The 72,089-nt window shown below is 43.9% G+C and overlaps 1 long non-coding RNA gene across 1 annotated transcript; it reads right to left on the bottom strand.

The window, feature by feature from the left end:
• Nucleotides 1-18,830: 18,830 nt before the first annotated feature.
• Nucleotides 18,831-25,732, bottom strand: LOC138569063 (uncharacterized). Its single transcript, XR_011303095.1, has 3 exons — nt 25,669-25,732; nt 21,581-21,631; nt 18,831-18,864 (listed from the first exon to the last, which is right to left on the bottom strand). It is a non-coding gene; the product is annotated as an uncharacterized lncRNA (long non-coding RNA).
• Between the last annotated feature and the right edge of the window lie 46,357 nt (nt 25,733-72,089).

The following is a 72,089-nucleotide window of genomic DNA, read 5'->3' as shown; positions in this document are numbered from 1 at the left end:
CGATACTACTCTGATGAAAGTGACATTTCTCGGCCTTGGCATATAAGTGATTCTGGTGTAACCGCCCAAGGACCTCCTTCACATGACGTAGATGTTCCTCCTTCTCTTTGGAGAATATCAATATATCATCGAGATATACCCATACGGTTACTCCAATCAAATCCGAGAATATGTCGTCCATAAGGCGTTGAAAAACGGCCGGAGCGTTGCACAAACCAAACGGCATTACACGATACTCAAAATGCCCTGCTGGGGTTTTAAAGGCCGTCTTCCATTCATCGCCGGGTTTGATACGTACTAAATGGTATGCCCCTCGGAGATCTAGTTTGGAAAATATTCGGGCATTCCGTAAAGATTCCATAATGTTGCGTATCAAAGGCAACGGATATCGATCCTTTCGTGTGATGTCATTTAACTGTCTATAATCCACACAGGGCCGTAAAGTGCCCTCCTTCTTTTTCACAAAGAACAAAGGGAATCCCGCAGGTGACTTAGAAGGTGTTATATAACCCTTCTGAAGGCAGTCATCCAAGTATTCTTGCAGAACCTCCTTTTCATGGGGTGATAAGGAATACAATTTGCCATGGGGAATTACTGCATTGGGCAGTAGTTCTATGGCACAATCAAAGACTCTGTGAGGTGGCAAAGGAATGGTACCGGGTTCAGAAAAGACCTCATGATACTCATTGTAGTCGGAAGGTACCGAAGACAAGGTACACACTTGGAGCAGTCCTGATCCTTCCGTCTGAGTGGCAATGGTGGAAGAGCTGGTACTAGGTCCGAAGGTACAACACTCCCGACCACATCGATTGGAAGCGAAGGTCAAGGTACGGGAAGCCCAGTCAATAATGGGGTTATGATGTAATAGCCACGGTAACCCCAGAATTATCGGGTATGAGGGTGACTTAATCACATCAAGAGAAATCAATTCACGGTGTTCCACAATCTGTAGCTGTAGAATTCCGGTATGTTGCGAACCGGACCGGAGGCCAAAGGGGTTCCATCAATTACCTCCACCAGAGTAACACAACCCTTATCAAGCAGGGGAATCCCATTCTTCTTGGAAAATTCAAAGTCCACATAATTACCTGAGGCTCCGCAATCCATAAGACCCAATACGGTCACTGATTTATTCTGCCAAGTAACCCTGATCTGAAGAGCCATAAGGGCCACCGGAGTCATGGGTGGATGGGTCGTCACAGGAATAGGAAGGACTGAAGAGATCGAAGGGCCTGTCGCTGCCTTCCTCCATCGCGACAGGCCTATTAGTTTTCCGACTTCTTGATTGGTCGTAATGAACAAGTACTGAGAAAATGTCCGGCAGTCCCACAATACAAACAAAGGCGGAGATCTCTCCTGCGTTTCTTCTCGGCCTCCGATAATGGTCCTCTTAGTGCCCCTAGCTGCATTGGTTCTAGGCCCATCTCCGGACTGGCAGGTATGCCTCCAGCCTGAGGAAGAGATCTGGGAAGGAACCTCTCTAGCCGACGTCTCTCACCTCTTCGTTCAGCCAGGCGATGGTCAATTCGTAGGACCTGCTCCTGGATTAACTGCAGAGTCTCAGGTTCGGGTATGTGAAGTAACTCGTCCTTGTATTCTTCTCTTAGCCTACGTCTGAACAGAGTCCTTTGCGTTACTTCGGGCCATTGAGAGTCCGTAGCCAATTGACGGAACCGGCTTATATAAGTGATCATATCGCTGGATCCCTGTCTTAAATCCATCAACTGGTTCTGTGCCGTAGCCGCCAAATTGGGAGACTGAAAAACCTCCAAAAATGCTTTCTCGAATGCCACAAAATCATTAAGAATGGGGCTGTTAGCAGACACCAAGGGAGAAGCCCAAGCCAAGGCACTTCCCGTTAGATTTCCCAAGATGTAGCCAATCTTAGCCCTTTCTTGTGTGAAATGTGATGCCCGGAACAAAAAATGTATCCTGCAATGGTTGCAGAATTCTGCCACACGCCTAGGATCACCATCGAACTTCATGGGTGCAGTAGTAGCCATTGGTGTCTCCACTTGTGGATTAGCAGGGGTGCCTTGCATGACCATCTGGCGGAGATTGAGATTCTCCTGACGTAATGCCGCCATTTCAGCTCTTAAGGCTCTGACCTCGTCATGGATATCCTGGGATTCCTCCATCTCTGTCTCAGAACTGAGGGTAAGGCGTCTCAATCTGTTAAGTTGTGTGTCCCTAGGACGAGGCGTACATGTATCTCCAGGAGTCTTGCGTGCCGAGGTAGCCAGGTCGTGGTAGATGTAGACTGGTAGCCGATGAAGTAAGTGACGCAAAGAACCGACCCCGGACCCGTCCTGTAATACAGGATTGAACTGGGGCCAGCCCCTGACGCCACGGATGACACTTCCCAATATTAACGTGGCGCCAGAACAGTGCAAGCACTGATCGGGAAGGTCGTAGATGTTACTGGCAAATACTGGCAAAGGATCCAAAACAGCTTTCCAGGATGGTGTAGGTTCGAGGTAGCCAGTACAGGTAAGCAGAATGTACAAGGTACCAAAATGTGATTAGCAGCAAGTCCAAGGTACCAAGGTAGGAGGAAGTACAGGGATCCAAGGAAGCCGGAGAAGCGGGCCAGGACCACAGGAACCCCAGCACAGGCGGGCAACTCAGGCAATAGAAGGAGCAGGAGGGAACCAGGAGGAAGGGACCAGATAACACAGGAGAACAGGAGTGGGGAGGGAAGAAGGCAGCCTGATCAGAAGAGGAAAAGGAAGGACCCAACCCAGGACCAGGATCAAGACCCAGAACCCCAGAATCAGGAAGCGAAGCGGAAGGGAACCAACCGCGTTGAGACGCGATGAAGAACTGAATCGGATCGCTTAAGTAGCGGTCCTGTGTGAAACCGAGGCTTGGACCGCGCTGCAATGCGCATGCGCGAATGGATGCCGCTGCGCGAACGAGTCTTGGAACGCAAACTCGCTCGAACAGTTACGCGAACGGCACCCGTGCCCTACACGGGTCAGGACAGAGTAACTCCGCCGGGGAAATGTGCCCAGAGCGGTGCGACGTCTCCACAGCCTGAGACGTGGGTACAACTGCCAGGAACCAGCACGCCCCCTAGAGCCTCGTCGCCCCGCACAAGTAGGTGTTCTAACAATCTCTACCGGCCGTTTGTTCCTGCACTTTAGCTTGGCCAGTATTTGAAATTTGGGATTTTAGACATGGTTTTCTATAAGCAGGGAGCTTAAGTCGCCATATCCCCTCCCCCATTGACCCCTCCTCCACAGCCCCAAGCTGTAGAGACAGCGATAATACTGCCACCCACTTGCCGTGCTCCTAGCAGTTTCATGTAAAGGCAATGTGTCACATTCTGCCCTGTCTTGCAAGATTCCAGGGTTGCGGAGGCCTCTGGAAAAAAATATGCCTTTTTTTTTCAAGTATGTTATGTACCGGTTACAGATTACATGCTTGTTTGGCATCCCAAACTACCCGCGACTCCTCAACTTTACCTCGCTTCAATAATTATATGCAATGACTGGGCAAGGTTACGCTTGCTTGTCATTCACAGTGCTCTGAAGGTGTAAGCCTCTGTCACTATATACATAGGAGCATTATCTAACAGGTACTCTTCAGCAGGGCGTTGCCCCTAGCCCAGCAAGTCTTCTTGGGCACCGTCCAAATGGAGCCCACAGCCCATAGTGACCTAGCTCTGCGCATGTTGCTGCAATCCTCATGTTTTCTAAAATCAGGAAATATAGTGAATTGCCGTATCCTGGCAAATAACATGCATGGCGGGTAAAATGGGTGACCCTAATGGCCTTCACAGAAGGGAGTGTCTGGCTGCATCCTGCTCTGTCACATAGTAGAATTCTTGATCGGCAGGAGTCTGCCTTTAATACTTCTGAGATTGACAAAATGAGTGCCACTGTTTTGGGAAAAGGCACCCATTTTCTGAACATCGGGAGCCCACCGTTTGCGCGTTTCTGCTGTATTAAAGGAACTTGTTGTTATCACTGTCACCTTTTATTTTTATTAGTGGGTCACCACTTTTCTAAGCTGTGGGGCACAATTATTCTGTAGCATTGGAATTCGGTGATATCAAGACACGTCCTGTTTCGCCCTGTGAAGTTCTATGCATGACACACAGGCACGCACGCACAAACACGCCTACATGGTGGTTTTCAAATTGGCCTTCTAAAACTACTTGCCCACTGTGTTGCAATTATGTATTCATTTGGAGACCTGGAAGGCCAGGACATCTTGTAGCGGGGACTTGCTACTCTGAGATGTCACAATGTGGAGTCGTCCCCTCTTTCGAGATTGCCTAACTTAGGCCTATGCACGGCCTTTCCTTAAATCCATATCTTTGTTTATTATAGCAGTCTAACTTCAAAAAGATGACATTAAAACATTTGAACAAAAAACATCTAATTTCTTTCCTGGGCAGACATTTTTTAAACATGCACCGTGGAAGGATTGGGGGAAGGTGGGTTAATTGTTGTGGGAGAAATTATTTTTTTCTTTGCTGGACGGGGGCTAGGGGAGGGGCTGGGCAGTAGTGACAAATTGATGAATGAAGCTGTGTTTGTACTTTGGGCCCCCCCGCACCCACAGTATAAAGATATTACAGAGGCCATTTATAAAGCACCACGAGTAAGCAGCCCTAACAATGACATTCACCACACTGCCGGGGGCCTTGAGGAGTGAGGTTGCTTAAAAGGAGACAGAGAAAGGCATGCGCTCTGCTTTCTCCTACTGCCTTGGTCACCGGAGGGGGCTTTGTTGTCTGGTTCTGTCTCTGTAGGGATTAAGTATCCAGTCCATTTTACATGTGCATAGCTCTCAGCGGCATGAGGTTCCATGCAACGGGGACACCAAAGGCCTGTCCTTTAACATTCTAATAATGGACCCTGTATGCGAAGCACTCACTCTCGTCGATGCATTCAACCAGATTAAAGTTGATGTCTTCTTGCTCGGTCATAGATTGATTCTGCAGGGACTAGCTGGTTGTTTACAGGCCCTCCCACCAGGATTGTCCGACCAAAACTGACGGTCAGAGGGTTAACGTGATTTGCAGAGGAACATAGCATGGGCCTCAGCAAAGCCAGGATTAGCGTTGCATTCCCCTCTCCTGGTTAAATGTTCAGTCCTAAATGTACAGCACTGGATCACAAGATGGTGGCGTTTCAGTACAGTAACCCAGGCAATCGCAGAGACCGTGCAATGTAGGTGGCTGCCCTGAAGTTAACCCTTCCCTCACCCGGGTCGTGCCATCTGCACATATTGCATAGCAATTGTTCGGAAATGCCTACAATAGCCCTATGTGTAAGCCCTATTAGTACAGTGCGTGTGCGTCTCAGATTCTGCGTCAGTCATGTGAATTTCAGGGGGACAGTCCGCGCGAAGATGAATTGATTGAGCGCATTAGAGGCTCTATGGCAAGGTTTGGGATGAAGGTCCATGTCTTGTGGGAAGAACAGGTAGATGACAGAGAAGACACATGAAATGAGCCTTATAATTACTCTACCTCTGATCCACGGCAAATTAGCAGAACTGATCCATAGGGTCAGGGCCATCTTAAGCACTTTTGGGGCCCTGGGCACGGACATCTTTGGGGCCCCCCTCCACCAAACCAAAGGAATTAAGTGATCAAGAATATCTGACCACCCCCCCCAGCAATCACAAGCCATAGGTTGATATGCTGCCTCACAGCATTACAAATAAGGATGTTTACTCCCTTTAAGTCCCCTTACCCTGTCCATTCTTGCTCTAATCAGAATGATAAACAAGTACCATTTTAAGGCCAACATAATCAGTCTACAAAGAGGTTACTGCTGTTTTAGCATCGATTCAGGAGACTTTTTATCAATATAATCCAGGAAGGTATGCAACCTGTTGTATTAATGCAGGACTGTATGTAAAAGGTACATGTAACCCAGAATAGACAGAACTCACATTTGCTGCCTCCCAGAACGCAAACCTGCTCAAGCATGGATAGAGGAGACCAATTGGTAGGAAGGAGAAAGCTACACATACCATAGCATGGATAGGGGATGCAGATTAGAAGCTACCAGGAACTTGTCGCTATGCAGACAGACTGCGATTATATAATGGTTTAAAAATAGTTTTGCCATGAGAGATCAAAAGAATAAAGTGCCTGTGGTGTGCAATATATCAATGCTCACTATTATAGTGGAAGCAACACTGTAGCCAGTGAATCCATGGGTGAGGCTGTTTTGAAGATCATACCCTAAGAAGGAAATCTCTCTGAAGGGCTAACAATTTTGAAAGGTTCGGGGGCTGGCAATTTCAAGAGGCTAGGCAATATAAAATTATATTAGATGCACAGCATTAAACTCACTGGTTAAGGGGTGAATCTGGGATGTGTGCCAACTCTGCAATTTCTGCATTTGAACACTTTCATTACCAGTTCTTACCATTAACTAAAATAATCTAATTTTGATAAAACTGACTTGGAAAGTACACCAATCACATTACCAAACATGACAATTTTTAAAAACAAAATATCATAGAAGGGTGTAACAGAATAATTCTAGCTTCATTCTCGCCATCATCAAGAAAAGTATTTAAGTACCAGCATACCAATCGGTGTGATTTAATATGGGTTGGTCTTTTGTATTTTAAAGCTTTACATAGTTTCAAAACACGTGCTTGTTAAATTGTCATTTATAAACGTGCAGAAAAACCTTTGACTTTTACAAAAATGCAAAGTGGTCTTTTGAGTTAAAATGAGCAGACTTTAAAATATGATTGCCCGAGTCCTGCACATCTGGTCTGCTCCCTTCTGTCTACCACCCGTTCCACTCAAATGGCCTACATAAGAAGAAAGATCGAGAAATGGACTAAACGATGCCACCAACATGCAAGGAGGCAAAACTTCACAGAAGACAGAACAGTAATGTACGAGATATTAGATGATTTGACCAAGATCACTGTATTATCTGCTTGCAAAGCCAGGATACAAGCAGGAATGCTTTGGTTCCAAATTCAGATACTTATTCATCTCTTGGACTAACAGTTTATGCTCATCATTGGAGGTGATTGCCTAGGTTTTACAGCACCCCATCTGAACAAACCAATTTTAGACCTTCATCATAAGGATGGCATGTTTGTTTTACCTATCTGGTGCTGGTACATTGCTGATAATAGCACCTGTTTTGCTGCAAGACCAAGTACATATGCAGGCAGGTTTATAAACTTCAGACATAGGAAAGGCTCAGCCAGCCTTACAGGAATGTGCTATTCTAATCTTGCATAGGAACACATATCTCTGCAATGAGTGCTTAACACACTGAGATAACTTCTGATCCATTGTGGCACTTAATTTACCAATGTGCATTTCAAATGTGGCTATTGCACATGATCAATATAATTCCCACAGGAAGGAAAGAATGCTACACGAGTTGTGCCGCAAGGAACGAATACACAAACTATATATAACACAGTGAACACAGAAAGCATTACATCATGAATTGATCGAGGCAGAATGTATTTGCAAAACAGACAGGCAATAGGTTTAGAGCCTCAGCACCATGCCATAAAATATCATGATGTATGCTTTTTAAGTCTGGTGAACAAAGGAATCTTACTGATTTAGATCAGGCAGCCTTGTGGGGCCCCCTCCACGGTAGGGGCCCTGGGCAAGTGCCCCTTTTGCCCTCCCATAAAAACATCTCTGCACAGGATGCCACATGGTTTCAGTGGTTTTGCTCCTACACTATAAGAAAAAAGGCAAGGATTGGAGGGCACAGCGCATGTATGAAGTTATTATTAAATGAGGCACTACTATCTGGGATCATATTCTCCTTCTTTCTCATTCTCTTGCACACCCGCCCCTGTTAACGCATCCTTGTTTAAAACTTTACATCCCCCTCCTTGCACCCTGCTAACTATAACTGCAAGATGCAAATAACCCCAGTAAATGCCAAAACTATTGGCATTGCCAATGCTTGTTTGATTATTTGTTTTGAAAAATATGGCCCACGAGTAATTAAATTCTCTCGAGCAACTGGCGCTTTCACGTTGCACCCACAATGCTTTCTAACCAGGGATGGATTGTTGCACAGGACTGACAGCAGAGATTACTGTGTGATGCCAGAATGGGCTCCACGTGATTGTATGCATTAATGTTGTTTGCGACATCTTCTCTTGAATCCACTTTATCCATGCAGCCATAGCTTTGATGCTCAACTCATAGGTGAATTTGGTATGAAGCCTTTGACGTTCTTCAGTTTCAGTTTGCATAAGTACAGGATTACTGCATCCATCCGTAACCCTTTCAGTACCCTGACCCTGCCTGTTACGAAACCTAGTAAGAAGAGGTATTGATTGGTACAGGATCTCCAAGCTGTAAATGCAGCTGTTCTGCCTACCTTTCCATTTCCCCCAATCCCACAACCATTGTGTCTTGCATTCCTGCAGAAGCAGCCGATTTAACAGTAGATCAGTGTTCAGCATTTTTCTCAGTACCTTTACATCCCGACAGCCGATATTTGTTAGCATTTACTCATACATCTTTACAATATACTTTCACAAAGCTTCACTGTGATTTGTTGGTGGCTGAACATTCTTTTCCTAGATTTCAAAGCGAGATCTGTATTCTCTTGTGTTCAGGGAAGGGTCTGTTTTGGTGCAGTACATAGATGATTTATTACTGGAACCACCATCGTTAGAAGCCTGTCAGCGGGCTTCCCTTGATCTGTTAATGGCACTTGCTCTGAAGGGTCATAAGGTTATAAAGGAAAGTGCCAATTTTGTCAAACCCGAGTTAACTACTTGAGGCATGACATCACTGTGGGAGACATACACCTGTCTCTGTCCAATTTGATGTCATCGGCAAAGTTCCTAAACTTGTGACCTTAAAACAGATGAGAGGATTTCTGGGAATAGCCAGATACTTCCGGCAGTGCAATATGTGTTATGTCTCCACTGTAAAATCTCTGCAGGCTCTTACTTTTGATTTATCCACTGACCCTCTTCCCTGGTCCCCTGAACTAGATGAGACTTTTAACAAGACCAAAGAAAAGATATCATCTGGGTCTGCCCGATTACCAGAAACCATTTTTATTTTATTGTCATCAATGTGATTGTATACTTTTAGGGGTGCTGACTCAATTGAACATTGTCAACCACTGCTCTTTTGCTTACTCCAGCTCAGGCTTGGACCCTGTTGCAGCAGACCCGCCACCCTATCGTTTATCTGTGGACACAACTACCCTGTTTGTAGAAAAGGCAGATACTGTGGCAGTTCCTCTGACTGTTACCGCTTCACTCCTGAAAGGGAAAACTTAGCACATTTCAAACACCCACTTGACTAATATGAAAAGCTGGTAGTTTCTGCTCCTAATGTGCCTACATCTTGCTGTTCTATTCTGATCCGTGCTTCAATGCTCCCGACTCCCTCTGATGGGGAACCTCACAATTGTCTAATTGTTACAGAATACCTATTATTCCAAAGACACGATTTAACAGATGCATCCCTACACAACAGTGAGTTGATTTTCTTTCTTGATGGGCCCCCAAGGACAACTTAGAGTAGGCTATGCAGTGTGCATACAGTATGAAGTGTTAGAAGCTTATCACTTGCCCAAAGCCTGTTTCACTCAATTGCAGAGCTGTCCACTCTCACAGGTGCATGTACTATAGCAAAATACACCATCTATACTGCTTCCCTCCATGCCATGGTATTACCCACAATTTTGGTGTACTGTAGAAACAGAAGGTTTTCCTAACCTTGTCCAGTACCCTTGTAATGGACACATTAAAGGCACTTTAATGCCCTACTGTATCCGTCTTCCCTTCCAATAGATAACTGCCATGCACATGAATTATTTATCTCTGATGTTGCTCATGAAAACACACTGTCTGATGAAACAGCCAGGACAGCATCACTCTGAGGTCCTTTGGTTCCTATTGATGTCCTTTTTTGTGTTTCGGTAAACCAGTCCTCGATCAGCACCCTCTCTAGTCTATACATTTTTCCGGATTTAGCTCCAGAGCAAGAGAACGTGAGTGGTACTCTGTGGCGCAGTCCCGATAGCGGCCCAGTAGTGACTATTTAACCATGACTCATTTGCACTTAATTTCCTCACTGTAACTCACAATTATTGGAGTACCTACCCCATTTGTCTTGCATATAACATTGGTCAGGCCGTTAATACGTTGCCTTCCACACACCAGCCGCAGAAAAGCCGTTCCAGAAAATCCAGATCGACTTTATCTAGCTCCCCATATTATTATCATATGAATATGAATTGGTTGTGGTAGAGGTGTTTTCGGGTTGGCTAGAGGCCTATCCCTGTAGAAAGCAGGTGCTTTCACAGTGGCAAACAGGCTACTGACTGAATGCATTTACTGCTTTGGTCTCCCTGTTACACTAGACAGTGACAGGAGAGCCCACTTTACTTGCCAGACTATTATAATATCTGCAAAGCTCTAGATATTACCCAGCACCTACACTGTGGCTATCACCATCAGCAAAGTTATTCTGAGGAAAGCAGAAATGGCGATATAAAAATGAGATTTTCCAAGATTTTCTGGAGACTTGTCTCAAGCCACCCGGGCCCCTACCCCTTGTTCTGCTTCATATTCATAATAACAACAGCCGTATGCATGGGTTGTCAATGCATGACATACTTACCGTGTGACCAAGACATATGAACACAAACCCTCCACAGGATTAGTGGGAAATTAATCTTCATGATAATGATGAGAGGATTTTGAAGCATTGTAAGTACCTTGTGAAGGCTACTTCCTGGTGAAGGAGACCTTGCCCCAAGTTCCTGATGGACCCCGACACTCGCTCAAGCGCTGGGGCCTGCATCTACACCTGTATACACCAGAGGAAGTCGTCATTCAAACCCAGGTGGCATGGCCCACATTCGATCCTCCTCACTACTAAGACATCAGTAATGTATCAGGGACATTTATTGTGAACATTCAGCATGCAATAATATTTTGCTACCGCCCAAAGGCCTGGCACCGTGGACGTCACCTCCAGAAAACTCAGGACCAACCAACCTGCTCGCGTGTCTACACTTCCTCACTCAGTCATTGCAAAATGAACATCATCTGCAGCTCCTGCAGCATAGACCACTTCACCCCATTGACTAAAGCAAACACCATCCAGCTCCCAGCACTTGTGAAAGGGGCCCTTAGGGGTCCCTCGCGATATGGAAACAAGGCAATAACCATACACGAAAGGATGCGCCAGACACAAGGTTCAAATTCCCAATGCTAGGGTTTATTACAAGCAAAATAGTCCCAATTGGCCAACTGTGGTCTCACGCCCCGCGACGTGTATTCTCTAGACCTCGAGGGACGCAAGAGAGCGAATTACGTACATCAATTACATATATACAAAATGCATATCATACAATCAGCTATGTCATATTTAACACCCCCCTTTTATTGAGTTTTTTTGAACTTGGGATGATGATGGACATTTCCGACGAGTATGACAATTATGACACTTTCGAGGTCTATTCTAGTAACAATGTGCAATTTAGAAAGTGCAGAGCCATCAATAGTTGTTGAACAGAACACGGTGCTTCTGTTCTTGGAAGCAAGCTGCACACGGGGGAAGAGTCACATTCCAAGCTTTGCTATCTATGAGGTGCTATTCGTGTCCTGGCAGCCAACACGCTCTAAAGGGTTTTGTGAAGGTGAGCCGTAAGAAGAGCATAATTCAAGCCTTTAGCTGCTTTATTCTAACATATTCTACCACAGTACGAGACTTGCTGGCAGCTGTGAAATGATTAAATGCCCTGCAGCTCTCCCTCAAGGCTACAGAGAGGGAGCGTGGGCATTCCTTTCTGGGCGGCTCATGAGGAGTTTCAACGAACTCCCCAGTCCCGCGGCCTTGCTCTTTCATATTCAGACAACAATGTTAACAGTTGAGCAGAGTAAGCAGAATTCGCAAGAATTGCAAGCTGCAAAGCAGTTTAGACAGAAAGCAATGAGCAATGGTTAACAAGCAAACTGGCGATTCTTGCTACATTTAAAATGGCCGCTTGTTGGTCAAGCATAGCAGTCTGTATTTCTATAATTCTGTGCATAAGACGGTTGGCCTTCGGCCATCAAGATACGTCTATCATCCAAATGAAGGGTATTCATTTTTCCAGATTGGCACTTGCTCTGGCTTTAACTGGATCTGATTCACCTACCTCATCCCCAGTGAGTTCACACACTGCTGAAGAAAGTTAACTCCAGCTGATTGAGGCATTGGGAGCGGTATTTCGGATGGTATTTACTTTAGCCAATGGGGTGAAGTGGTACTGCTGCAGGTGCTGCAGAGAATGTTATGAGTTTATAATATGTTACATTTGGCAGCAATCCTAATAATAGGGTCAGAGGATAAAGTCTAAGTCCTCTGTCTGGGTAATCTTCATCAATAACATGTGAATCTGTTCAATAAATCACATGAGACAAGATCTGAGAAGCATTTGACAGTTTATTGGGAAAGTGATACAAGAGACAGGAGGATCATAAGGTTTGCAGTGAACAGCATAGAGTTTGTGAGCACAAATGTCAACAACAATAGCTTGCCCAGAAAGGCAGGCTGGAAGATGACCCATGTAACATCCTTCTATTGGTGGTAGGGCCATGGCTGGAATGTCGCTGGAAGAGAGAATAACAGCAAATATTGAGTAGCTTGTTGTGGATAAATGAAGAGCATTCAAAAGCATAGAACACACCAGTCATTGTTTGTTGAAAGAACATCCTAAGAGCTCTTTTCTCATAAGGGAAGTGCACTTCAGTATCCAGGGTCATGATGAGTACCAATGTATTCTCTTGGGCAGTTTGCAAACTGATGCCAAATTCCTTTTTCAGCATTCCTCAAAAGGATACTTAGGTATGTGCCAATCATTGCACATATTGCAGGCACATACACATGTTTCTCAGCAAGGTAGCATGCTGGATTTAGTACAAAAGATGTATCACTGCACAGGTGCAATGTCTCCGTCAAAGTTTGCATCAGTAGGGTAGTGTGCAAGGCAGGATAGATGTGTAATAGGCCATAAGGATATACTGCTGTGGAAGACCCAGAGTCAGGCAGTCCCCTGTGCCAACCAACCTGAGAGGTGAAGTCAGCGAATTCCTAGATCCCGGCTCTAAAGCGGCTTAGCCAATCCATCTTAGTATCAAGCCCTAGCAGTAACTAATCTTGACCTATTGTCACTATACCAGTGAAGAGCTGTGCCTTTTTGACATTTATCTACTTTAAGAAGTTACGGTGGAAACAGGCCGGGCCCCCTGTTCCACCAGTCAAAGTGAGGCAGATTCCCTTAACTTTTGACAGTTTTGGTTGCGTTACAGTCTGTAGGTGAGTGGTGCAGCACTGACGTGCCTATGCCCATTGCTGTCAAACCTGACTGTAAAGCGGGCACATATAACCCACCCTCTAGTTTTAAAGAAGGTAGGTTGGACTTATGCTTGCCTACATAGGATCCTAATGGCTTCATGGTGGGCCCATGAGGAATGTGTCAGTATTTAATGAGTGAAATATGTTTAAATTAATATCTGTGGCTGGATGTGTACTGTATGTCGATGTCCTAAAATTAAACGATTACCTTTATGAAGAAGCCTACCGGGAATAAAGAAGGACACAGATTTTTCCCTTAGTGCAGTCATTTTTACACCACTTCCACTTTATACAAATCCACGGATCTCAGTAATTTGCATTCTCACTGAAAAAATGTGTGCCGGTTAATATTTGTGTGGTGTTGTTTTTCATATTAGCTATCAAGGTGACTGAACCTACATTATAAAGAGTAATATCCATTGTTTTCAATCAAGAGCATATTCACGTTCAAGTCTGGTCGATGGGCCGGCAAGTGACATCTTTGTAATTATGTATTATATGTTTTTTTTTAAATATTTGTATTTTACATATATATGAAAACTGCATACCTATTATACACCTGGAGTAATAGAGTAGGACGATTTCTCCTCAAGATCATACAGACCCATTATTGCAAGTCATGTTTACATATTTGAGGGGAAATCCACAAAGTGCATGAGCCACTACATACAACCTGCCAGCAATACGCGATAATCAGTACATCTTTTATACTTATAATATGAACACAATAATGTTTACATGTCTTATTATATGTTGTAGTTGAGGTGAAAAACAAACAATAAAACCACCAAGACAATATTATAACGGTGTCCTTAAAAATACAAATTGTGTGGCACTCTTGTCTCTAACAGTAATTGGGCTCCAAAGAAATGTGGGGGTCCTAGAGACAAATTCCAAGTTAATTGTGCTTGAGTTCAATGTCAACAAGATAGAAATGCTAGTGATTGGGTGGTATAAGATCAACTTAATATGTTTTTTGGGCATATATACCTTGATGAAGTCAAATAATGTGTCTTCCTGGATCAGAGAGTGTCGAGACTGACCACCTGGAAAAAGATATTGCTGTGCCCACCAGGTACACAGGTGGTCTATGTTGGCCATTGACGCACCAAGCCATACAGATCTGGGAGGACGATCAATGAAGCAAATGTAACAAGAAAACATTTATTACTGGAAAGGTGACATTGTTCTGCTGAGTCAACATCCTATCTGAAAGCAAACACAGTGCCAAATGTCATCATTGCAGTGGGCACATACACACACTCCCGCTAGAAAGAGAAAGAGAAAGAGAGAGAAATAGAGAGAGAGGGAGAGTGATACAGCGTGGCCCTGTCTTTACATTCAAACAGGATGTGCCCTAAGCAGAACAATGAGGGGCTTTCAGCAATCTGTTCTTGTTACTCTGTAACAGATTCTGCACTGTGGCAATATTAATTATAAAATGGGAGTCCACAGCAGTCAACTTCAGTGCGCATTTGGGGATAATGTACATATTTACAAATACTCCTTTGCCATTCACCAAGATACTGCTGATGATTACCTTAATGGTTTTAAAGAAACCATATGCACAGTATCACTCATTGAAAGAAAGAAGTAAAACATGTTTGCCAACATTTGCAAGGATTCTGATATTATTGTCAAGTATATACCATGCAAGGACTATTCTGTTATGAGAAAGGCAGGGAAGCCAATTGGGTGTTTGATCAAACTACCAGGCTGCAAATCCAGATAATATTAATGTTTGACGTTTTCGTTTGAACAACATTAAGGTGGAACACTTTACAATGTATATGTAAATGTATGAGTAGGGAGGAGACTATTTTTCAAGCATGTGTAGAGGGCACACTGGATACTGGACGTGTATCTCTACTATATTAGAAAATGAATACCCCTGGCACGTGTCCATGGAAGGCTCAGATGATCTTGATGTCAGTGAGAAAGAACGGTCATCCAGTAAACAACATGTTAAATGGTATACCATCAAGGCATCCGCTACATAATTGTGAGAATTTAAAAGGCCATACAATGAGAATTCAATTGCAGTAGGTTTCACAATATGAGCAAACATGCCATGTATTTAAAGGGGCCAGGACTTGTGGTGGATGAGTGGGAAGAAAAGATAGTTCAATGTTTTGTTAATAGTTCTTCTTATTCTAATGATGGTCTTGGTTTAATGTGCTGTCAACATTGTGTTTAGGTAGATGTTTGTATTTGTCGCACAAATAAAACAAACAATGTTGAGCGCCATTTAGACCTTGAGACTGTGTTTTCTAACTTCCATCGCAGAGACGGCTCAATTGTTTTGAATGTTGGTATAAAAAAAAAGCATTGTGCTAAAATATGAGTTAGAAAAATGAGTTGCTATTTCCTTGATGTTCAGAATATTGATGCATGGTCTGCGCGTGTGTAGAATTGAAATAGAAAAACATGTACGTTACCTTAGCTCATTTTCCAAGGCCACCTAGAAGTCCACCTACAAGAAGGCCTCCAGTCAGATCGCTAACTGCATCGGTTATACCCTTGAAAGGAAGACCACATAATTATGATTACGCACTCCAGAGGTTATACCCTTGAAAAGAAGACAACCTGATTATGATTATCTCACTCCAGAGCCACACATGCAAGCCAAGCTGTTAGCAATGCACTCACATGCTATTTGCAGGTATGTAGGGGACACTGCTACAGGTGGGTGCTCTTTAAGCACTAGCTAAATCCAAGGCCCCTACAGGGAAGAATGTGAACTGTGTATGACTACATCTACCTGTAACTGTGAAATGTAGAAGAGCATGCCCAGTGCTTGTGATAATGTAGTGTAAACATAGGCACCCCGCGCCACCCACTGGGAGGCACTAAAACTGGGGCAAAGCAATGGTAACTCTCCCTACAAGAGGGCAAAGTGCCCACTGTTGTTATGGAATATTTATAGTCATAGATTGTCATCATATCTGAGGCCAGTATTCAACGGAGCGAATGATGTGCTCTCTTGAGATCCACAGACAGCTGTAATTCCCAGGGCGGGCACGTTAGATCTTAGCCTTGTACAACGTAGGGTCTGATAAAGGGGAGACCAGTCATTAGTGTTTTATATAAAATTGTCATAGATATAGTTTCACACCAAGGTTAGGAGCCTCGGAACTGTCATTTTTAGTGGATGTGGTTCATGTTTTCATTGTCTGTAATATTGAACTATTGGTATGATACTCCTACATTTATTGATTTCCCCAAAAACAGAGTGATAGAAAATAACCCTCAATATAACGCTCCTGGCCGCCAATCGTGCAAGGATGTGGATGGTAAGTGAATCTCCTTTGAACGCTCACTTTCCATGAAAAAAAAGGTTGTGGACAGCTATTAAATGAGTCAGTCATCTCAAAATGTCAAAATGAATGTGTACATGATGGCTCATTGCGATGGAGGGTCTTGTATTTTGGCAAACGGTACGGCATGTGTCAGCTTTGATTATAAATGTTGCCAAGTACTAGTTAGACACTGCAACATGGAAAGTGGTTCTTTTTATGCAGGTAATTACAGGTGCAAATACTTAAAGGCACTGTGTGTGGTGGGGGGGGGGGGTCGGGGGCTCCAAAACTGACTCCCAGACTTGTGTAAAGGCACAGGAGGTTATTTAGGCTACAAAGATGACAGTATTGTGCTAGTCGCAGAATAAAGTCACAAAACAGTGCATAAAGTTGCAAAGATCACATGACAATACAGCATAGCACAACAAAGCAAAATATTGAATTTCAAGGCACATACGTAGCGTTTGCCTCTCCCTCTCGTTCTCCCAAGTAGATGCAATAGAGACATGGTACACAGTGGGGCAACACTGGCAAATGGAGTAACTGGTTGCCCCCTGGAAACTCCTGTCATTTCCTCAGCGCCATGCTATGGGCTCTGGGAGGCACTGATGTGTAGGGAGAGAGAAAGGACTCCAACAGATGTGAAAAACACAAACACATACCTTTCCTTTCTTAATGTACAGGGGGCAGCAGAGAGCAATCTGATTCCTCACACTACCTTCCACGGGCGCTGCTCAGAGGGTCATTCTCGGTCCTTGACAGCTGGTTCAAAGAACACCATTTGTCAGACATTCGGGGCTGGAGAAAGGAGCCGTATCTGCTCCACTGATTTTAGCACTGACAGGTGAAAATTGGCAGACCCCAGGAGTCGAGCTAGTAGGATGTCAGTGAATGAGTAGAAAGCTGGCAAGGGACAGAGCATGTGATGAGGGACCATAGTCTGACATGCATTAGCTTTATCCAGTCTGTTTCCTGTATGTTTCAATTCCAGCATTTCATGTATTGAAGTATTGAACCATTGGTTACTTGCATTGAACGTTTGACATTTGCACTCTCGAGATATGAGTTACACGTGAGTGGTCTTGTTACCACCTTCTGAGCACACAGTACCAAAGAAGAGGTCTTTGGTCCTTGGAGTATGGAATTGATGGCTTTGTGTCACAGGCATGTCACTGTAGTGCTCCTTTAAATACAGTGCGAGTATTGTTTAATCTTAAGGCAGTGCCCACCTTTTTCTTGTGCTTTATGTTGTTAGGGGTAGAGAGTTTGCAACCTATTCATAATGAAAATTGAAAAAAGTCCCCTTGCATTTCATGATCTTAAAGGACTTGTCTTGCAGAGCTGTGCTCCAAGGTCATGAAAATCCACAGTGGCATTTTATACCCAATCAATGCCCATTTAGTTGAGCGCACATCGATCTGAACAAAAGCCATTCTTTGTGTTTCAATGGTGCAAGAAAGACTGTCTGATCTTGTAGAACGTTCCTTCCCTACCAGATAAGATCCCCCAGACACAGCAGTGGCTGCAGCAGAACCTGAGATCTCTTCTTCTGCCACACATTGCTCAGATTCTAAAGTAATCATACCTCTGCCTGTTCACCTGAACACTCACACATAATGTGTTACGTTTGCTGGGATTTCATGTCCTTGATGTATCTAGCACACAGATGCCCCTGGGCTAGGAGCGCTCTACAAATGGTAAATACATAAATACATGTTCTAATCTTTACATTGCTCTGGTTTATTTTCAGGAATACTCGACCTTATGTGAATATGAGCAAGAACGGTTTCATTGACTTACCCCTAACTTTAGCTCGGCTGTCACGTTCTCCTAAAGGAAAAATAATAAGATTGTGTTTGCCATGAAAATCTTCAGATGACTAGAAATGTGTAGCAAACATCCCACAGCAAAGAAAGCAGTCGCTATGCTCTCTATAAAGTGACACACGTTAGGAATGCATGAGCTTTAATTCAAATGAAATTAAGTCCCATAAAAGTTTTAGTTATGTTAATTAGCTGAACCTCTTAATTCTGCACTGCTTAATTCTGCATTGAATGCACATAATAAATGCATACATAATATAATACATAATAAATACATGCCAATATTAAATTACAATATTAATATTATTATGTACTCATTAGTTGCTAAGCGTGAATGCAGCAAAAGGAAATGTGTAACTGGACCTACCACCAGGTCTCCAAGCTTTAGCAGAAGATCTCCCTGAAGGGAAAAACAAGCATTAAGCGTTTTGCAGTAAAAGAGGGTTATCATGATTACAATAGCCACACACCAAGTGATATGGTCGCTGAGTGTCAACGTTATGGGAAATTAACCTCCCAGGTTTAACAAAAGGCTGCCAAAGGGATTGCTCAGAAACCCCATGCCACATCCAGTTCTGAGTGCAGAGTGCCTATCTGAAGCAGAGCTCCATCAACACTGTGCTACCTTTCACAACCACTTTCCTCAACACACTCAGAGCCAGTCATTGGCATGGGGGAGGTGGCCATCTGACTGGGTAGCCAGCCAGATATGTAGCAGCTGGAGCTTCCCATACTGCATTCTCTCCTTTCTGTCCCCAGTGCCCCTGACACCAGCCGAAGGCAACTAGACTGCTTCCTGGTAGCTGTCTGAATGACAGCTGAGTGGAGAGTGGGCAGAGTCTACCCTACCCAGATGTCCACCCTTAGCCCCTCAATCTCCTATTGCTTATACTCATGTGTGCGGTGCTGGACTAGGAGTCAGGGAACGACGACTGATGCAGGAATGGAAACAGCCTGCTTTCCCTTCACGTCCCAGCATCATGTGACAGCTCACTCGACTGGGGAGACCTGGAGTGAGCTCACAGATGAGGGGCACTGCCAGCTGGAGGATAGGCGCTTGTTGTCCTAGTGATGTAAAGTATTTTAATGTTTTAGGCATTAGCACTGGTAAGAGCCCAGCCAACAGTAAGTCTTAGTGCTTCCCATTCACTTCCATATTGTTTAAGCCTCTCCCTCTTTCCATAGTCAGCCCTCTTAAAAAGGTCTTATATTATGTGTCTTGAGACATGCCCCAAATTAAAATCCTATCCTGATGTTTTATGGTCCTTACTGTATTCATCCAATTTAAGGCCGTATCCTCTGAAACCACACCCTGAGGATGGAACCTTTGTGCAGGCAGCAGGAATAGGTAATTCATGATGATTACACTGGCAACCCCCTAGCCTCACCCTGCCCGCATGAGCAGATCATGGTCCAGTACTGCACGCTTGAGAAATCATCCCAGGGAAACCACTACTGCTCAAAATAATAGACCAACTGCGGGCTCCCGCTCACATGATATATTTTCTGGATAATTGACCAACAAAACACTAACCTCTCATTCAGTCATGTGCCCAGTCCTTCTGCAGGATGTTTGTTTACTGAAGTTAATATGCTTAGGGGCCTTAACCAGTCATGTCCTTTAATGCCATTGATTACAGTTGATATAGAACAATCCCATGTGCGATAGGTACAGATAACGCAGTCTGGCAAAATGTTAGACAATTGAGTTTGAAGCTGGACTGTCCTTCTTCAGCTCTTGTAAAATCACCCAGAATAGTTGTTCCTGCTGATATGCTGATCCCTAGGACTGTTAGTGATCCCACTAATGGGACTGTTCACTACTGTGATGTCCACTACATTCCAGATGTGATTCAGTCTTCTCATTCCTATGCGATTGTACTGAGGATATGGCATGTCTTCCTTATTTTTTCCACCGTTCTCCCTCCACACGATTTTCACTGTCATTTCAACCTTACTTACCCTCTCCAAACCCAAAACACACGCAGCACTGATGATGAACGGTGAGAGAAGTAAACTCAAAAAGGAGAAGTAGTCACTGCATGATCTACTCCCAAGGCCATATGAGGAGAAAGACATACTTACGATAAAAAAATCAGTCTGATGATGAAGGACTCTATGATGGATATCCGCCAACACAAGAATATTTCCCTTGTTAACATCTAAGTCAGGGAGCTGTGCATTACCTCAGCTTCTTTATAGAACACACTGGGCACAGTTCACACTAGGGGCCTGATCACGACTTTGGCGGTAACGCCGGTGGTATTACCGCTGGCGGTATTAGCCCTACCGCCAAACTCCCCGGTGCTAATAGCGCCGGATCACGAGTTTGGCAGTAATGTTAATCCCCATTCCCTATTGAGCCCATTCGGGAATACCCATTTCCCCATTGGGTTCAATGGGGAATTTTCGCTCTCTTACCGGCGGTAATAGCGCAAATTTTCAGCGGATTTCCCCCCAGCTCAGAGCTGGGGTGAAATCCGCTGAAGTCCTGATTTGGCGGACCCTTAAATCTAGTGGTAATAACGCTACCGCTGGATTTAAGCGTTACCGCCAAAGTCGTGATCAGGCCCTAGATCTGTTGCGAGCAAGATGAGGCACTCCAGATGTTGAAGCCTACACCTCCCATGATCTTTCAGCCTTGACTATGCTGTCTAGGGCTGTTGGAAGTTGTAGTGAAGTTCAAGCAAAGCAAGAGGTATTACAGAGGGTTGTTGGCACGTACAAGCAGATGCATCCAAGCGACTTAACTGGGCAGCACACACATACTGCAAATTTTCCATGGACATAACGGACAAAACGGGACTTGTCCCACTTTGACGGCTACTTCCCACAATCTACAGAGCAGTGTTGGACAATCCATTCCAACCATAGATAGTGCAATTCAATAGGTTAATGGTCTTGTTTTAAACAAGTTTTCAACAGTATTTCATGCAGATAAAATGGGGTTTCATTCTTTGGGCTTCCAAAAAATCAGGTGTCCAGGAAATATTAACGACTTTAATCAACAGAAAGTTCGGGATCCTGGGTGTTGCTTGAGTATGAGGCGTGTCACAGGCTAATGCCATCTTACATTAGGGAACAAACACAGAATAAAGCATAGAGGGTTGTCTTACCAGCACTTTACACACCACATCGAAGAGCGGCTCCTCAACACCGAGCTGCACCTAAAATAGTTTGAAAAAGAAGATAATTATTTGTTAATAATGAATACAAATGTTGATGACATCATACTTTATTAAGCATCATCACAAATGAGAAACCGTATTAATAAGGATATGTGACACAGATGCCAAGATAGCCACTGAATTCTGTGTTTTTACGATATCATCGCCAAATAGTTCGTAAAACGCATATCACATCCTTTGTTGTGATTATGGAAGATTTTGCATTTAAGTTGTGGCAATTTTAATGTTCTCCAGTGACATGTGGATCTCGGATTATCTCAAATAAATAGTCCCTTCAGTCCACAGTCACTCTAATGTCATTCTAACAATGTAACCCCTGGGCGATTTTTGAGGATAGCCCCGTTTGACAGCTCATGTCAAAGGAAACACTTCACTCTCTAGTGGTAACTCATACATTTTCCTAGAAAACAAAACAGTCATAGTGGCAATAATTTGGAAGCAGAACACAATGTCATTCCAGCAACGCTTCACTATCCCGAACGTCTGCGCTCTGCCCATGACACCAGGCATAGCCTCCGGGCCCTACACAAGAGAGTGAAAGGAAACACATAGTGAAATATCACTTCCTGGCTGCCTCATTCACTGCCATACTGCCAATGTCCATGACACAGCAGCAGCGCAGAATTCATTCAATCTGTCTAACCCCTGCTTTGGCTTATGCGAGTACATCCAAACCCCTCGATGGGGAGCATCAGGGTGCTATCTAGAGGGGGAGAGAGTAATGGTCACCTATGAATATGCTTCATTACTAATGTCTACCAAAATGAGATGCAGTCCAGCAGGGTATGCACTATTATGTATCACTATTATCTATGTGAAGTAGTGCATTCATATTTATATTCGTATTTTATTTATTTGCGTAGCGTGCAGGGCCCACAGGCATTTGGGCGGCTATCTTAGGTTACAGAGACAACCTTTTCAGCAGAGAACAGGTAGATCTACAAAGTTTACAGACAGAGAGCAGGTTGATCTGCAGTATAACATGTACAAGCATGATAAAATATACAGGAAGTTACAAGAGAATGAGTCGTCTAAAAACAATGGGGATTACAATAATTATGTACAGGTAGAATGCATAGAGGCAATCACAGTGCAGGTCAGGAGGGGGCAGTATACGAGATGCAGTGATAGGTGTCTCAGATGTCTTGGGCGGCTGTAATCCACAATTTCGTTTTACCCTTGAAAGATTGGAAGGAGGGCTCAGCTCTAATAGAGTTAGGTAAGGTATTCCATAATTTAGTGGCTCAGACCGGGAAGCTCACCCCGCCAGCTTTCTGAAGCTTAAATCTAGGAAGGGATAATCTGTGTGCTTGGGCAGCTCTCAAAGGTTGGGTAGAGGTGTGAGGTGTGAGTCGGTTGGCCAGATAAATAGGGGCCTGGATTCTTTGCGTGACAAGGAGCCAATGTAGATTACGTCTGTGGTCAGAGATGTGCTGATTTCTGGGTATGTTTAAGGCAGCTCTAGTTGCATTGTTCTGTGTGACTGGCAGTCTATTTAGGTTAGATTGGCTAGTCCCTAGATATAGGGTGCTGCAGTAGTCGATCTTAGACATGACAAGTGTTCTAGCCAGGGTGGTGCAATTGGCAGTGGTCAAGAATGGTCAACAGGCTGTAATAAGTTTTCATGTATACGCAGAAGCTGAGTAAACAGAGTTGGTTTGTCTGGACCGTAATAGTGTGGAATCGAGGTAGATTCCTAAGGTTTTGGTATCCTTGAAGACCTTAATGTCGTTGCCATCAATAGTGAACGTCATTGAGGCAGAATTCGTGTTGAGCCATCCATGCCTGAATAACCGTGTAGACGTTGTTCAAGGATTTAGTGTCCACCGCGTAATCACCCGTGATGGGGATGAGTATCTGGGTGTCATCGGTGTAGTTCGTGTACGAGACACCCAGATTGTCAAGAACATCAAACAGAGGTTTGGTGAATACATTATAGAGTGTCAGTGACACACATAATCCTTGGGGTACACCACAGTCAGTGGGAGAAGGTACTACAGATGCTGACAGGGAAAATACCAGCATAGATCTGTTATCTAGGAAGGATCTGCTCCAGGCGGTGACAGAGTCTGAAAAGTGGGCAGCAGATATAAGGTGCTAGCAGAGGATTTGGTGGTTCATCAGATCAAAGGCTGCTGATAAATCTACTGAGTTTCTAGGTCAATGAGGGCGGTTTCCGTCCTGTGTCTTGGCCGGAAACCAGATTGCCTAAGGCCGAGGAGTTTGTTAGCTTCAAGGTAGTCCTGGATCTGCAAATAAGCAGCTCGGTCCAATATTTTGATCATATAGGGGACTGTGGTGATGGGCCTGTAATTAGTTGATATGCTAAGATCAAGTGAAGGTTTTTTGAGCAAGGGGATGACCCAAGCGTCCTTTAGGTTGTCTGGGACTATACCTGTTTTGAAAGACAAATTTATAAAGGCAGTAATGAATGGGGCTAGATCATGTGACGCCTCTTTAATGATAGGGGCTGGGCAAGTGTCGCCTTGACAGTTGGACAGTTTAAGTTTATTAATGATGCTTTCAACTTCAGCAATAGTGAGTGGAGAGAAGCTGAAAGGTTTATGGTTAAGAGTGACCCGGGTATTTACACTCGTGGGGGTATTCAGTTGCTGGTCAGTCTGCAAACTATTTTGGTTAGCTTTGCTTTATATCAATAACTATATATATAGCGCTATAAGCATATGTAGGTAGTTATTAATGTTATAGCTATGGTGAAACATCATTGACTTTAGGAAAATGATATTGTTTATAGCTTGTGAACATAATCACCAATCTGCATGAACCTTTCCAGAACTAGAAGCAAACACCTGGAAACTGTAATGCAAATCCGTCCAATGGTTCAAAAGCTAGGAAACACATAAACCAAATGGCAACCAGCATCAGCTTTCCCATAATGCACATTCCATCATTTGCTCTCAAGTGGACAATCCGATCCTGCAAACAGATGTTCACAAAAATGTTTGGTGGGAAAGCAGTGGAATAGGGGCATTTTCTTGGTTTGGGGGTGGGGGGGTCCAGCTGTTTTTTTTTTTTAATTAAGAATGCAGCCTGGTGCCTTAGGGCCTGTGAATGCGTCTGTATCTCCCATGATGATTTGCAGGTGCAGCGTCTTAACAAATGTAACATCTGTATTGTGGAAATAAAAAAGAGAATATTTGGTGAGGGAGAATGTGGGCTGTCAATATCAGAAACAACTGGGAAGGTTTGAGGTTTTAAGTCCCGTGCTCGCCGGGAATGCTCTTGAGAATGTATTTGCCAATTCAATAAAGGGTTTTAAAATATGTGAAGGTTAGAGAAATTAATCCAAAATTGCATCTGTGCTCATTAAATGGTTTGTTAGACATAAAATGTATTTAAGAGAAGTCAGTCTGTAAGAACATCCTAAAAAAATAAAGAGTGAGGATTGCTTTCCAAATTAGAAAAAAAGGTGTTTAGGAGGCTGCTAGACGCGTGTGCCAATATTTTTGAACGATTTAAAGGCAATCGCATTTTGTTAAAAGCTGCAGCTTCTAGTGTGTGTGGAACACAAGTGCACAATCTGACTTGCAGGCGCACTTGTTTGTGACTGGCTGATAAATGTACAGTGCTGGGCTACAAATGTTATGAGGAACTCAAGAATCTGAATGACGGAGAGGCCACTTTATATTACATTACATTCCTATAGAAAGGGTCGGAAATCACGCACCTTCAAGCAGGCCCCCTCCCATCCTCAATTAGGAACATCCCAAATCCTCCTGATAAAGAGGCGTTTGCTGAAGCCTCCCGGCTCATGTCCACCGGCCACCCTGAGTCATTCCTTCAGCCTTCCAGCATTCAGAGTCCTCTATATGGCTGTATAGCTACTCTTGTGCTTTATAAGCACCAATAGCGTTGTGTTCTGCAGGGATGATCTGTGTGTGTAAAGCCCTTTAATTGTTCTCTGTGTTGCATGGGTGTATGACATCACTCCATTTGTATGAACCGAAGAAGAAATAAATTGACAAACAGATATAAAGACAATCGGTTGGGTTTACCAGCAGGTTTCTGATAGGGTCACGCAATTGTTTCAGAACCTCGCCAATTTTCATAGTAATTTCCTCCTAAAAGAAAGTTCAGAAAATGTTAATGTAGTAAAGGTGAGATATACTTGAGCAGTGAGCTTTTTAACACATGCCTGTCTAGCAGAGGACCCTGGTTGAATAGATGGTCCAACGAGAGTTCAGATTCGAACACTTGACCCCCAACCAACTGTACACATTAATCTCACTATATTTTTTCCAACCTAAATATTGTAAGCATATATTTAGTGCGAAACACTGCTTTCTTTTGTCCTTACTACAAACAAAATGCAGTTTCTATTTAGATAGCAGGGTTATGATTCGCGGACATACGCAGGCTGGTTCCCCAATGAGTCCCTGCTTATGGCGTGCCCCCCTATTTAAGTAGCTGCTGCCTCATTATAGAAACTTTCCACTACCCAAGTGCAATTTTGCATGGCATTCACACTAAAGCAAAAATTGTACTAGTGTAAAAAATGCACTCGTCCCATGCAATTTTGCACCAGGGAACAATGCCCTAGTGCTAATAAACATTGCCCTGGGACGGACACACATTGACATAATACATTTTTTTAAGGTAGGCACATTTTTTCTTTGTTGCTAATGCCATGCAGAATTTTGCTTGTTCTGCTGCAGAGTTCTGCCATGGGGCCCATGTTGTTTCACGAAGCAGAAAAGTGTCAGACGAGAGGTGTTTAGTCTGGAGAATTTCCAGCCTTCACAAACCAATTTCTATATCATTTATGGCAATCTGAGTTGCCTTGAACTCAATTCCAAACCCTAAAAAGAAGACCTTGGTAATCACCCCGTTGACCTGCAACTAGCAGGTTTTCATTGAATTATTGCATTGTGCCTTCCTTGTGTGAAATGTACAAAGAAAAGGCAGACAGCACTTAAATGCCATTGTAAGTGTTATATTGGATGCTTGCAGCAAGAATACTGAACACCAGATACACCTGAAACATGGGAAAACGTGTAGCAAATTAGATCATTTGAAAACACCCCAGCATGCATTTGAATTTACTGTACCTCACTTTGGCGATGCCCACCCAATTAATAGATGGAAAATTATGTAAAGCACTGGCCGAAAAATGACATCTGCTCTCTCCACCCCTTACTTTGGCATATGTCCACAAATCCAGGAGAACCAGCATGAACAGATGGGCTTCACATGACATTCCGAGAGTCGCATGGTCTCACTTGAGGGCCGGGCACTGTGCCAGCACTGCATTGTCACTATATATTGACTACCATCGAAGGAGGTTCACCCTGAGAATCTCTGGCAGTGATAACTTGCCGATAGTGCTACTTGTAGGACCAAGAGTGTGGTGAAATATTTAGTGAATTAGACAGGACAGATCACCAGGAGGGGGCGCCTGCTCTACCCACACACAGAAGCACAAGTGTCATCAGCACTGAGATGAATCTGCTTTTAGAAAGTTTTTCACCATTAAAACACAGCAGCTTTAGGAAGACGGGCGCATCATCAGGATGGCCATCAGGTGCTATATTGCAAGTTCCCGAGAGACTTCACCACAGACAGGCAGTGAATTAAAAACAGAGCTTTGAGCAGGCATCCTACTAGAATGCTAATCAAGAATATGAACATGCAGAAAGATTCAAATACGGTTTTACCACTGTGGGATTTCCACCTAACAGAAGATGATCCAGGAAGCATCCAGTGTCTTTCTGAAATGCAAAATAAAAACTCTTAATATCCACTTTTCCTGCACAGCGAGTTATTGACAACTGTTTCTATTTACGGTATGCTCTGATCATTTCTATTGGACAAACACAGAAGATACATGTCTGGCATTGAATATATATTTTTGAGAAAACACATTTTCCCTTCCAGCGATTTGATCAATCTATAGACAATCACATGAGCATTACCCTACACAGGATCTATGGGGTCCGAAAGACCTGTGCCCACCACCAGCTTCATGTTGTTGTCTTGCCCTAATAAAAGCTATCACGCCAAACAGAATGGACCAAAAAGGGTATTGACAATCTTTATCACTGATGAAAAAATGAATTTAAAACGTCCATTTGCAGACAGATTTAAAAACACAGTTTAAGTGTCCACATTTGAAACAGGAAAATTGCAACTGTTTTACATTCTTATGGAACTGGCTGGCTCAGAAATTGTTTTAATGCATAGAATATGATTGTAATATACAAAGAAGCCTGTGGTGGAGTCAAGGGTGTGGGTGCCAGTGTTTGAAGGACTTTCCCGGTTGCAGCTGCGTTAGCAGTTTTTGGCCTCGCCCGCCTCCCGCACACCAGAGCATTCAATTCCTGCTGGCCACCACGCAGGGGTGAAGCTGCGGGAGTCAAGGGTGTGGGTGCCAGCGTTTGAAGGACTTTCTCTGTTGCAGCTGCAGTAGCTGTTTTTGGCCCCAACCACCTGCCCCACACAGGAGAATCGAAATCCTGCTCGCCTCTGCGCCCTACAGGGAGTCAAGGGCATGGGTTTTGGCACCCGCTTGGGTGTTAGAGCTCTGCTACCCCTGTTGACTGTAATCAGACATTGCTTCTACTATAGCCTTTTGAGTATTGGTATATTTGTCTTTCTGGGCCGATGAAGACGATGAAGTGGTGATCAGACGTAAAGGTGAGACACAGTTTCCTTGCTGCACATTATGGGAAAAAGACAAGATGAAGTGGGCACAAATGTGGATGGGAGCCAAAATAAGATCACCCGAATGCTTACGCCCATCAAGGAGGTGAATTCCCTGATCATGGAAATGAAGGACTTGCTGATTGACATTAATGGTTTGGGCAGCACGAGTCCCAAAAAACACAGGGGACCCCCTTGGAAGTCCCCGCTCCAGTCTTCAACCTGAAATCTAATTGTGCCACTCAGTCGGCTGATGCCGACCTAATTTCCTTTTGTGACTTGGAAACTCTATGAGACATAGGAAACAAAGGCCTTCCAATCATCCCCCGGAAAGGGAACGGACCACCGTGCCAATCTTTGAAACTGCTACCACCCCAGTCAAGAGGCAGGGAGAACCTTCACCATCCCAGTGAACCTTAATGGTTAGGCACTAGTGGGCAACGGCCCTATTATCATTGAAACCCATGAGGTGGGAATGCCTCTGCCAGCTCTGTTCGAGTAAGTTGCCAACATGGGTGAACGGGAGCTTGCCCCTCACTCAATTGGCACCAGTGAAATTTACATTGGTGGTACTACTGATGCACCTCTTGTGGGTACCAGGGGTGCTGAAGGTGCATCTAGTTGTGCTGGAGGAGTCGTGGAGCCAACTGTCAAGGGTGTCAAGTGTGGTCCGGCTGTGGTAGACCCGCTCCCTCCATTGCCCACTCTAATCGGTTTGAATGTTTTCAGAAGATACTCCAGCAGTGCCTGCTATTACTCATGACAATACGGCTATGGGTGTCCCTCCCTGGACCGGTGTTTTACATAAAAAGAAGAGAACGGCAGTGGGAAATCCCATCCCAATCAAGAAACATTTGCACCTGGCCCCACTTCCATTGGTGAAACCACTTCAGGACAAGTGCTGCAGTGACGGATGGATCTTTGAAGTTAGAATTATCCCTGAACATTGAAAAACTGTTCATTGATCTGAAATAGCTGGTCCTTCAGAAGGTGGAAAACCTGGTTGAGTGAGGTGGCAGATCTGTTTAAAGAGATAAAAGACATGTATTGTCTCAGGAGGACATTTCTATGGACGCAGGTGTTCATCTGTCCGCTGGGGACCCTGCCATATCATCGCACATTGGCACATCAGAAAAGAAGGTTATCTGCCGTCTTCCCCTCCGTCGGTTAATTCCGACCAATGGAGGGGTCCCTTCCATTGCTGGTGGGGCCCGACCTCCTGCACGATTACCCCTCTTGAGTCCGTATTGTAACCATGGTTCTGTTTTTACAGGTATTTTGGGTCCAAGATTATCTGGCCCCAACTCAATGATATTGGCGGGGTCAAGAGGGTTTGAATCTGAAAGTAACCATCAACGGGGAGTGGAATCTGAAAATGATCAGGGTGTTGTGTCTACATGGTGGATGTAACTAGACTAAAGAATGGAGCTTTCGAATCCACAGAATCGCTGAAAAATAAATGCTCGCATTGGAATCGGCACAAAAAGGGTTGTCGCTCCATTCTAAGGGATGACATTCTGAGAGGTTGGCAGGGTGCGATTGCAATCTCTGGCCTCGGTTTTATTCAAGTTGTCTTAACAACAGAATCCTTTGCTTAAGGTCTCCTAGGCATTGATTGTAGAAGCTTTCAAAGTTAAAGAGTTAAAGAGTTAAAATTGTAATTAGATCTCCTGGCCTTTTTTATTCTGGATATATGTTCCCGTCGTGCCTGCCGGCACCAGGGTCCAGAGGGCAACAACCCAGGGATAGAACTTGAATTTTAGGAGGAAGGATCCTTCTTAAGTGCAATCCGAGCATAGCAGCAACTTGGAAGCAGTTGATTGACTGACTGAGGAGTTGACAGACCCCCTATGGCCTCCCAATGTCATAGACTTCTCCATTGGAACATTGCAGGGATTTGTAAACCTTTGGATGCACCAGAGTGGTGTTCTTTTCTCCGCAGGTTTCATATAATTGTGCTCCTAGAGACCTGGGCGGTTGACCCGGCAATGTTTCAGGGATATCAGTCCTTTCAGATTGCATCAATTAAGGGCCCCAAATGGTGGCCGTCTGGCGGTTTATTAATATGGAAGTTCGAGGTTGTAAAAAGCAAATCCACAGAACTCTGAATACTGCTTATTGTTGGTTAGGAGGAATTGTTTGGTTTGATTAATATTTATAATAGGCCCTTGTGACTGCATGGTTTGGCAACCCTGGAATGTTTACAGGGTTTAATTATTACAAGGTTTGCAAAGATAATAATTAAGGAAAAATATATTACCGTGGCCGTGGATTTTAATCTTCAAACGGAACCCCTAAGGGAGCTTATGGGGCTCTGGGACGACAAGGACTTAGCCTGGGACATCCCATCCTGATGACTATTGTACCCCCGGAAGACATTGTCTTGCAGTTGAGTCCACTTGTATGATATTTAAATTAAACCTGAGGGCCTGCGATGAGCGGTTCCCAAATGGCCTGCATTTTACACATTGTATGGTCCCAATGGGCGCTCTCTCATAGATTATATCTTTATTTCAGCTACAGATTGGGCCAGTTAGAGATTTCCAGATACTACAGAGAGTTGAGAGTGATCACTCCCCCCCTGTCGATCTCTATCTCAATTACCAATTTATATTGGCGGAAGATTTGCCTGGCCCTTTGTGAGCAAAAGCTAAGGGTAGTAGGTAATTCCCGAAAATCCTTGCAATGGTCAAATGTAATGAACCGCGATGTGTGACCCCACATCTACAATGCCATTTACCCTATTTTGGAAACAATTATTGAGGCAGGTGTTACCGATAATGCAATCTTGGCTGGGTTTGAAAGAATGATGGTCAAGATTTGCCCATTTGTGACCGCTCCCATTAGAGCAATAAGAAAGGGTACCATAGGAGAGGTTGGTTGGTATGATGATGTGTGTCGACTAGCGAACAGAGAAATTGAAAAGTGTGTTGGTGTTACTTCCGGGGTGGCCAGGAATAAGCTACGCACCTTAAGGACCAATTACAAAAGTCTGCTTCTGGCTAAGAAGAAAGAATTTGCAGATGCAAGATGGGAGGGGCATTGTGTAATACCCACAAATCAGGGGATATTCTGCTCTTTTGGAAAATGGTTTCCAGCAGACAATTTAAATATGACCAGCCCCTGCTATGCTGTATTAGTGGTGAGTTGTGGAATAACCACTTCTCAGGCTTATATTGTGACACTTCACATTTTTTATTTTCTGGTGCTTCTTCTCCTCTGATTGATGTAGCCCCTTTGCGCATCACCGTAAAAGTGGTGGAAGTAGCTCTGGCAATGTATAAAGGTGGCAAGGCCCTGGGCTCAGACTTCATGCCCCTAGATGTATTCAAATATGAAGTCAAAACCTGGGCTCCACTTTTATCCAAAGTTTTCAATGCTATCCTCACCATAGGGGTCACCCCTGACTCCTGGCATAAATTGGTGATTGCTCCGATTTACAAAAAAGGAGACAGAGACAACCCCGCAAATTATCACCCGATTTCTCTGCTAGATGGTGTAGGAAAGTTATTTGGCATGATCATCCTAAACCACCTTCAAGGTTTGGTAAAAAGCAACAATATAATAACGGATTTGCAGGCATGGGTTTAGAAAAAATAGCGGTACGATGGACCAATGTCTGATTGTATTTTCGATAATTCAAAAGTATACAGCCATTTGGAAAATTAACCTTTATATGGCATTTCTTGATCCAAGAAGTGCCTTTGATTCCGTTGCAGGAGGAACAAATCCTGTTAACCCAGTGGGCTCCGTCTAACTTGATCCATGTTTTAACTAATTTGTATTCAAACACAAACGCTTGTATCCCTTATGGACTGGGGGGAGATACAACCGATCAGTTTGAAGTGTCTATGGGTGTTAGACAGGGCTGTGTCCTGGTCCTGCTCCTTTTTAACATTTATATACAAGAGATAATTGATGTTTTACTGAGTTGATGTCAGTACTGTCCGAAACTAACCTCCTCTAAATATCCAGCACCCTTTTATGTGGATGACGCGGTTTTAATTTCAACTACCCCACAGGGTTTTGAAAAATCTTTATCTATTTTCTGGGCTAAATGAGCTTTGTGTAAATCTGAATACTGGTGAAACCAGATCGATGGTGTTTAGCCCTCACTTCTCCAAGCACAAAGTGTCCTATCTAAAAGTGGAAGGTGTTTTAATTGAACAGGTGGAGCACTCTGATTATCTTGGGGTGAGGTTCCAGGAGTATCCTGTTGGGCAGATTAGGCTGACAAGGCAGCAATGAACTCCTATTTTAATAAAATCCTATTTCTTAAGCCATTGTAGCAGTGCTGTGTCTTCGGTTCGCGATTGATACACCAAGCAAGTTCTGCCAGCTGTACTATAAGGGTTGGAGTTTTGGAGTTACGTGAAGGCTGGTCCACTTAACATTAAAGAAAATAAATTCCTGAAACAACTCTTATTGCTCCGTAAGAGCGCTCCCTTTAATATGATATGATATATGATATGAAATGGCATTTACAACACGCCTGTACACAAGTGCTTCTAGGCACGATAAGACAAGGAGGGGGAAACATAGAGGGGGACAAAACAACAATCTTACTAGGCCCTCTGTCATTCAGATTTCTCAAGTGCAGGGACAAGCTGGACCTGGACCTGCGAGGGTTGATCAGTGAGAAAGGAGGCCAACCAGGCCAGGGCGTGACTAGTGATAACCGGGTTATCACAGAGGCGATTGAGAAGGATGGTGTGGTTGACCATATCAAGAGCAGAAGAAAGATCGAGGAGAAAGTTTAGAGTCACTGCATCGAATGCAAGACCATCGAATGCCTTACCATAGAAAATAACACATACAAAAAAATGCATCAAATGCATTATTTTTCTTTTTTTATGGGGGGTCCCCGGCAGACCCCCTTTTTTTAACCTTTATAACCCATTACAATTAAAATAAACCCTTTACCTTTAGAAAAAATGCATTCAATGCTTTTTTTCGATGCATTTTTTTCTATGGTAAGGCATTCGATGGTCTCGCATTCGATGCAATGACTAGATACTGAGGAGAATGAGGACAGAAGGAAGGTTAGAGTGCAGGTCTTCACAAATGTTCAGGAGAGCAATTTCCATGCTTCTGGCCGCTCTAAAGCCAAACTGATGTCATGGAGACAACAAACAGATTCAGTGTGCAGATTAATGCAGGAGATGGCCAGCTTTTCCAAGATTTTGCCCACAAAAGGAGTGATGGAGATCGGGCGATAGTTAGCCAGAGAGGAAGGATCGGCAGAGGACTTCTTATGGAAGGGTTGTACAAGGGAGTGCTTAAGGGGGCAGGGAAAGGTTCCAGTGGCAAAGGAATGGTTGCAGAAATTGGCCAAGGCTGGAGCAAGAGTGTCAATGTGGTCCTTGATGGTTCTGAATGAACAGGGATCCTAGATCGGACTTGTCTACAAATGTCATCAGGGGTGAACAAGGGAAAGGAGGAGAAGGGAGGAGGAGAAATGGCTGCAGGCGGGCCAGAAGTGTAGCAGGAGCAGGAGGAGGAGGAGGACGAAGTGAGTTTTATTGATGAAATGAGAAGCCAAGGCCTTACAGAGGACCTGGGAGGGAACAGGAGAGCTAGAGACTGCAGCAAGATTGGCCAGCTCCTTGCAGATTTTGATGAGTTTGGCCGAGTTGTTAGATGCCGCAGACACTTGGGCTTGGATGTGTGCCCTCTTCTTGGCGAGGACAGAGAGTCTGTACTGCCTTTGGAGCAGGCGGCAGGCCAGTTTGTCAGAGGGTGCACATTTTGCCCTCCACTTCCTCTCAGCCACACTGCACTTGCGTTTGAGGGTGATGAGGTCAGAATCGTGCCAAGAGTTGGGGCAAATACATCAAGAGTGTCAGAGATATAAAGATGGAGGTTAGATAGGGTTGTGTCAGGATGAAAGTCTGCCAAAGGAGCAGAAGGAGGAGAGAAGGTGGCAGTGAAAGCCTCAACTGACACTGCATATACCCATTTGGAGTATGATATTATTCCTCTAGGTACTCTGGAAATGATTAACCCAGTATTTTTCTTGATAAGGGTCTGGTATCAACCAGGTTTGGAAAAGTGCAGGGATGCATTGTTACACCTCATGTCTTTAAATGGAGGCAAAAGCCTCAAATGTTTTGTTCACATTAAAACCTTGCTGCAAAATCTGGATGTAAGCGAGCTGTGGAGTAATTTAAGGGCTAGTTGCAGTTCTGTCATGAACAAAGCCATCATTTCTGCCAAGTGGAGAGCTAGGGAATACATTTTTGCAGACGCCGGCAAGTGGAACCGTGGCCACATATATATTGCTCATAACAACGAGCCCGGTTTCAAGCAATATTTAGATGAAATGATGCCTCCATTTGATAGATCCTTGAATATGCACTTGAGATTGGGCATTTTTCCAGTAGCTGTGTGGACTCATGTCTGATGTACTTCAGCATCTGAAATGTGTCCTATGTGTGGCAATGCTAGAAAAAGAGTGTCACAGAGGTTTGAGACGATTTTATTTGAAACCGCTTTTGAGAAATGCTGGAATTTGTACATTATATTCTGCTCTGTCGTTTTGAACCTACTCTTTGTCTCCCGCTGTGACATTTGCAACAGCTTCATAAAGCTATAGGACGTGGCTGCTGAGAAAGAAGTTTCAGATTGAATACTAGGAAAATGGTGCCCCATGGGTCCTATTTCCTAGGCTGCGAGCTTTGCTCTCCTTGTATTTCTTTCTTTATTTTCCTTTGTACATTTATGCAATTGTTTTAAGGAAGGTTCAGAATACTAAAGTGCACAGTTTTCATCTGTTTTTGAGATCTGTATTTTATGAAATGTATTTTGATGATGATGATGGTAATCCACAAATTGGTGTTTCAAAAACAAATAACTTGATGCAGATACAAAAATAAAATCCCCAGACCTTTTTTGGCATGTCAGAGGTGAAGTGTTTCTCAGGTTACACCGATAAAACATTTCAAAATTATAAATAGACATTTTCTATGAGATGTCATTTTGGATGATACATATTTTACTATTCTCGAAATAAACAAGTGATTCTGGGTGATCTGTTAATCCAGATGCTGCTTGATTACATGGCCTACTCTGAATCTCCCTAGCACAGATATTAAACATTGTCTAAATATCCTCTAAAAACGGATATAATGTACATTACGTCTCCCTCTACTAGTTTTCACTAGCCCTTATAGGTGTGTTTCTTTTTAGCATCTTACTTGGTATGTTTTGAGGACTTGGCATGAAAGAAGTCTTGTCAGTGTACTAGTGACAGCTATTTTATTTGACAATTGCATTTTTCTCTGTTTATGCACTTTTACAGGGTGGCTCTAGGGAAACAGAAGAGGTTAGTGTCATAAATGAACATATTATTCAAATGTGCAATACCCATGAGCACACAAGAGTAACACAATACTGTCTTTATGGTACATTGCACAGGATAATAGTGTACTTAAGAGCAATAACGGACAGCTATAAATCACTGAAGAAGGATGGTTCGGTACTGTACCATTGTCTGCTTGAACTCCTTAAGAAGTGCTGTCCATTCCTCCAGGCTGCAGTCATTGCCTTTCTCCTTCCTGCTCTGAAAGGCAAGATGAGAACTACATGATTAATTGAATCTGTGAAACTGCAGCCTATCCGAATTCACGATGGGCATAGATTTCAATGGGTAGCACATTGTACACATGTGGACTCAGACGATGGTGGCAGGGGAGGTTGGGGAACTCTTTGACCAAACATTACCATTTTAGAAGGATCTAATTTACACAGTGATGCATAATGCGTTCACTTGGTTTACCCAACACATTATTGCCTAAGTTAAGTATGGACACCTGCACCGCTACATATAGCAGGCCATCATCATACCTTAAGTGCTTCATTGCACTTGCTTTGAGAATTCTTGCGTTGGTGAATGAGCACACATTGTATTTTTACATTGCTTTTAAGAGTCTTTCCTTCATATGAAGATGCCCTGATTATGCTGTAATGATTAGCACTTGGCACAATATTTAGTGCCTCGCAATGAATTCTGACTACCTGACAGCCAATCAGGACCGTTGTTTTCAAGGAAATAATCCCCGGTATTGATCTGACATTTCAAGGATCCTGGTGATAGTGGAGGATTGTGCCACTATTCTGGGATCCAACCCGCTCCTCTTATCTAGCCGCACTTACCTGTTAACAGCTTTGATTCTCCTAGCATCAAGCCCAGTGTTCCTCCTGCAGGCTCGCCTTGTAATCCGCAAAGGTAATGAGGTGTTAATACAAAGGGGACTCCTCTCCCGCATAGCTGACATAGCTCCTTTCACTGGTGACAAACTCAGACCTTATTTTAGCAGTCATATGGCAGTTGTGAGAGTAGAGCTGTCCCGTACGAGATTTGATAAATCCAGAGGCGTGGTCCATTGAAATAGGCCAATGAGCTACTAGCCATAAAGTCACTGCCTCTGGTTGCATTAGCAGTTATTGATTGAGCTCTCCTTATCCACCCGTGCTTCACAGAGGCATATAAGCCCTGCTTCCAGGCCCATAACTGCAGATATTGCACACTGCTGCAGGCTCTGCTGCTTAATTACAATGTTGATGAACAATGGACCATCTTTTAAGTCACCTCATCTCTAAGCAATAACATTAGTGTGGTGCTGCAGTATTTACCACTAGCGGGGGTGAACACTGGCAGATCAAAAGTGTAGAAAGGCTGAGTACTTCAACTGTCAACACATCACCTGCATACTCCCACAATTAATGGGGTACTGGGGCTTGGAAAACTCTAGAATCTCAAAGACATGCCGGATGAAGAGTGGGGGGACACTGATATCCCCCTAATCCAATGAGGAAGGATGAAAGGCACCGCTTGCGAAGTGAACGCCATTGGTTCCTTGGAGGGAAGAAGTTCTTAGCTGGGGTCAGTGAAGTGAAATTGAAAGTCTGGTGGAGGAATCCCCCAGGATGTGATATACGCTTGAATGTATTTCAGTGGAGAGATATGGCAACATATTTGTATTTTATTAAGTGCCTTAAAACAAACCACTGTACAGAGAATACGAAATGTTACAATACAAATGAGTAAACCATGATATACAGAAAACAATCAATGAAGGATATGGAGTAGTCGAGACTTCAAAGAACCACGGAATAAGGAGTAGACAGAAATAGAATGGAGAGGGGCCAGAAGCGGAAAAAGAAAAAAGTGTACTGGAAGCGCAGGCCACAATACTGTTTAAAGTTGGCACAAGGGGCACCTACGCCCGCAGTCACCCCCTAATTTACAACGAAAAATGCACTGAAAAATGCAAACAATAATACTGTTTGGTATTATCACAAGGGGTTCAAAGGCACCTAGGCCTGCAGTCACCCCCTGACCTACAGCGGGAAAAATGTACTAGAAGTGCAAACCACAATACTGTTCAGTGTTAGCACACAGGGTTCAAAGGCACCTAGGCCCGCAGTCACCCCCCAACATACATCAACTGACACCTATAAGCAAATTACCCTATACTTGGGTGAGATTTTTCCAGCCACTTCTCGCCATCAGGTGCTTTAGATTACAGCAAAAAATACTACAAAAGTGAAATGACCCCGCACATCATGAGGTTCAAGTTCGTCAAAGTCCAGTGTGCAAGTTCACATGCTACTATTTAAACTCCCTTCTGCTACCCACAAGATAACCAAATAGTCATTCAATAGCATGAAATGCCATAGAAGCCAACGCAGATGCAGACATGTTCTATCAAGCAACCATTCACAGTTTAGGGGGAATCAGGCATTGTCAAAAAGTTACTGTTTGTGCTGTGGAAGCTGGCTGAAGAATACAAACAATTGTCCAGGGCCAGCCGGTGTCGCAGAATACGAACAGCCTGGTAAGTTTCGTAACTAACAGACGCAAGAGACTCACCAAAGGCAGGGTTGCAGTGTCCTCTGAAAACAATCCTACACGCCACCGCCTCCACTCGCCCACCGAACACCAAACACACTACTAGCATTCTGTGCCACGCTCCGTGCATGCGCTGTGTGTATAAAGGGTGGGATGCGGATTGGCAGTGATAGAAATAGGACTTTCAAGGTTTCCAGTAGTCAAAAGGAAATCTTCCATATAAGTCACTGTTGAATGCAGACAGTAACAACAACTCCAATTGCAGGACGGGAGAGGCACCAGCAACCAGCCTCCACCACCAGTAACACCAAACACACTACTAGCACACCGCTCAAAAGAATGAAAACGAGATTGAGCACAAGTAGGGCGAGGAGCTACCAATAGAAAATAAGAATAAGAACATAAGGAGTGAGAAGGAGTATAAAAGGATATCAAGGCAGTAAGATAGCTAGGATCAAGACCATTAAGGGATTTTAAAACAAGACAAAGAAAAGTAAATTTAATTGAGTATGAAAAGGTAGCCACCCGAGAGTTGCAAGTGAAGAAGAAATGGGGAGCCCAAAAAGAACAGTGGAACAGTAGAAAAGCCTAGAAAAAATTAAGAGGAAATTAGAAGCTTAATGTTTAAAAAGTGATAAAGGGGAGAAAAGTGAGAAAGGGTGGGCTTTGTGAATGTTAAGAAGATGGAAACAGCAGGAGCAGGTTGTTAGTGAAATATGGTGAGAGAAGGAAAGATTTGTGTCAAAATAAAGGCCGAGTTTATGGGCCGTAGGTGGATTTGAGAGCCTAGATGGAGGAAAGAAAATAAAAGAAGGGGAACGGTGAGGAGGAAGAGTGTTAGCAGGAAAGAACAGGACTTCTGTTTTCCCAGCATTAAGTGTGCGATAGTGGGAAGACATCCAATACTTGATTGCAATTAAACAGGCAAAAAGAGTATGGTGAATTTCAGGAGGAAAGGAAGAAAAGGAAAGAAACAGTTGGGTATCATCAACATAGAAATGGTGAGATAACACAAAAGAGGAAATGATAACAGCAATATAAGAGGTATGCAGACAGAACAGAAAAGGGCCCAAAACGAACCCTGGGGCAAGCCATGGGCAAGCGGGAAGCATTTAGTAGACTTGCCAACCCAAGAAACTGAGAAAGTTCTATGAGATAAATATGAGTGAAACCAAGATAGGACAAACACTGAGACCAAAGGAGGAAAGTGTAGCCAGAAGTAAAGAGTGATCTAGAGTATCAAAAGCAGCGGATACATCTATAAAGATAAGAACAGATGAGTGCTTAGAGTATCGCACAGAAAGAAGAGGCAAAAACCAGACTTGAATTGAGCAAGAATAGAAGAATTAGATACAAACGTGGAGATCTGAGAATAGACAAGCCATTCAAGTAGTTTAGAGAGATAAGGTAATAGAGAAATAAGATGGAAATTAGAAACAATCAAAGGATCAGCAGTGGCTTTCTTTAAGATTCAGATGATAGAAGCATGCTTAAAAGACGTAGGAAAAGTAGAGGTAGAGAGACAGACTGTGAAAAAGGTATAGCATCAGCGAGGTGCTGCACTATTTACCTATCCTGGAGGACTCTTTAACAAATAGGCAGTGATTGGATACCAATCCTCCTGCCGCAGGTACTAAAGGTGTCTAAAGTATATTGAATAATTCCACTAAAAAAGACATGTGATGGCAGAGAGGTTATGTGTCTGTATACTAGGAGGAAACAACAACTTAAGTAATTAACATAGCTGCTTATTGCGTAAAAGCAATTATTTATTATGCTGTGTCTGTGTGCATGAAAGCATATGAGCATTGTTCAAATGCATTTCTTTTTAACAGTATTTAGTATTACAATTTTTCAATCATTCGAGGAAATAAATGAGCACTATCTCCGTGAGTGTTGGGCTCTGTTGTAAACTCTTGTGTGACTGTATATAAACCTACCAGTACATATGGACAAAAGAAAACAAAGTGATAATAATGAATCCCAGTAATATATACACAGACAAAATAAGAATTGTACATAACCTAATTGACGGACAGATACAAACTTACTAAAATAGAACGATAAATTCATTCAAATGCTTAAACAATCATAGAATGAACATTATTTCCAATGAAAAACATACAGAAAATGTTCACTTGACTATAATCTGAGATCATTTTGAAAGCTCTGTGTGACAAGCATTGACCGGCTTTAATAATGCCCCTTTTCTGGGCCAAACGTAATTGAGACGTATGTGAAGAGATAATAGAGACCGCCCAATGTCTTTATGTGTAAGTGACGACCCTGTGACTCCAGGGCAGCAAGGTCAGAAATTCCTTGTGGATTGTGGACCAGCCGTACATTAAATGAGTTTTGCTGCAAGGAGCTGGAGCCAATGTGCTCAGTTACGCACCTTCGTTCTTGAAAACATGGAAAAGGGTGCTTTTTGGTTTTCCTCCGTGAAATCCTGATAAAGGGTTGTTTCTCTTTGCATATTTCTTTTAAGTCTTGTCTTTTATTAGTGGGCCGGGGCAGACACAAGTGTGAAATGTATCGTGTTGATGGCCCATTTCCCTGACAATTCACATCTCACTGGGAAGGGGCCATTAGCACCCCAAAGCCCCTCATTCTGGGTATATGTCACAGTAAATGCCTGCAGCACATAAGCTTGATGTTTTCCTAGCAAGTCAGCGATGTGTCTCCGTTGACATGAAAACAGTAAGGTAATAATGCATGAACACTTGCAAGTTTTATTTAAAAGATGCTTGTGTGAAAATTCTGTGGTGTAAAGACAAGTAGGGCAATACACAGATGTGCGGTTGTCTTGTGCAGGTTAGAAAATGTCATGCATCAGGGTGTGGTAATTGTTTTACAGGCTCCTTGATATTGGGAATAAGGCTTGTTTAAAATTACCGTTGAAAACAAGGAACTGTTTTTTGTTGAAGAAATGGAGACGAGCATGGGCACAACTTTAGACTGAGAGTGCCAAGACCGGGGAAGGGTGACAATGGTGATATTGACACCCATTGGCTAGAGATGGTCATAAAGGAACCATGATTGAAACTGATGTCCTGCTAGGCAGGCTCTCAAGGCTAAGGCTCTGATGGGAAATTGACAGTCTTAGGGTAAAGGCAATAATAGTGGAAAGAAGTCAAGTAATCCAGTGCCTAAATTGCTTCCCTGCTGATATACATCTTCCTCTGCCTACAATAACTCGAAATAATTTAACATGAAAAAGACTGTTTCTTTACCTTGCAGTTTTCATATGAGCAAATGAGTCGTTGAAGGGCAAACACAAGATTTTTCAGATCAGTTTTCTGAAAGAGAGTTAAAGGGCAGTTACTGTCTGTACAGTCATAGATTCCCCGTGTCTTGGTCTGATGTCCATAACTCAAGGATGCAGCCCTGCTCGATCCCCTGCAGATGCCCATTTCTATATAATCCATTCACCGAGTGTGAGCAGAGGTGTAATGTGTCTTGTTTAGTGCTTTTTTGTTCTCTTTGCCTCCTGGAATATCCTAGCCTACACTGGAGACTGCATCCTGAACTGTGGTCTGCTCCAATCATTCTCTGTGTATGGAACCTGCTAGACGAACCATGGCCCACACTGTCGTCTGATAGCATGCCCCTGGTGATACCACACTCTCCTTTCTCCCCCCTGCTCTCAGTGACCCAGCTGCTTTAATCCACATGCTGAGATTTAATCCATGGTATGTCCCACATAAAAGGTGATGGCAATAAACAGAAAACTGATTCAGTTGACCAGTGTATTTGTCCCACTGCAGTAATATTGACATGCAAAACAATATGATAGCAATATGTTGAGAGCCCTGAAACTTTCCCAATAAACATACCACTCCATAGCTACCCACAAGTGTGTCTATGCCTTTGTCACTTCCAATTTGCAACAGGATAAGATACATCCATGTCCCAAGGATAGTAATATGATTATTTACAATAACAAAAGACGGAACAGATTTGGTGACAAGTGAAGACACCCAATTGAGGGTCATAGAATGATACACAGCATTTTAATAGCAGATAAGTACATGCACTGGGCTCGCTCTTGGTGACTTTGCCCACTCTTTTTTATTAATCCCTAAAACGCGCCTTAAGTATTAGTGCTGACTCACTCTCTGCTATATCTAGAAGCATCTGTTGAAACCTGCATGTCGCCAGCATCTCATCCTGATAGAGGTTTCCGAAAAGGAACGGCGCAGTGCACTTATAATTATAGGATGTGAGTTGAAATAGAGAACATTTGTGAAACATGCATTGCAAGAGTATGAAACACCTAGCCTCCTGTCAGGAGTGGGGCTAGCCTAGGCAACACTACCAGAACTGTTCATGCAGGGGCTAAACTTACCAAGACCACCTCGAAACAATTAGTGTTAGGAACTCCGCCAACAATGGGTGGGTGAACATGGCCGCCACTTCCACTGGGTGTCTGCACGTACCCACCAATCCCACCACTCAACTGTTGAACATATCCTAGAATAAACAAATAATCATAATGTAATCAAAGACCTTACTCTGAAGAAGGTGTCTCGTAATATTGCACAATGAGCAAGAGTGGTACGCGCTAGGTGTATTTCTGATCCCAGACCTCACTTCACTCACACACCAATTCATCGTAATGTCCTCACTCGTTCACTGAGTGAGTCTCTCACTCTCTGGATCACTGACTTTCTCCCCCATTTTCATACATACGGGCATACATACACATATTCATGATTTGCAATGGGCTGGTACTGTATATTTCTCTATCTATACAGAGCTCCATTCAAGCCACTATTCTGAAATCCTCTAGATATCTCGAATGGTCTTGATGCAAAAAAAAAAAAAAAAGACGAACTCAGCAAATTCTTGCAATGGATGCATTGTTACAGCCTAAAACTAAAATAAATGGAAGTAGAACATCCAGTGTTACAATAACTAAGCAGTTGTAGAGATGTAAACTGCCATTAGTTCCACCTTGTATCACTGTGCACTGTCTTTGAGTGCATTTCTGCTTAGGTCTAGGTTTCTGGTAAATTGCTGTGTGACATAACAAGATAACAGTGTAGTAGTGCAAAAAAAAGGGCAATATTAGAAAGCCTTTGCACCATGACAAGTGCCATTTTTCATGGAGTAAGCACTAGTACAATAATAGCCCTAGTGCAACAAATATACACTTTCAATGCATTTTGAACCAGAGAAAAGGTTTGCCCTTGTACGAATACCATTCCATATTAGGACTTTGGCAAACTTTGCCCTGGTGCAAACATTCCCTGAAAGTGTATGCTTTTTCACTAGGGCAAGTTTTGCCCTGGTGCTAATACCGTGCAACATTGTACTTGCACCTGTGCTGTTTCTGCAATATGGCCCATGGATCGGTTAGGTCCACAGAGCGCCATTGACAGTGCAGTTAGTGCTGTGGGCAATGTTATCAATGCGCTGTGAAATGATTTCAAGGCTACACAGTGCATTGTAAATCATTCATAAATATGATGTAGGTGGTGACATACATTTTAAGTCCTAAGCAGTACACTGAGAAATCTCTAACCTTACAACATCCTTAATTTGATATTTTGTGAATTTTCCAATCCTGCATTTTAACTCTAATAGCACCTCCACTTCCCTAGTGTTTTTAAGGATTTTCTTTTGGAAATAAATATGTTACAACTTAGCTAGGAATTGAAACTTAACATTTCCTAAATTATTTTTTTTGGTGACATGAAACATATTTTCATGATTGGTTTGAGAGTTTCTAGTGGCAAGATACCTGTATCTTCTCACCACATAACTGTTCCCTCAATCATAATGTAACAGGTGATGCAGTGGCTTGACCTTTAATTGCACAGAACTTGTAACAATGTAGAACAAGGGTGAGCTCTCTTTTTTACAATGTTCAAGGCACTACAGGTTCATTGGTTGCTGGATCAGTCCGTACAAGATGACATCAACCAATGGGCCCTTTCCCACCTGGATGATGACAATGCCCATCTGGACGGACTTGCAGCGATTCCCTTGTCACCCGTGAGATGTGCCCTGCATGATGCAGCATGACTCATCAAACGTCTCCACAAATTCGATCACAGCACCCGACCTTCATCAAACTGCACTATCGCCCGCTGCAAGCACATATCATCTTGAAACCCTGCTGCATCTTCTAGAGGGCTGTCACCCTAAGGTCCCCAAGCTACCTCTAGGAGAAACTCAGCATTTCTGGAGGCATACAATCCAACATAAGTGTGAATATGTACAGACTTGAACACCGCTGTTGTAGGAACAAAAGACCCAGAAGACAGGCCTTCTCTGTCTGTGACCCCAGACTAAGGAACCTCCCACTGTCAACACCAGATTTTCGCTCTCGATTTCACATTTCAGGAAGGTGCTCAAGACCCCCCCTATTCAATGAATGGCTCCTTGGTACACACACCCTCCACTCCCCATCTAATCTGAGACTGGGTGATCTGCTCCCCCCTGTTTTCTCCATTGGTTTGTTGGTGATGCCCTTGTTGCCAAATTGCATGTCCTCCCCCGTTGTTAAATACCTTGTCCCTTGTATCTCTGCTTCACCCACCGTGGGCTTTCCCCTATAACCTGTAAAATGCTCTGTTGCTTCCTGAAGCAGGATATGTGCTCAATAAATACCATCATAATATTAATAACAATAAAGTTACTGACTACAACCAAACCCCTAAGCTTCTCTTAATCGCCTCATTGGTAAAACTGCACAATTCAGTGTATTCAAAGTGTTAGCTGGGAAACAACTAAACATTGCTCTGTCATATAGCGGCTGCTCTACATGGATTCGGCCGATTGTAAGAAAAAGGAGAACCACAAAGATCTTCATTGCAGTAACTTCTACTTAGTGCCACCAGACATAGAACCAGAGAGATCTTCACTTACCGTGGGCACTGCTGAGGGCCATAAGGAGCAAGGCCACAGTGATTTTCATGACTAAGAGATGGTTTTGTATTCTTCGTCTGAAGACCTCAATTCAAGCACTTGGTGAATCTACCCAGGCAGAGCGGTTATATTTATACTAGGCATATCCACCCAATCTCCTCCTAAGGGGTGTCACATGACCAATTAGATGGCAGCTTATCAGGTTAGATCTTGCCAATGCATTGGAGCAAGGATAAGTTTCTCGGTGCCAGTGTTGCGTGCCCACACCCTCTCCCCTTCCTTCTTCCATTAGGCCAGATAAAGCTATGACTGGCATGTCTCTATTTGTTGTCCTCGGAGGAAAGAACACAAGATTACAAACAGAAAAATGATCACCATGAGACATCTCAAGTCAGAAAGTACACATATTCCTTTTCAGTTTTTCTTTTGTCATCATCCTGTTTTCTAGTGGAGTTAAAATCTTTTACAGCCAAAATGTTCAGATGAAGTGTCTGTAGTTTTAATGTCAGGAATTGTTACTTGTTTATACATTATTGTCGTTTTTTAAGGCAATTACATTTGAGAAGGTCTTGTTGCTGACTGAATCACACTATCATACTCAGCTTAACATTCCAACAGTTATTCATCAATTCTTCCTTGACTAACCTTTTAAAGTCCTTTTGCAGCTACTGTGTCCATCTGAGGGTTGGTTAGTTCATGACTTGGCATGTGACCCTCCACTCTTTGTCAGAATCCCTTTTGAAAGGTTTTGCATGCGAAACACACCATATTCTTGTTTTTGCTACTGCATAGTCTGCACCTCATTAGAATGTTCTGTGCAGCTGGGTAACCCCACATTTAAACTCTGTAGCTGCTAGTTTGCTGCTTTTGAAGCTTGCTACAGAGAGAGGGGCACCCACTCGAGCTCTGCTGAACACATCACCTTTGACATTTTGATACTATGCAGTGTTGCCAATCTCAATCCCAAAGTTTTGGATACTCCACCACATATCTCCAAATTCTGAACGAGCTGCACCCTTAAACTGAAACCACATGGAATCCATTCCCTCAGAACCCTGACCTCGAACCAAACACTACTGACACTTAAATCCACAATGCCAACCCAAATCAGTAATACAACCACAAAACAAATTCCACAGTGAGGTTTCAGCCACTGGAAACCCTGACATACTGCATTACTCAGTACCCAATCAATCAAAACCAAATAAAAAATACAACCATGAGAAAATACCACAGAGAGAAACAAACCACCACAGTCCTACAACCACAGCGAGGCAGACACTGCTTTGTGTTTCAACACATTGACATATCCCCTCAGACCCAGAACATATGACCCTATTCGAGACTGCAGAGAAAATGTATAATAAAATAAGCCACCACAACCTACAACTGCATATCTCAGTACCCAAAAAAGAAAATGAAATCAAAAATAGAACCATGAGAAAAGACCACAGAGAGAGACAAACCACCATAATCATACAACCATAGCGAGGCAGATACCACTCTGTATTCCAGCACATCAATCTATCACTGATACCAAGAAAGAAATCAACACAGGAAGGCACCTGTGCCTATAATATATAACAAACCTGAACCCAAGATCAAGGAGAAGAAGCAAGCCACCACAACCCTACATCCACAGTGAGGCACACACCACTGTTACACTGGGTTAGAGCACATCGACCTACCACTGAGACAAGAAAAGAAGTAGTCCCGGGTGGGGTCTCATACCCAGAACAAAGAGCAAATCGACAACACGTGGGACAAAGCAAGCCACTACAAAACTAGTACAACAGGGAGGCACACACCATTGCACTAAATCCCACAACAATCTTCCAGCCAAAAACCACTTAACATCACAACTCACCAGTCAGATCAAAACCTACAGAAACCAACAACATCAGAGAGCAATAACCAAACTCGCCATACAACGCTGGGGCACAACAGTACGACACATCAAGACCAAAAACATGCCACGATACATGAAGGACATAGAAACAAGAATGGAAATCAGAACAAGAAGGAGGAATGAAAGCACCCCCTGTCGAACTGGAATCACCTACCAGAATTTGCAACAACTCAAAATTCCCACCAACCACCACTAAACGGACTTAAGATACAGACTAAAAGAAAGAACAAAAACAGCATACATCTCCTCAATATCTATTCACCTACAATCCTACCATAATGGAAAACAAACAACCGACAACTAGAGACCCAATTAATCTTAAAGTGGACCCCACCAGACCACCAAACCGCACACCACAACATACAGAACCCAGTAACTCCCAAAACATTTTCAGAAAAACCCCAACAAGAATCAGAGCTAAGCTAGAATTCAAAACCCTCTGCACCTCTTAGATAACTAGAGACTGGAAAAAGGACCACGCAGACAACCAAACTTTATGAATCAGAACAGAGAAACCCATCACTCAACTTAACAGAACTCCCCTACGAAGGGTTAGAGGCCCTAATTATACAACCCGCAAATAACAGCCAAACCCAAGAAAGAAACGAACACCCGACAGGTACCACACCAACCGAGATGCGAGAAATTATACGCAACAAAGAATAACGAAAAACCCACATTCTAAACTGCAGTCTACTCAATGTATGATCCATGGCTAAGCACAACATGGAAATGGATGACCTCTGAAGCGAAAGCGGTACTGGCGCGCTTTTCCCACAGAAACATTGCTATCGGACAGTTACAAAACAATCGCACATGAAGCCGTACCCTACAACGTCAAATGAATACAATCTAACTGAAGAGGAGGAGGAATCATACTAGTGCACAAAAAACACATCTGCCCCCCTCAACTGACATAGAAGATTGAAAATCACTCTTAATCAACATGAAGCTCAACAACCAATCCAATCTCCTGTTCATCTTACTCCACAGACCCCAACTTCCCCACAAATCTCAATGACACCATTGACACTTATCATAACAACATAGTCGTCCTGTGGGACTTCAACATCGGGTTTGACCACAGCAAACTCCTTTAGTGCCCTACTAGAAAACCTCCACTTCAAACAAATAGTAAATGGTTTCACACACAGTGCTGGACACACCTTAGATGCAGTCTTCTGCAAAGATGAATTCTCGACCACCGTCCGACCAGTACAAATTATATTGAGCGATCACCATATGATCCCATTCACCGTCAATACCCCCAGGTGCATGATGCCCACAAACGAAAAACTTGCAGTGACAAACAACAAATTTGGAACAGTCTTAACCTGGAAACGCAAACCGATCTACTGGAATCAATCAAACACCTCCCTGCTATGTAGAATGGCACCAGACTCAGTGGAAGAGCAACTTGATACCTGGACAAAGAGGCCCTAGATCAATTAGTACCTGCAAAACCCTTCAAACCCACACCAAAGAAAATTGAAACAAGATGGTTCACATAATTACTGAGGACATTTTAAAAAAAGCAGAAACAATGGAGAAAACACTACAACCAATTGAACAAAAACAAATACCAATGACAAATCCGAATGTACAAATCAGCGGTCCTGAAAGAAAAAAAGGCATATTACACTAAAAGAATACAATTGGCAACAGACCAACAAAAAGAATTGACCAAATTTATCAAGGAAATTAAGAACCCATCCTCGTCCAACAAATGCGCCGTACCATAACAATCAATATGTGGTGACATCACACCCCATCTAAGAACAAAAATGAAAGAAATACAACGTACCGTCGATGCAAGACGACCTACCAAAAACACCCCCCCCTGAACCGCCAGAAACCAGCGTGCCACGAACCACCACAACTTCCAAACGATTCGAACATATAAGTGAAAACATTTTCAACAGGCAAATAAAAGAAACCAACCTTGCTGAATCCGCCAGTGACTCATGCCCACCGGGAATTTTAAAAAAACTCCCCAACCACAGAACTCCAGCTTCTTACTTTCGCTTCTACTAATTAACCTATCCCTAAACACAGGAACAGTACCTAAAACTTTCAAATCAGCATACATCAAGTCCCTCCTAAAAACCTAAACAGGAAACACGGAAGCCTCTACTAACTACCGACCTATATCGAACCTACCTTGACAAGCAAAAATCCTTGGGAACCACACCTACGAAGAACTACTCAGCCATGTAGAAAGCAATGGAATACTCGACCAATCCCAAGTCAGCTTCATACTCATGAGAGGAACTCAATCAGCAAATCTCATATTGGGTGACGCTAAAATAAACGCAGACAACAGCACCCAGTGGGCCCTCGTGCTACTAGGCATATCAGCCGCCTTCAACACAGTCAGACACACAACCCTAATAAAGAGACTAGAGGAATGCAGCATAAAAAACTCTGCACTAGAATGGCTGAATTCTGTCCTCACCAACCAAACAGAAAGAACACACTTACCGCCATTTACATCTAACACAAAAAACATCACTTTCAGTGTACGACAAGGATCAAGCCTTTCCTCGGTCCTCTTCAACATCTACCTGTCCCCCCTATTGAAACCCATTCAAACCCTTGGACTGACAGCCTACAACTAGATAGACAATACCCAACTCATCTTCAAGATCACCTCAGTCCAAGACCCACAAAACACCTTCAACAAATGCCTCACGACATACACAGCTAGATGACAAACAACAATCTCAAGCTAAATCCAACGAAAACAGAAATAATGATCTCCCCACCAGAATGTAATGCAACACAGACATACCTGAGTTGGCCACCATGCATAGGAACCCAACCAGAGATATTGCCAGTGTTAAAAAATCCTGAGACTCTCATGGACATCAGGCTTCTTCTAGAACCATAAGTAAACGCAAACACACACAACAACTCCTGTAACTAAGAAGAGGGATACTCCCCTACCTCAACTTCCCACACTGAACCCTCGCAATTGTCTCCTTGCTACTATCAAGACCAGACTACGCAAACAGCCTCTACCTTGGAATGCCAGAACCCCTCAGAAGAAAACAACAACGCATCAAAAATAGCACAGCAAGACTACTCCTGAGACTAAATAGAAGAGACCACATCACACCAGCATGAAGATGTCTGCACTGGCTCCAGTAAAAAAAACACAATGGGCCTCATTATGTCTGTGGCGGTAAGGCAACAACGGTGCCGGTAGTGCTACCGGTGCCGTTGTTACCATGCCGCCACATTACAAGTTCTGCTTGCGGGTGCTGCTCTGCATGCCTGGTCAGCCCAGGCATGCAGAGCAGCACCCGCAAGCAGTACAGGATGGTAGCAACGGTACCGTTATGAACGGTACCGCTGCTACCATCCTCCCCATTCGCATTGAGCCCTATAGGGGCTCAAATGGGAATGGGGATGTACCGGCTCTGGGTCCCGCACAAGGGAAATTACCGGGCCCGCAAATGTGGTGCCGGACCCGAGTTTGGGGGTAGCCATGCCCTTTTTAAGGGCAGGGCTACCTCCAAACTTGTAATGAGGCCCATTAACTTTAAAGCCCTCTGTATTGCCCACAAACCACTTTACGGGCAAGGAACCACATCTCTCAAAGTTAAAATCAACCATTACCAACCAGGATGAAAACATAGATTGAGCACCAATGTCCAGAGGAATTGCATTTGCCTACTTTATAGCCAAACCCTGGAACTCGGTACCGAAGGAAATAAGGACGACGGACGACCACCTAACTTTCAAAAAATTACTATGAACCCAGCTATTCAACTCGCTGGGACAAGCATAAAAATGCACAACCCCACAAACCTTACATTGGAACCAAAGCAAACATGGGACAATACGGATGGAAGAACCAAGAATAAAACCACCAAACAACTGGAGTCAAACAGAAACCAACTGACTGCCCTTCTCCTTTTTTCCACAACAGCATATCTCTCACATACTACTCACACCCAAAAGGGTCAGCAAAATCTACACACTAAAAAAACACGATATCCACACACCCACTGCTAACCACGCCACAAAACCAAATAGTTGCAAACAACAAACAACCCAGACACTGGACAATACCCCTGCAGACACAGCAAGACCAGTGTGCACAACAAAGCTCACCCAGAAATCTCACACGCACAGATGCCAGTTTCTCCTGGTTCTGCAATCACCAACATAAGAGCACAACCTCTATCCTATTCCTCTTCCCGTACTAACCAACCCCACCCATCGTTCTTACAGAGCCATTTGAGTGCTCGGAGACGATACAAAGGGCAGCGGTGTGTGGTATGAATCATCATAAAATAACATAACAATGAAGAACTGACAAGTGCAAGTTTTATTTACAAGGGAGACTTCTCCTTAAATAACAATCATGAAGAATATGAGGCGGTCATGGGGCTATACAGTATTTTCCCAGATGTTTCATGGAAATATATGGTAGTGGGGAAGTACTTTGGCTAAACTATAAGACTATGTGTTCTCAGCACAACAGTTGTGATGTTAAAACAGGTCAGCATATGCTATTATGACTGAAGAAATATTTTGGAAGATGGAGAGTTTTATAGCACAAGTGTAACATGCAATGCCTGTGATAGATTATTTGCACTATTTCCCCAAAGGATGATGCCATTGCAGTGTTAGTGATTTCCCCCGGAATTGGGACGTTGGTGTCTGCCGAAGGAGACATAATGCAGGGGATTTTGAGTAAGAAGGGTGGAAAGAGCTGAAGTTGAGGAGAGTTTGGACGCGAGAATAGTGACTCCATTACTGTCAGCATCTGGTCAATATCTTTGCCCGTTTTCAGCAAATGTCCTGCCTCCACGCTCCCAGACTTTTAGCAGTGCCATCATCGGCTGAGCTCCTGAGCTCTTCTGTTCCGTGGGGGCAGGGGGCATATTTGCACACAGCGCAATTGCTCTTCTAGCTATTCTAAAGGTACTTGAAGCACTGAGAAGTGACCATGGCCCATAGTAGGGACTGGGGTTTTGCCTGGTGCAATCCTCTGCAGATGGTAAACTAGCAGAACCTGCCCAACGTCAACGCTAGAAGAACCCCCTCAACTTCTCACCCATCACTACAGCTCTTTCTATGTGAAAAAGAAAGACAATTCTGCTCTCAGTGTCTCAGTACACCACTCACCCATAGGTCTGCAGCTAAGACACTGCTCGACAGCTCCAAAGACCTGCTTGATGGTGTGGCAATGATGGGCGCAAACTTAAAAAGGTGAATGGCTCCCTTAAAACTTATCAGAGTTTGATGATTCCAGCATTAGGATATAATAGCACTTGGACATAGGCAAGACAATGGAAGCACAAAAATGCCTTCCTACATCTGCCAGTTCTAAATGTCTGTTAATGATCATGCTTACAAAACCTTTAAAATACATTTTAAATACGTTCAATTTCTAAAAATGGGTTAAGTGTACAAAGAACAACAAGCAGCTTCAAGGTGCATTAGAGATGACAAACAAAACAATACAAGCATGGCAGTACAACTAATGTTCAGGACATACATCGACCAATATACAGTACATATAGTACATATATTCAGTAACAAATATAGATGTGTCCATAATCACATATGAATCACTTGGCCTGAGATGCAATGGGTGGCGTATGAACCGATGAATGTAGTCTGTGTCAGTCAATCACTCCTCAAGCTTGAAGACATGTTCCACTCAATGTCTTCCTCTTCATCAAAAGGGGTGCTGGTTACTGAATTCTGAGCGAAGAGACCTGGTGGCTCGATACACTACTGCTAGGTCTAACAGATCGGTGGGTAATGTAATGCCATGAAAGAGGGACCACTTTGAGTTTCACCTGTTTGCTAATGAGAAGCCAACCTAGTGTGGATCCCTTGGATAATACATGTTTGCTTATGCGAAGACCCCAAATAATTCTGGTGTCATGATTTTGAACCATCTGTAGTTTATTCCACAGTAGACACTGTTACAGTAGGAGAGCTGGAAAGGGCAAGAGCCTGGAAGTTGAAGTCTGATGTTCTGGACTGAGCAGGGAGTAAAGTTTAGAAAGGAGGCTACGCTGACAATAAGCAGTCTTCACAGCATAACTGTGGCTCAAACTAAAGTACATGACTGAATCCAGACCACTCATTCAACAAGACCATGTTCCTTGAGCATGGGGAGGAGCAGGGTGTATGGCGTATCATGAACACCTTTGAGCAGGGCGTCCATTTGGCTTGCGTTTAGGCAAAGCTAATTGTCTGCCATGCAGGCCTGAAGTTAAAACCAGACAACCGGCTACCCTAACTGTATATCCCAATACCGAGACAAGATTGCTGTGCAACTGGGTGTCGCTCACTTGAATCTGAAAACTCAGACCCAACCTCTCGATCAGCCCTCACAAGAAATCTCAATAGGCTGTAGGTCACCTGATAAGGGGGTGAAAAGGTGGGCATCAATGATGCCCATCTAACCTCTTTTCTATGTATTGCTGAAAAGAGTAAGTATTGACCCTTTTCTGCATAAAGAAATGCACTTTAGCTAATTTTGATCATCACATTGAAAGTGGAAATGGACAAAAAAAAGAAATCATTTAATTTGTATCTATTGTGCATTTGTAAGGCACTTATACATCAAGTAAATTGTGTTTCAAGTGCCCACAGGGCAACAGGGAGGGAACATGGGAATGAAATGAAAAATAACAATGAAAGATAGAGGCAGTCCTATTAGACCTTGTGAGCATTCAGAGCGTGCAAGTGCAGAGAGAGAGAAGGGATGAGGCGCGGGGGGTAAGTGTTAGGAGTATCCCGGAGGGAAGTGCTAAGGACTAAGTTACTTGCTGTGAGTGGTCAGCTGCCAATAGGTAGGTAAGTGCAGGCCTCTGATGGCCAATAAATAAGTAAGTGCAGGCCAGTGGGTTCCTAGGCAAGTGCTAGGAGCAGGTGGAGGCTGAAGGTGATTGGGTGTGGGAGGCCAGAACCCAGGTGGACACAGAAGGGCCCTGGTCACTAATCTCAGCAACTGTGCGTTTTAGCAGAGTAGAGAGGGAAGAAGAAGGTGAAAAGGAAGGTCTTGAGGAGCTTCTGGAATTTGAGGAGATCTGGCTCAAGACGCAGAGGAAGGAGAGACTGGTCCATAGGAGGGAGCCAGCCGAGGAAAGAGATCCGCCCCAGCTCGCTGTTTAGTGAACTGTTTGACACACAGCAAGTTGGTGACAGAGGAGCGCAAAGATCTGGAGGCAGAGTATTTAGTGAGATCCAATTCTAGGTTGCCTGGTCCCTGGCCACAGAAAGCCCTATGGACGATGCAGAGGGATTTGAATTTGATCCTTTCAGCAACCAGGAGCCAGTGGAGAGATTTTAGGGCTGGAGAGATGTGGTACCTGGGGTTGAGGCCAAGGATAAGTCGTGCAGCCCTATTGTGGATTAGCTGGAGGGGTCATAGAGAGGAAGAGGATAGATTAAGGAAGAGGCTCTTGCAGTAGTCTAGCCTAGAGAGAACCAAAGCTCTATAGACATTGGGCCTCATTACGACCCTGCCGGTCTGGAAACAACAGTGGCGGTAAAACCGCTGCTACTGTTGTTTCCGGACCGGCTGATTCAGAGTCCTGCAGGCGGGAGGTGTCACTCCTGACAGGTCTGACCTGGCAGGATTAACACCACCCGCCTGCAGGCGTACATGGAAACACTAGCTCTGTCATAGACAGAACCGGTGTTTCCATGGTCCCCATCCCCATGGAGTCCTATAGGACTCCATGGGAATTTACAGAATTCTGCCTCTGGAATTACCGGGTCACTGGGGTTGTAATGCCCCTGTGATTCCGGCAATCACGGGAGCTTGCCGATTTTTCCGGAGCGTCTACTGCCGGACTCGTAATGAGGCCCATTGAGCTTCTGGTGGAAAGTGAGGAAAGGAAGGATTCCTTCGAGGAGGTAGAGTTGAAAGTGGGCCTTATTGGCAAGGTCCTGAATGTGAGGGAGGAAAGAAAGAGAGGAGTTGAAGATGACTCTGAGGTTTCTGGCTTCAGATGATGGAGCAGCGGAGCACCCATTAAGGGTGGCCAGAGTGAGGGGAAGAAAGAGGGAGCAGGTATCCCAATTGGAAGGATCGCAGTTTTTCTGGCATTGAGGCAGAGATCATTGGAGGCACACCTGGACTGGATGGTAGATTGGCAATCAGGAGTGATGGAGGAGTAAGGAGATGATCGGAAGGAAGTTTGAAGAAGAGCTGTGTGTCATCTGCATAACACTGGAAGATAGAGGAGAAAGTGGAAATTAGGTGTGCGGGAAGAGCAAGATAGGTGTTAAAGGGCCAGGGAGAAAGGTTGGAGCCCTGGGGGATACCACAGGGGGATATGGAGCTGGGGAGGAGAAAGAGCCCAAAATAACCTGGGAAGGATGGTCATTGAGGAAAGAGGTCAGCCAGTCTAGTGCCTGCTCTGAGATACCTAAGGTATTGTGCATCCATTTTTTGAGGATGGAGTGGTTGGCCATGTCAAATGCAGAGGAGAGATCAAGACGAATGAGAGCAGCTGGGGATTTTGAATGAAGTTATGCAAACAATTCTTCACAGGTGTTCAGAAGAGCAGTTTCCATGCCTCTGGATGCTCGGAATACAGATTGATGGTCGTGTAGGCAACCAACAAATGCAATGCGCTGGGTCAGTTGGGGGAAGACAAAATTCTCCAAGAGTTTTCCAAGGAAGGGCGAGATAGAGATGGGGCTCTAGTTAGCCGGACAAGACCTGTCTGCAGAAGGTTTTTTCAGGAGGGGGGGCACAAGGGAGTGCTTGAGGGAAGAGGGAAAGATCCAGTAGCAAAGAAGTAGTTGCATAAATCAGCAAGAGAGACAGTCTTTAATGGTTCTGGAGGAACAGGGAGAGACCTGTTTGGAGGAGTCAAGTTCTTCAAGGAGGACACAGTTATCTGCAGAGTGTTTGGTGGCAGAATGAGCATTAAGCCTGGCTAGATGCAGGGGGTCAATCCCTTCAAAGGTTTTCTGGAGAGGGGTACAGCAGCTCGGTACACCAGTCGGAGGAGGGGGGCAAGGAGAAAGGAAGCAGGAGAAACAGGTGTGGGAAGAAAGTTGACGAGGGAGGGCACAAGCCCTGCTAAAGGAGGAGGAGGTTGGGTTGAGAACCCTGAGCCGTGATAGTGCCATTGTGATAGACATTAATGATACACCTGGATGATGAGAAGCCTGCCAAGACTACTTCACCTCACTGATGATCCCCAACAAGGGTGAAACACGTGTATGGGGTTGCTGGTGGTACTCTCGTTCAGATTGGATTTGCCATTGTATTTCGGTGCTGGACTGCCCCTGGGCAGGACAAAGACTGATATGCAAATGGATATTTCCCATCTGTGAAAGGCACAGTGAGTAAAAGCAGTGGCTGCAAACTCTCAAGTGGTTAATAACCACTGAACAGGTTATCATGTCTGTTCTTGCGAGAGAGGGGCGCCCGCTACCTTTGTAAAACTATTATTTAAGGAACCTGGGATTGGTAACCCTAGGTCTCCTGGGGGCAACCAGACGTGGTCTCCCTCTCACTGTGCTTAGAGAGGCATCAGCTTCACCTCACTGATGATCCCCAACAAGGGTGAAACACGTGTATGGGGTTGCTGGTGGTACTCTCGTTCAGATTGGAATTGCCATTGTATTTCGGTGCTGGACTGCCCCTGGGCAGGACAAAGACTGATATGCAAATGGATATTTCCCATCTGTGAAAGGCACAGTGAGTAAAAGCAGTGGCTGCGAACTCTCAAGTGGTTAATAACCACTGAACAGGTTATCATGTCTGTTCTTGCGAGAGAGGGGCGCCCGCTACCTTTGTAAAACTATTATTTAAGGAACCTGGGATTGGTAACCCTAGGTCTCCTGGGGGCAACCAGACGTGGTCTCCCTCTCACTGTGCTTAGAGAGGCATCAGCTTCACCTCACTGATGATCCCCAACAAGGGTGAAACACGTGTATGGGGTTGCTGGTGGTACTCTCGTTCAGATTGGAATTGCCATTGTATTTCGGTGCTGGACTGCCCCTGGGCAGGACAAAGACTGATATGCAAATGGATATTTCCCATCTGTGAAAGGCACAGTGAGTAAAAGCAGTGGCTGCGAACTCTCAAGCGGTTAATAACCACTGAACAGGTTATCATGTCTGTTCTTGCGAGAGAGGGGCGCCCGCTACCTTTGTAAAACTATTATTTAAGGAACCTGGGATTGGTAACCCTAGGTCTCCTGGGGGCAACCAGACGTGGTCTCCCTCTCACTGTGCTTAGAGAGGCATCAGCTTCACCTCACTGATGATCCCCAACAAGGGTGAAACACGTGTATGGGGTTGCTGGTGGTACTCTCGTTCAGATTGGAATTGCCATTGTATTTTGGTGCTGGACTGCCCCTGGGCAGGACAAAGACTGATATGCAAATGGATATTTCCCATCTGTGAAAGGCACAGTGAGTAAAAGCAGTGGCTGCGAACTCTCAAGCGGTTAATAACCACTGAACAGGTTATCATGTCTGTTCTTGCGAGAGAGGGACGCCCGCTACCTTTGTAAAACTATTATTTAAGGAACCTGGGATTGGTAACCCTAGGTCTCCTGGGGGCAACCAGACGTGGTCTCCCTCTCACTGTGCTTAGAGAGGCATCAGCTTCACCTCACTGATGATCCCCAACAAGGGTGAAACACGTGTATGGGGTTGCTGGTGGTACTCTCGTTCAGATTGGAATTGCCATTGTATTTCGGTGCTGGACTGCCCCTGGGCAGGACAAAGACTGATATGCAAATGGATATTTCCCATCTGTGAAAGGCACAGTGAGTAAAAGCAGTGGCTGCGAACTCTCAAGTGGTTAATAACCACTGAACAGGTTATCATGTCTGTTCTTGCGAGAGAGGGGCGCCCGCTACCTTTGTAAAACTATTATTTAAGGAACCTGGGATTGGTAACCCTAGGTCTCCTGGGGGCAACCAGACGTGGTCTCCCTCTCACTGTGCTTAGAGAGGCATCAGCTTCACCTCACTGATGATCCCCAACAAGGGTGAAACACGTGTATGGGGTTGCTGGTGGTACTCTCGTTCAGATTGGAATTGCCATTGTATTTCGGTGCTGGACTGCCCCTGGGCAGGACAAAGACTGATATGCAAATGGATATTTCCCATCTGTGAAAGGCACAGTGAGTAAAAGCAGTGGCTGCGAACTCTCAAGTGGTTAATAACCACTGAACAGGTTATCATGTCTGTTCTTGCGAGAGAGGGGCGCCCGCTACCTTTGTAAAACTATTATTTAAGGAACCTGGGATTGGTAACCCTAGGTCTCCTGGGGGCAACCAGAAGTGGTCTCCCTCTCACTGTGCTTAGAGAGGCATCAGCTTCACCTCACTGATGATCCCCAACAAGGGTGAAACACGTGTATGGGGTTGCTGGTGGTACTCTCGTTCAGATTGGAATTGCCATTGTATTTCGGTGCTGGACTGCCCCTGGGCAGGACAAAGACTGATATGCAAATGGATATTTCCCATCTGTGAAAGGCACAGTGAGTAAAAGCAGCGGCTGCGAACTCTCAAGTGGTTAATAACCACTGAACAGGTTATCATGTCTGTTCTTGCGAGAGAGGGGCGCCCGCTACCTTTGTAAAACTACTTCCCATCTAGTGCCACCATTAATGGGTGAATATGTGAAAGGGGAGAGAGTAGAGATAAGATGACGAGTCAGAGATCTGGAGAGGGGACAGAAAAGAGGATATCAATAAAATTCTGTCTGGAGGTTGTACTGACATAGGTGTCTGCAAACTGTAGGCTGGAGTTAGTGGCCAGGATGTCTTTTCTGAGCTTTTAATCTTCCAGACTTTGTTAGAGAGGGAGGGTAGGTGATAGTATAGAAGTTAGAATAGATAGGGGAGATGGTGAGTGCCATAGGTGCCTCAGAGGATAAGATGGAAGATAGAGGTGGGACTGCACAGCACAGCACAAGTACAAACGTATCAGGGGACTAATAGCCAGAGAAGCAAACAACAGATGCAATGAAAGCACTTTAGTACCAAAACATCGGTTGCAGAGATGTTAAAAACACTCCAGGATTTGACTTTCCAAAACACACAATATCATGCAAAATGGGGCACTGAGATGTTAAAACACCAGGATCTGAATTCACACAAGCACAGCACAATGCACAATGGGGCGCAGAGATGCTAAAAACACACCAGGATTTGAATTTCCAAAAAAACCACAGCACAATGCAAAATGGGGCACAGAGATTTTAAAAACAGACTAGGATTTAAATTTCCAAAAAAGCACACCACAATGCTAAATGGGGGACAGAGATGTTGAAAACACACCAAAATTTGAATTTCCAAAAAGGCACAGCACAATGCAAAATGGGGGTAAAACATACACAGAAATGGATGAAGGAGATAGGATTTGGTCACGAATGAGGCGGAATGGAGAAAGACACACCCAGGTTTAGACAGCACCCGTGAGATAGTTAAAAGGCATAACCATGTTCAGGCCAAGACTCATGGTAGGTGAACAAAGTACCAGAGCACACGTTTGTGGGGGTGTAGACAGCATGCTGGTGGCTGTTCCATGGGGCTACTAGGTACAGGATAAAAGATGTTGTGTGGACAACAGGTTCAAATCCCTCTGTGCCCTCCCAGGCACAGATAGCGGCCTTGGACGAGGGCAGGTCAGGGGCCGACTTCCCCACCTGCCGTCTTCTGATTGGGCCACAAGAAGCAAGGTTGGGCCAATTGCCAACCTTGTATACAGGGCTCTACGGCAACCCTCAGAGGCACTCCGGTGCCGAGGATGCAGGCAGGCATTTTTGAATAACTAAAAAACTAAACGTGCACAGAGGCCCTGACACGCGTTGGCGGATGTTGTAAGGAACACCCAACAGGGTTTTCAGAGCACTGCCGTACGAAATGATAAGCTCACCGAATGAAAATGATCAGGCACAGCTGATTGTGCGAACACCAGCCAATTGTTTGTTGCTGGAGAGATGTGCTCCTCTGGTTCTTCCCAGGCACAGGAGGCTCTGCTGAAGGGTGGACGGGGGAGAGGGGAGGCAGTGCCCAATGCGCTTCAGATGAAAAGAGGGGAATGAGGGACAGCAAGCGCCGGTCAAGGAAGAGGAGGTTGGGTTGAGGACCCTGGGCCATGATAGTAGCAGTAAGAACCACTAGCGCATATTATCCATTTCGATCATCACATTGAAAGTGGAAATGGACATAACAAAATAAATTAATTCAGAGGTTACCAATGGCAGATGTTATATTTACAGAATACCATTGGAACTCTGACAATGGTGATCTCTGAATAGGGTGGACTTGCAAAACTGCCATATACAAAGGAGGTTTTTGCTGCTAGCGATATTTCTGCAAAAATGTCCACCCAACTCAAAAAGAGTCCCTAGAAATCATGTGCTAACAAGCTGCTGCATCATCCATATGGAGTTTATAAAATAGAAACCTCCCCACCTTCTCTCCTGGGACCTCGTTATTTGCTGATTGGTGAGTGGATAGCAGGAAGTGATTCACGGCAAGTCACGGTCAAGACTTCTATCATAAAAGCCTCAATTGCTGCCAAAATGTCCAATATTCCTCATGCATACGGTCATGAACCTCCTGGACCTGCTTAACTAAACAAGGATTGGCAATACCAACAGTTTGGGCTTGTGTATGGGCATAGAAAAGGCACTTGGCAGGCAGTGCCAAAGTGGGATTAACTGGCCATAGATGGTAGCAGGTGCAAAATGGTGCCTGGGCATTTAATACATAATTTATACACATGCCAACACTCTGGGCTTTACCAATGCTTGTTTTTTTTTTAAATAAAACATTTTTTATTGATTTCCATCAAAAGGAACAAAACAGTCTCAAACCATTGAAACCACAGGTCTATCATTGCATGTTCATAATCAATGCATCCCACCCTCTGCCCCATCCCCTCCACAACATCCTCCCCTTCTCCACTGCCCTCTTACTACCCAAAAAGACACTTCCTACCCTTCTACCTCTCCCTTCCCTCTACCTCTCACTTCCCGTGTGTCCCCCACCCCTGACTCGTGAGAGCCTATCCCACCTCTAACCATTTTCATTTTGCCCAAATGTTTTTATACTTCTGGGGACAGCCCCTGTGCCTGTATACCCTCTTCTCTAGTTATGTGCAATAGTCCATTCCTTCTAACCATTGTTGGAATCTAGGAGACGCTGGGGTACCCCATTCTTTTGACAACATCTTTTTGCCCAGGGTTAAGGCTGTCCAGAGCAATGATTTGTCCTTGATGTTAAAACCTGAGTCTCACCACATGTTTAGCTGGATCAACTTGGGGCAGCCAGGTATAGTTTCACCCACCATCTCAGCCATTTTGCCCCTCACCTTGTCCCAGAAGGATTTTACCATGGGGCATTCCCAGACCAAGTAATAGAAGGATCCTACTTCTGTCCTGCACTTCAAACACAGGGGGTCGGCAGCCTGGCCAATCTGGTGCAGGCGGACCCCGCTATAATATACTCTGTACAACACCTTATATTGTATCAACCGTAGTCGTACTGTGGTGCTTGCCTCCTCAGTGACCCCAAGACCTCCACCCAGTCTTCTTTTTCTAGTGGACCCAGGTTCCCTTGCCATGAGTCCCTCAGCTTTGTCAGAGGCTTGGAGGTGAATCTATTTAGCATCTGATATAATCATGTGATCCCTCACTCCCTGATCTCCCCTTCCATGAGGTTGGCCTCTATAGGTGATCCATCTGGTATATCCCACATGTCCCTCCCCTCGGGACTTTACGTTCTGCAGTCGAAGGTATGTGTATCTATGATATGATATGATAGGTTATTTATAACGCGCTTAATACCCAGAGGTTTCTAAGCGCGGACCCGGGATCTGTCACCCTCTGCCAAGTCATATCGCTCCTGCAACTGCTGGAAAGGTGGGGGCTGGTTTTGTGTCACAATGTTGCCTAGATGTGTATTGCAACTCTCCTGCCACCTCCCCTATTTACCCAGTTTCTGCACTTCCAGCAAGTAGGCATTGCCCCATATGGGTGCCTCATTTGTCACCACCCCATCCCAACCCATTGCTTCCAAAGTGGCCCTTCTGTAGTCTAGTATACTGACCCCTGGACCCAAGAGCTTGTGCTCCACCCTGCTGCCATATATCACCTACAAGGGGGGAACAGTGCCCATCTCTCCCTGTTTCCGTTGTATGTGTGGCCATCCTCTCCCACCAAACAACCACTCGTTAATCACCACTAACTGAGAGGCCCAGTAATAGTGTTCTACGTTCGGGACCCCTAAAACCCATCCCACAGCGATCTAGACAACATTGCCACTGCAATCCATGGGGCCCTTTCTTCCCACATGATGTCCCTCTGGAACAGCTCAATGGTGGGGAAGATCCCGGGGGGAATCCTGGCTTGGGAGTTTTGCTAGACATATAAAAGTCGTGGTAAAGACATCATTTTGAACAGGCTTGCTATTCTGACCAGAGAAAGCGGCAGATTCGTCCAATGTTTTGCATCGCTTCTCAGCACCGGGTCCTAGTGGTTCTTGAAAAACTGTGCGCTCCCTAAACCTACTGTGCCATAGTGGTATTAACTGCCCATTGATGGTAGTAGGTGCAACATGGTGCAAGTACCTGGGCATTTAAGTGCTGTGCATGTCATATGCCTAATACCTATGCACAAGCCAACACTGTTGGCTTTGCCAACGCATATTTTTAACATGACTACCGTGAAGGACAGGCATAGTGCTTATAAAATTGTTGGCTGAAGGCAGACTTGGTTATTACATTTGTATTACACCATTAGCACATTTACACCCACAAATAAGTCATTAACTCTCAGAAGACTTCTTTTGAAAAACATTGGCAGTCACCTAAACTGCAATGTTTAATGGTAAGGCTTGATTAAAGTGAGCACAAAGAATTCCCGTGAGGAGGTGTTTTAGGCGGGAGGAGCAGGAACTGCGTGGGAATGGCCATAGGGGATTAGCAGAGCCATGGGCAGTTAGTGGGTGGGCACATTACCAAACAACACCTACAAGCTGTGTGTCCCTCCTCATATTCATGTCTCCCTCTCTGTGCTCTATTGCAATAGTTTCAGCATATAGGTGGCGCAAGTTCCACCTAATATCCTAAACTTATTAAATTATGCCATTTCTCATGGAAGCAAAGAAACTGCTTTGGATATTATTTTTGTGGGGGTATGTTTGAAGTTTAGTAAGAATCCCAGCAGTCATACTTAAATTAATACTATCAACAGTGATTCAAGACTTTGGGCCTCATTACGAGGCCGGCGGTAAGGGGTTAACGGCACCGGTAAGGATGCCGGTGCCGTTAACCCCTTACCGCCACATTCCGAGGTCCCTTTACGGGTCCCACTAAGGCCGGCTGCTTTTACCAGCCGCCCTTAGCGGGAGCCGTTAAGGGACCTGGGAGCTAATAACGAGCCCGCTATTTGCGGGCCCGCTATTAGCTCTTTCCCCATTCTCATTGAGCCGTATGGGGGCTCGAATGGGAATGGGGAATGGTTTTCGAAATGGGGACTTACCGGGTCCTCCAAGGTTGGAATGACCCGGTAAGTACCCATTCCGGGAACCCGGACCCGGACACGACTTTGGAGGCAGCCATGGTTCTAATAGCACCATGGCTGCCTCCAAAGTCGTAATGAAGTCCTATGACATCATTCTGTGCCTCTGTATGGAATTATTGATGCTAACATTTCGAAATGTCTCATCACGTGCACATACCCACAACGTTTGGGAATGCTTTGACTGTGGGGATTCCATTTCTTAGCAACAAAACACCTATTATTTCATTTTTTATTGTAATGCTTAGAAGCAGGACAAATAATATCATGCAATAATTTTAAAGTTATATTTTGTATTGAAAAAGGACTGAAGGGAACATGGGTCAGGAGAGGGTGCGGGGCAAATATGATGAATGTTTCTTTCTATCTGCACTAAGTCTATAGCTCAGTGAGTTAAATGCTCAACTCTGACATGTGTCTCTCCTGCATTTTCCAAGTTCAAATCTTGGCAGTGTCTCATCAGCCCTTCATCCTTCTGAGGTTGATAAATTGAGTACCATTACATTTGGTAGTAATTCCACCATTGTTACAGCACTTAGAAGTGGGGGAGTTCAAGCATGAAGCGCTCTACATAAATATGTGATATAATGACATATTCTCTTAGCATTAGGGAAAGCTAGGCCAGAGAAAGATAAAACAGTCAAGCCGATTCTATATAAGAAGCTCTTGAAGTGGAGCATCCAGTCTGCCTGACCTAAATATACAAAGCCTACTCTCTACCTGTACCCTTGGGAAGAAAGCACATTAGCCACTGGAAGAAAGCCGAAACGTATGTGAAATGAGGAAGATTCCTGGCAGGGGGAATTGTGCTGCGATTGTCAAGCTATAGCCTGCATTAAATGCATTGTCCACACATTTCACCTGACTAGTGTCTGTAACAAACACAGTTTTTGTGTGTTGCACGTCCCCAGCACCAGGCCTCCTGTTGCTCAGTGCAGGGAAGGTTAAAGGGGATGAGGACAGGCTTTATGGAAGGGGTTTGCCCGGCCCTTCTTAGCGACTCCACTCCATCAGCAACAGCCACTACTGTACTCCAAAAACTAGACATATTCCAGAAACCAGTTATGCTCAGTCACCAAGCAACCAGCCTGGTGAGATTACTCACATGGCGATAACAGGGCATGACTGACCCAGAGGAAGCCTACGGATTCTGGGTCCCTGCATCCTGAATTGCCAGACACTGGAAATCAGAGTTTGAAGATAAATAAATAGGATAATAAGGTGATTCAGAATCAGATCTGGAGTCAGGGCATTTCTAGCTATTCAGTTAGAATGGGACTCTACTCTTTGTGGGAGCCCCCTTCAAATTTTACAAGAAAGCTTAATAGATTTTCTATAGCTGTCGTGTGGGAGTTAAATCTTCCCTGCTGGCTACCTTTCTTTGCTTTGCTATGCAGAGGCCTGTAAACCTGTCCTGTGATAGTCTCCGATTTTCCCATCCTCGCTATTGCTACATAGAGGGTTTGCCACAGGATGAGGTCACAGCGAGAAGCGGAAGTTATGCATATATGCCCTGAAGAAACATTAGTCCTCACAAATTGACGGCTGGTGCACTTTAATTGTGCCAGAAAAAAATGAAGGCAGTAGAGATTTGAATCAGCTGCGCTAGGTATTACAGTATGACCGCTAAGGGTTATTCTTACTTCTCAAACAGCCTGCAGCACATGTCCCGGTAGAGAGAAGGTACCTAACCAATTTCAACACAGAAATGGATAGAAATACAAACAACCAGGACTTCTAGTGCGCATGGTTCATGGATGCCAAATAATAAACAAAGAATGTATCTAATGATTATAAGAACACCCAATGGTGCTTTAATCAATTTCACACTTGGAAAAATAAACACATACAAAACAGCCAACACATGTTTCTACCACAATGTTCTTTATCAAGGCTGTACATATCAATTCCTTTCAAATTAGCGGTGATATAAAAATACCCGAAATCAGTGAATATCACAAAAAAAAGAAAAGGTCCATAAAAACACAGTTGTCAAGTGGTTAAATTGCATGATCACATGATTCACATACACACTTAAATCCAATTTGATTTGTTGAACTTCAATTAATTGTGCAATGTTAGCCAAAGACAGACCTTTCCAAAAACTGTTCAATAATCACAGACATGTTTCACCCTTCTTTTAGCTCTTTGGAGTGGGTTATCTAATACGTTGGGAAATGTATAAACTTCAATAGTGGAACAGCGGGTCCAAAATCTGGTACAATGGGAGAATTTGGTTACCAAATACTAGCAAGACAGCAACCTTATGTATGTAATGTTAATGAAACATTGCCATTTTTATCATTAGATGCTGATCTTAATTACATTGAAGCCAAACCCAAACTCGTGTTCACTCGGGCACCAACAATTAAGAACAAATTATGTCCCTCGTTCCTCAAACCGGACAATGACAGAGCAACTGGGAGCGACTGGCTTGGTTCATGCATAAGGGTTTCCACAAATGTGGGTCATGTAGTGTCTGTAAATATATTCATTCAGCTACTACCACATTTACATGCCATGGAGGAATGACAATGGAAATCAAGGATTTCATTAACTGTAGATTCAAATATATTGTGTACATGATCGTTTGTATATGTAAAAAAGTTTACATTGGTAGCACCATTCGCGAACTACGTGTACACATTAGAGAACATCTGTCCAGCCTAGGAAGCCAAGATTTGAAACTGTCATTAGTGCTACACTGGCAAGAACAACAACAGATGGGAAACAAGGCAGACATCTAATTCATCGGCATCCAAAAAGCACACTGTAACAGAAGATGTGTAGACCAATGACACCGCCTGAGACATCTTGAATCACGGATGATCTGTAGACTCTGATGTACAACTCAAGGCCTGAATAAGGAACATGCAATATTAGTACCCTTATGAAGGAATGACATTGGCAAGCGTCTATATTCTACGATAACTAACCTCCCTAACCTTCTTTTGCGAAATTGTATGAAACTGTATTATCATATATCGTTGTGATCTTATATCATACAGTAGGCCGACGTATGGTCCTCTATATTAGCAAATGTCTCTCGCTCACACAAAACTAAATTAAATGAATGCTTGATCATGTTGCCAGAACACTTTTTCTCAATATCAAACTACATGTAAACCAACCTGATCAGCTCCCTGATCTGAAGGCAGGATCCTTCACAACTACATGTATGTTAGGCCTGCAGGTCTTTTCACTCACACATGCATTAGAGAAGGGCCACTAACGTAGTGCCCACACTACAGTGGTGGATAATATGTGGTGATGTGCTTGGGCTTGCACAGCCCACAATGTCAGTATCCGGTATCCCCAATCATTACTTGATCACAGGCGAAACAAAGAGACAGACCAATTTTCTGAGGAGGATCATGATGTGAAACAAGGAGCAAGCTTCAGGATAGAGAAACACTGTATACACATGTGTGTTTACAGTGATGCAACTCAGACACGACGCATGCTCCGGGCACGTGATGTGTCATCTCAAATATTAACTATTTCCTAAACTGCCATTTAATCCAATGCAATCATTACACTCAAGATTTATTACAAGTAGAGGTCTTAGGTGAGAGACTCTTCTCAAATATTTGATTGTTTACAAATTAACAAATCCGTCATGACGTATGCAGCGTGTGTGTGACATCATACTTTCAATATAAATGAAGGTTAAATGGCAACTGCGAGCAACTGCATGCAGACGCCAGATAGAGCGTGGGTCCTCAACTTGAAGGAACCCGACATGACTTTGAGGATAATACTGGTTACTAGTAAGTAATACCCACCCGAGAGATATTTCAATGGAAACAGTCTAATGACATGACAGTCCCATGTGCTAACAATACATTATGGCGAGTCCAACATTTTATAAGCTGTGACATTGTTTACCTTATTTACAGGGTCTCTCATTTGAGGATATTACAGAGAAAGTGTATAATCTCGTGATGGGCATTAAACGAAAAAAATAGAAGACGATCCTTCCAATCACCTAACCTCACACAGGACCACATCTCACTGCAAATGGTGAGATTTCTTGACATCATTAATTCTAGCTATATGGTCGAGTTAGTAGGCAGAAGCAGCCGAGCTAACACTAATGGCTTCTTATTGTTTGCAGTATTTCTACTCTGGAGGCCTAACAGGCAGCATTTATCGAAGTGGTTTACAGCCACCAGTTTGCTAATTACTAATTCAATTCCCCAATCAGGTGAGTAGCTAATTGAATATTTTATTGAAGGGGTCTGGCTTATATCGCAACTAACCATTTAAGTTGGGCATAAATATAGATAGGGGACACAACTTATTATGGACAGAGACATACATTATCTGATCAATATCAGCATTCTGTTTTCAGACGTGGAGGGTTTCAGGTTGGTCTACATAAGGTCCATTGACCATTAATTGGTGCAAATGTAAGCAGTCCCATCTGATAATTGGTAGACAAAATGGTATGATGATTAGTTATTCCAGGCTGGTATATGATGTATGGACAAGTTGTTTTAACAAATCACTGCCTAGACAGTGCACTGGCATTTCGTATCACTTATATAATGATGACCATATTCCTGCATGTCTCACAATTGACTCCTAAATAAGGAACCCATGGAGGGTTCTTGCAACAATAACCAATTCAAATCTATCTCATCACTGTTATAACATATTGAATGAACTAATCATTTATTATTTTCTCTCCGCCCCACTTTTTTTTCTCCGCTTTTGCCTCATTTTCTACTCTGATAATACACTGATTACGTTATGGTTTTAGTGTGATGTTAACACCCTAATGGTTTTTATGTTATGCTAATGCCAATATTGGCTCCTATGTATCTATGATACATATATTGTCATATCAAATGGAGATTTAGGTTGTTAATTTTGAAATGTTTCCTTAAAAAAGAACACAATGGTCGAAACATGTGTTGTCGAAAAATCCTGCAGAGGCACAACTGTTTCAATAATCTGTGCTAATACATATTTAATTTGTGACAACATGGATATCAATATCCATTAGCAAAGCTACACGTTGTACAAGTGCATAAATACTGGCACACAGTGTTTTCATCATCACACTGTCCAACCTTAAAGCTAAAAACAGGTAAATCTCTCAATTTGCACTAGGAAACGTATTCTCCTATCATAATCAATGCACCCTACAGCTGCTGCCTCCTCTAACAGAAGTCTTTACCTAGGCTGCACCAAATTCACTGAATGGATGTTGTGATCAGATATGTGCTCGTGGGTTTTAAAAGAAACATCACCAACTGAAATTGTTTGAGCCCCAAAAAACATGTATACCATTTCTTAACTGCCCTTATGCATTTTGAAGCCTAAGACTACACCAGATCAATGCCTTTTTATTATGAACGTACACAGGCAGGTTTTCACAACTGTATGTAAGAGGGCCTCCACCCATAATTTTTTCGTATTCCCCACTACTCCCCACTCATCCCCCCTGCACAACAGGTAGGAATGGCCCGGTGGGAACGATGGAGGCTGAGCTTCCCTGTGGAACTTCCATTCCATACTGCCGATGCTTGTCCAGCCTTAGTTAATTTGGGCTTTTTAACAGGACTTCAGTGAAGGACATGCAGAGTGCTTCCAAATCGAGTGGCTGAAGACAGGCCTGGTAAGATATTGCAGTGTGTTTACAACTCTAATTAAGTCATTAACTCCCAGAAGACAGCTTTGAAAAAACCTGACAGGCACTTCCAGTGCAAAGTCTGATGGTAAGGCTTGAGTAAAGCCAGCTGAAGACGTTCCCATGAGGAGGAGTTCTGGGGGGGGTGGTAATGGGTGGGAATGGGTGGGAATGGCAACAGCGATTAGCATGGCCATGGGCAGTCAATGGGTGGGATTATAACCAAGAAACACCTATAGAATATGTGTGTCCTTCTTCACATATCATTCCTCTTTGTCCCTCCTCATATGCCATTGCTCCCTATCTGTCCTCTGTAGCAATACTTTACAACTATTGGTGTCGCAAGTGACACCTAACAGCCCAAACTAGAACAAGTGTTGATCAGACCTCATCAGGCAGGAGAAGAGGCTCTCACTGTGTGAACAGGAAAACTGTCCAGGAGTGTAACACAAGTGGAAGAAGAAGGAATAATAGCAGGGGGCAGAGGATATAGCATTTTACAGTGTTTGAACAGGTTCAACCACTAGAAGCAACTTGTCAAAATAAAATAACTAGAAAGCTCTGGCAATGTCACGAAAAAATCCTGAAAGAGGTAACATTTTCTATCAGTCTACAGTGCATAATGTAGTCCACGATACAATGAAGAACAGCTCAAAGCAGCAGACACTGGGAAAACTAGGATTCAAGGTTTAACAAACAGCAAATGATCTGTTACTGACATACCCAGAAGCAAAGACAGTGAACAAACTGATCGCGGACTAAGTGGGTGCAACGTGGGCTGTAGCTGGCCCAAATGCAAATACTTGTCCAGCCAAAATCCTACTCAAATATGGTGAACAATGATGGAAAACATCAAATAACGAGCCAACGTGGCTGTGAATCAGAGATGCTGGATGACCGTTAAAATGAATGAGCAGATGTTTGAATGCCTCCACCTCACCCGACAGTGCTGCATACAGGTCCCATAATAAAGTCAATGAGGCTGTGTGAAAAAGCCACATTCGCAAAGCTTCTGATTTTGCATGTAATTCCACTAGGAAACTCTTTCCACTATGACTACTCCCCTTTCATATGTTCACTCACAAAATTAGCATCATGAGGAATAGGATTAGTGTTGCTCAATGTTATCTCTGTTTATCAACTTACCGCACAACTGCCAGAAAAACCCTCGGCACTCACCTTTACTTTACAATTTTTTTCTCATTTTCAATTTGTAGATTTTATTCCCCTTTGCAAGGGTGTTTTATGTCTGGGCATTTCTTCATCGCCATTCGTCCCTTGCAACACCATGATCTTCAAGGCAATTATGATTCATATCTTACCTGACTCACCAACATCAATAAATCGTTCAATACCGCCATTTACACTGTTCTATAATGATTTGCTGTAAGCCACTTTTGCCGAAACTGTCCTGCACGCTGAGTTCTTTCATGTGGCTCGCCTGTGCGTTTTCCTCCACCTTTAGATCCTGTTTGCAAGGGAGAACCCTGCAGCTAACCTCATATCTGCAGGCCCCATTACTACATGGCAGGATTCCAGACCTTTCATAACTTCGGTAATGCTTCAAAAAGTGTGGGGCATCAGGCAGGAAAAGGGGAAATATGGCTAAGGCAAAAAAGGCACTTCCTTTTATCCCATCTCCTGCAAGCACAGTGTGATTGCAAAGTTATTAAAAAAAACTCATCTCATCCAACACTATAAGACCATTGACACTGTATCAACTACCTCTGTTGGGTCCAGTGACGTCATTTAGGGGTCGACAGAGGTCGCAACTGCGACCTCTGAGGTCTCCCTTGCGACCTCTGTGGTCTCCCTTGTGACCTCTAAAAAAAAGGTTTTTTTTCTTCTTTTTTTGTCATCCAAACTCTTGGGCTGTGGCCAGCACCATGTGGCTCTTTACTTCTGGAGTGGCTGGCTTTCTTCTTCAGGCCCCTTAAAAAAAGGAATAAAAATAAGAACAGGAGTGCCACAAGTCTAACACTTTCAGCACTGGCCCTAAATAAGAAAGAATAGGAATACCAAATAATGTGTCTTCTGGAATTCTATACAATAATTGCTAGACTCATTAAAGGTTTATTTCAGGCACACTTCAGGGGGTGAGTCACTGATTTAGTCTGTTCTTAAATGCCTCAACTCAGCCTTTCATCCTTCTGAGGTCGATAAATGAGTACCAACACTGGTTGGGTGATATTGGGTGTATAATTCTTCTATATAAAGCACTTAAGCGTAAGTGCTATATAATAACACATCATTATCATTTGCTCATGGACGTCTGCTTGCATTCACAGTAATTTGGTAATATGGGCCTATACACACTGATCTTAACGATACATATGGCGATCCATTCTTGTATGAAATGTACATCATATTATAGTGATATCGTAACCATATTTTTTGTAGTGTACAATCCTATGTGATGCCACTTCCTGTTTCATCAATGGGTGAAAGGTTGTGTTCTATAGCGTCCCGCGATATCACTTTGGGGTGGGGTCAAATTACATAACTTTCTTTGATGTCATCAGGGGTCAAAGGGCGTGTGATGTCACGCTACCCCTGACATTTTGGTGAAATGACGTCCCTGGTTGGGTCATGTTCTGGAAAAGATCGGTGTTCTTCACATTCACTTCCACTGCAAAGGCCACCAAAATGTTTGCAATCAGCAATGAGGGATACATCCAAGGTGGGGGCACCGAGACAGCTTTCATGGACATAAAAGAAACATGTTCATGAGCAGGAATACAAGAGCAAGCAGGCAGAAATGATGTTCCTTAATTTTTCCACTGAATTTAGTACCATAAACCATTAGATTCTTTTTGACTGCCTTGCTGTTTTGTGCTGAATAGCAGCAGATTAGGTTTCCAAAGCACAAGTCAGAGAGTACCGACATTCTTTTTTACTCTATTGAAGGGAAGCATCTGCATTAACATTCTCCACAGGAAGAACAACACCTGAATTTTCTGT

This window comes from Ambystoma mexicanum, chromosome 2q (genome assembly GCF_040938575.1).
Source record: "Ambystoma mexicanum isolate Mex_15411 chromosome 2q, UKY_AmexF1_1, whole genome shotgun sequence".
NCBI lineage: Eukaryota > Metazoa > Chordata > Amphibia > Caudata > Ambystomatidae > Ambystoma > Ambystoma mexicanum.
This window is presented reverse-complemented; position numbering and strand designations above follow the sequence as displayed.